Source organism: Gavia stellata, chromosome 5 (genome assembly GCF_030936135.1).
Source record: "Gavia stellata isolate bGavSte3 chromosome 5, bGavSte3.hap2, whole genome shotgun sequence".
NCBI lineage: Eukaryota > Metazoa > Chordata > Aves > Gaviiformes > Gaviidae > Gavia > Gavia stellata.
Genome location: NC_082598.1, coordinates 38659229 through 38731317, shown reverse-complemented (window position 1 = coordinate 38731317; position 72089 = coordinate 38659229). Strand labels below are relative to the sequence as shown.

The 72089-nt window shown below is 36.2% G+C and overlaps 1 pseudogene; it reads left to right on the top strand.

Moving 5' to 3' along the window:
• The first annotated feature begins 33649 nt into the window (after positions 1-33649).
• LOC132317083 (uncharacterized) lies at positions 33650-70441 on the top strand (annotated as a pseudogene).
• Positions 70442-72089: the final 1648 nt, after the last annotated feature.

The window sequence follows — 72089 nt, the reverse complement described above, 5'->3', positions numbered from 1 at the left end:
GGCATCCTAAATTTCAAATATACTAAAAATGTTATAGGTGCATATTGCATACTTTGGGAGGTAAACCTGGACTAACTGTTGAGGTCCAAGTGGTGTGTAGCTATGTGTGAACATCTGAAGAATCAGAGTAGGCCTGATGAGCTATTTGTGCTATGTTTGTTTTTTTTTAATGCACTGATGAAACAAGCAAAAGATGGCTTCAAAATTCTCACTGGAATTAATCAAAGATCTTCTAAAGATGAGTACATTTATCTTTCAGGGGTTCAGATGATCAGCAAGTCAATTTACGTTTATCTGGTCTTTATTTCTTTTGATAAATGGTTCTTCTGAATTGGGGCACTTGCTTTTCTTTGTTTTCAGACTCTGGAAAACTGGTGAAAGTCTGATTTATCTGTATTAGTTATGACTACACTGTGTAATGGCATACTGACTATACAAAGTTCCTGTAATGCATTGCTCTTATGCTTGTATATATGTGCTGTTATATATGTATGCTTTTGTGTGTGTATATATACTTAAACTAAAACTGCTATATACAGTTTTATATAAATTGTAATTATTCCTGAAAGTTGTCAACAGTTTCTGCAAGCAGTCAAAACTAGTAAAATCATGCCATATGCTTTCATCAGCCTGTTCATAAATTCTGCCACTGAGACCCTTTAGTCAGTAACAAGTTATACACTTCATGAGCATATAATCAATGGGCACTGAGTGGTCCTTGTATAAAGCCAACTCGAGTGTTTCCTGTGAAAAACTACCACTGTATGTGCCTCCATCAGAAGTCAGTTTTCTTCTGCTGCCTCCTACAATTTATTACCATGAATCTGTAAAGCAGAGTGGAGTGATACAATGTCTTTTGTCTGATACCATGCAGCTTTGCTGGCCAAGTTCAGGAGGAAGATACTATAATTTCTTTCTGACAGAAACATCCTGAGGGTGCACACTTAATCCATTGCAGTGAGAAATTGGAGTAACTGTTTCCTGAGAGACTGTAATCAGTATGGACTGCATTAATGTCCCTCAATTCCTCCTTTTCTGCGTCTTCAGGAACCCAGATGTCAGATTTTTGACAGAGCTGTGTATTATTGGAGGAAAGCCTGAAGAAGATAGGCTGTGCATCCTGTCCCGATAGACTTAGCAATTAAAAAGGAAAAAACTGTTCTTGAACAACTGAGGTAAATGCTTAGCTGTAGTGGGAGTAATATCTCAGCTAGTTATTAAAAGGAAGGCAGTTGTAAAATTTCTGCTGTTTAGTGGTTGATATTGTTATAACTTGTAGAGGAAGTCAGTTTACAGGGAGGGTTGCTTATTTTGGGTGAAATAGAAAACCAAAAAAGTTAATTATGCATGAAAAGTATTTTTTTAAAACCAATAACCCTGAAACCCCAGAGAAGAGTTTGAAAATATCCTTCTGAAGATACAGATTTTGCATTTCTGAAGAGGGAAGTATCATATGAAAAAGGAATCTGACCCAGTCAAATATGGACATGCATTGATTTATGTAGAGACAGAAAATAATTGAAAATTTTGTTTAAACAATACTGTTTGGAATACAAAATAAGAGCACAGCTTGGCAAACGTACATGTGACTTGCCTCAGTAATTTTATTGATTTTAGTTGGAATTCTGAAAGGTTTATCTGCTTGGTTATCTTTTCCTTTTAAAGGTAGAAATCAGAAAAAGTGTGGTGTTCTTTTTGCGTGTGGTTGTTGCTGGTTTTATTTTTCTAAGCAAACAGGAGAAATTCTGTAAATACATCAGGAGCAAGCTAGACCGGCAGGCAGATCTGAAGGGCTACTTAGAAGTTGATTGAAACACTACATTCTCTGAAGAGTAACAGTTACTATCTATCTATCTATATCACCGAGGGCTTGAAATGAAAAACTAGTCAGACTTTTGCATAATTCTGTATTTAAATATAAGGAAGTTATATAAATAACTTAAAAACCCCCAAGCTTTGTAACAGTCCTGAAGAGAATACTCAATAAATCAGGGAATATAGTAATTCTTAAGAATTGCTAACTTGATGTTTCCAGTGTGTCAGGAATTACTGCTTGGTGAGTTAACCATATAGAACTCTAGTTAGGACTTAGCTCCTGCAGTTTGTCCCACTGAAATGATGGTGACTTCTAGCATCATAGATAAAAGCAGAACATGAATAATTATAGAATAATCAGACACCTGTACAAAAGCTGTTTGATTATTAGCTTACTCTTACACAAGGAAGCTCTCTGAGAACTCTAAAACTTGTACTCCAGTTAAACTGCTCAGATGTCTGGTAGCCTGCACTGGAAAAAAGAGTTTAAACTTTGGCATGTGCTAACAGTGCTTATGCTTCACTAACTCAGAAATTGCCAAGGACATGACTGTACTGACCTGGTGTATCAGTTTAGTAGCAGCTAATACCCTTTTTGTTATTCCTGCTCCTAATGTCATGTACCAGGATTTCAGGAAAAAAGAGTAAGTGTATGGACATAATTCTAGCCCCACTGAGGTCTGCAGGAAAATTCATAACTTCTTTGAAGCTGGACTCATGTACTAACTGGTTTTTTTCATATCTATTGTGCTCTCATAAAGAATTATCAAAATATGAAGATAGAAAATGCTGTGCAGTTACATAATAGACTTAATATGGCACACAGCTGGACTGTTTTGATCTATTCATATTAAAGTTACAGCAGACTGCTAAATTGTAGGATGTTTGATTGTGGTAAGCTAAGTGGCAGTTACAGTGAATAATATGCCTCTATCCTCCAACTTATCTATTTTCCTTCGTCCTCTCCAGTTCCTCCTTTCCTTCCTTCCTCTTTCGTTAACAGAGGGTTGTCTTGCTCAAACAAATGACAATAAAGTTAGGACAAATCAAAGGAAATTATATTGTCTGTTCATTAGGTAATGTCAATCCAGACATCTGGGATTATTTTTCATGCGTTCAGGCAGAAAGATCAATCAGCAGTTGCCAGTTTTTGCTGCCATAGTGTTTAATTTCCCCTCCAGATTCTATTCTGCTAATAACACAAATGCATATTGTTGTTTTCTTTCTTTTGTTTATAGGATAAAATAAAGTTTCTGGAATGCCATTGCAAGTTTCCTGGGAACTTGGAAATCTTTTATTTTTGTACTTTTTTTTAACAGACGAGTTCTTTTGCCTTTTTTTTTGTTTTTTTTTTTTACAAGTTAACTGAGTAGGAAGAAGTATTATCCGTTTATCCATTAAAAGAGAAGAGATGACACTTATGACAAATGATGGATATTTTTGTCTAATAAAAGAGTTTAGGAAGCACACTGAAGTTTTTTTTTTATATATATATCTTATAGGAGTAAAACTTTTCTCATTGAAGGAGAAAGACAGGTGCCAAATTTGATCAGTCTTTTGCAGCTTTTTGTTCTGTAGAAAAGAATGGGAGATGCCTAATGTTTTCAGTTTTTGATCCAAAGAGAGATGTTTGAGTTGTGAATTGACATCACTCTTGCAAGTATTCATCTTAGAACTGTCTGATACAAAATCAAGATTCAAATCCTATGAAAGGCCAGTGCTATCCAAAGAAAGAAGACTGAAGAATGCAAAAAACGTATAGTAGAAGAAACAAGTAGAAAAACTAAATGTTTTGCAAAAAGCTACTCTAGAAAGCAAAATACTTAAGCCTCAATTGACTGCAAGTAAGGTCTGTCTCAAAGTCTGTATCATTGCTTGTAGGCAAAGCCAGACTTGCTGAGCGAATGGAATCCTAATCGTCACGTACCAATAACACTCCCACTTTCTTCCCATGTTATCCTGATTATTATTTTTCACCTTTCCTGCACCTCTCCTCCCCATCCACATCCATTCTGTTACTAAATATGGGAAATAGGAAGGAAAGGTAGAACTGAATTATGAATATATTTATAAATTCTGATCACAACAGTTATTCATTGAGAAAGACATATCAAATACACTTTTTCCCCCCACTCAAAAAGCCAGCAGGTGTCACACAAATATATTATTATTTTTTCTGGTTTACCCTTGTGCAAATCTTTCTGTGATAAAGTCTTTAAAGAAAACAAAAAGGCAGAGAAGAAAAATTCCTCGTATTCATCTTTCTAACAGCAAAGATGGGACTGTTTTCAGACTTGAACAAGGAACTTTAAACTCATAAATATAGATATATCTAATTAGTCGACGTTTACAGGATTAGAAATGGGTAAAGTGCGGGTTTTTTTGGGGGGGTTTGGTGGTAAATGAAAGTTTGGCAATAATGAAACCCTTTCTTGTTGTCTAGATGAAATGTGGTTGATATCATATTTAGTCCTGCTAGGAGGATCTTTATTTATTTTAACATCAAAGTTTGAATTACTTTTGGGCAGCTTTGTTCTTATACCTGTTTTGTCTTGATTGTCTTGAATGTATTGACCGTAATTTTGATATATTTCTTAGTGGATTTGGTTTTTTTGCCTGTTAATTATACACAAAGGAGCCTTGCTTAGTATATAGTCTATAATACAAGATAACATTGCTAATAAATGCAATCTTGTTTCTATCGAATTTTTTTAAAATATGCACTACGTAGTTTTGGAAGCTTTTTTCTTCTGCTTTTGGGAGTAAATTGGAAAGTTCAGCTAGCAGAGCTGACTTTCTCAGAAGACATAACAGGCATTGATAATGTACTGTAAACTGTAATTCTGTTGTGACAACAGACTGCAGACTGACAGCAATCTCTTGGGTGCAAGTGCCAAGGTTGTAATGCTTTCTCAGTGAAGCAACTGATCTCTTTAGAAGGTGTGTTTGATTTCAAAGGACACTTTATTTTAATTTAAAGATGAAAGCATTTTTTACTTTTCCAATGCAAAGCTATGACTGTATAATAACAGTAAATAAAATTACTACTCTTTTGTGAGGGATTTATTGTTTGAATGTAGTTAAGCCCATCTTGATTTCAACCTAATTACTACGCAGTTAAATTGGGTTTTCATAAATAGAATGGCCTGCCTGTTTTCTATTAATATGAATTGAGAGCAAAATTATAAAATTTTGAATTAAACTCTTTTTTCTTTACTGGGATTTTTTATATGCTTAAACTATCCTATTGGTAGTCTTTATTAAGAAGTGAAAGACAAGTGAAAATTAAGATAATAATGAAACATTAACTGAAATTATTCTCTAAATGTAAGGGGTCTTGTATGTGGTAAACAAAAATAAACATTTTTAGTCACAAATACTGTTCTTGCTTGTTATAATACACACCTGTTAATAACTATGTAATCTATTTCATAATACTTTCATAACTAATTTTATGTGTAACTTAAAAAAATAAAAAAATCCAGTGACTGACACATGATTGGACCCATCGAAACTACATGATCAAATCTTATTATTTGAGAAACCAAGGCACTTGTTTGCCTTTTTTTTTTTTTTTTACTGTAGCTGAGACAAAGCAAAAGATAAATCAGTTTTACATAAACTTTCCAAGTATTTCTTTGACCTTTAGTGCCATAGTTCATGTTAGCTCATTACAATAGCATTCCCTGTTTACAGAATGTTTGTTTTCAGGGGAAAAAAACCCCAACACCTAGATTTCATTATTGCTTTTTCTTAAATTATATTCTTCCTTATTTGGGACTTCATTTTTCATCACACTTGTTGAGTAACGTGACAGCACTGCTAGTGGTTTTGTCTCAGCGGCATCAAGCTTTATACAAGGTCTTGAGCATCTTTAGTTAGGCTTTTCTTGAATTTTAAGCAAGTATTTGTTAAGATGTTTTATAAGGCTATTTTTCTTCCTTAAGAAAATATCTGCATGCTCTTTTTGCTTCAAAATCTTTCTTTTCATTTCCGTATCTATTTCTCTCTATGACGCTAAAACACTTTAAAATGGAGATCTGCTGGAATGCATTAATCTCAAGTGTCTATAACCTTTCTCAACTATTTTTTGACATTCAGCAACAACTTGAAGACAAAGCTACTATGTATCTTGGTGATATTTTCACCTCCACAGAGAACAACCTATGTCAGACCTATGTACCCTCCTGGCTTTTTGCTATTTCTTTTTCTCATTTTTTTTAAGCTAAAATGAAGAGAAAAACAGTGTGTTCTAGCTTGATTTGTCCAAAGCTTGGTCATAAACTTATATTTATAATATTTACTGTTAATTTCTGCATGGCAACTGCTCAAAAAATGAAGAGCGAAGTATCAGAGGAAAGCAGATGACATGAATAAATGAAACATTTATTGAATAAGCATTCATTAAAAGAAATCAGTGAATGAACACTAGTAAGTACTGGTTGCAACGTAACCAGCTAGAATTCAATACATTCAAATCTGAGGATGAGAAATCTATTTTCTGATCTTTAAAACACTTGTTCTAATCTTCCAGAACCAGCTAGTCAATTAGTGTTATTTTTCTTTTTGCTATCCTGGAAATGAAAAAATTCCTTGTTACAATTATATTGAGCTTCTCTGTTGCTTTGTATGTGAAAATCTTAAATAGAGCTTATACAGGCACCAGTGCGCTCTCTATGTAAAATGTTTAATCTCATTCTAAGCTAGAGATATTTCTAGAACCAGGCAAGAAAACAAAAGATCTCTTCACTCTCTAGGTTTAATGTGTTGTCCCTTTTTGTCTTAAAAGATGATTTTTCTTAACACTCAGCCAACCAGGCATGTATACTATCTCCTCAGCAAGAAGAAAGCAGTAGAGTCTTAATTTAAATATGAAAACATGGGGAAAAAATGGTATGTTCAAGACATTTAAGTTGACTGACTTTCATGGTACAAATTGCTCTGATACGCTAGGAAAAGTCTGAACCTTACCAGTCACCAACATAATTGTTAATTACTTATTCTTAAATTAAGATGGGTATTTTTTGTTCCTGTCACTTGTCACTAAGTTTACTACTCTGTTATAAGAACAGAATATCCTACTTAGGGCTCTAATCTTCAAGTTGCTTAATTGTAGCTTCTTTGACTGATTTGCAGTCCATCTCTTAAAATTGTCTGTTTTCAATTAAAATGCCACTCTTCTCCAGAAGTTACAGAGAAGGCATTAAAAACAGTCTGGAGTTGTGACTGGGTTGCTTTTCAGATGTGAGTGGTTACACTACTGGAGTTAACTAGCATTTCTGTAGTGGTAAGAGCCAGTCAAACAGTCCTAGAAGCTGTAACAGCGTGTATATCTGCACTGGTAGAAAATATTATACTCTGGCAAGATTATCTGTGTCTTCTCTCCCAGTCAAGTGTCCTTCTGTTTTGCTTTGTAACTCCAAGAAATGAATGAAAGGCAAAAGTTTCGGTAGTGTAGAAATCATGACAAGTAAAAGGAAAGGCGCTCACTGGTATTTCTGTGGAACAGTATTTGTAATAAATTATTTCTATAATTTATATCAGTGTACTAGCAAGCAACTCTCCTTTTACATGTTGTAATTCTTCATACACTCTCCCGTTCTGTACTTATAAAGAAGTTGGAATAGTTTTTCTTGAATTCACAAAGATTTGTTTTCTTTAGGCATCCATATTGATATGTAGCCGTCCTCTACTTTATATACACCCCCTGAACAATATTCCATATGCTTAGATTTTCAGAGATGCAAAGGTCCTTCTTCTGCTCCAGTTTTCATTTATTTCACTGACCTGCAATCATTTATCTCTCAAAGTTTAGATAGACCGTGTCAGCACTAGTCATTTCCAGGAGATTTGTACTGCAGCATGATAAATACCTGAAAGTACAATCATATTCATATAATTTGTTGAACATAGTGGATTTTTCCTTCAGTTACTACGTTCAGAACTGTATTTTTGTTCTCAGTATATTTAGCATGTTTTTCAGAGGGAGGGGAAACACTGAAACAGTGCCTGACTATTTGAAACTAAAAAAAATCATTACTGAATTGCAATCATGCACTTCAGAATTTTTTGAAGGAAGGAGGAGTGACATCCACCACTAAACCATGTCCCTAAGCGCCTCAAACACAGGTCTTTTAAATACCTCCAGGGATGGTGACTCAACCACCTCCCTGGGCAGTCCGTTCCAATGCCTGACAACCCTTGCAGTGAAGAAATTTTTCCTAATATCCAATCTAAACCTCCCCTGGCACAAATTGAGGCCATTTCCTCTTGTCCTATCACTTGCTACCTGGGAGAAGAGACCAACACCCTCCTCTCTCTAACCTCCTTTCAGGTAGTTGCAGAGAGCGATAAGGTCTCCCCTCAGCCTCCTCTTCTCCAGGCTGAACAACCCCAGCTCCCTCAGCTGCTCCTCATAAGACTTGTGCTCTAGATGCTTCACCAGCTTTGGTGCTCTTCTTTGGACATGGTCCAGCACCTCAATGTCTTGTAGTGAGGGGCCCAAAACTGAACACAGTATTTGTAGGTGTGGCCTCACCAGTGCCAAGTACAGAGGGACGATCACTTCCCTGCTCCTGCTGGCCACACTATTTCTGATACAGGCCAGGATGCTGTTGGCCTTCTTGGCCACCTGGGCACACTGCTGGCTCATCTTCAGCTGGCTGTCAGTCAACACCCCCAGGTCCTTTTCCGCTGGGCAGCTTTCCAGCCACTCTTCTCCAAGCCTCTAGGGTTGCATGGGATTGTTGTGACCCAAGTGCAGGACCTGGCACTTGGCCTTGTTGAACCTCATACAATTGGCCTGGGCCCATCGATCCAGCCTGTCCAGATCCCTCTGCAGACCCTTCCGACTCTCGAGCAGATCAACACTCCCACCCAACTTGGTGTCATCTGCAACTTTACTGAGGGTGCACTCGATCCCCTCGTCCAGATCATTGATAAAGATATTAAACGGAACTGGCCCTAATACTGAGCCCTGGGGAACACCACTTGTGACCAGACGCCAACTGGATTTAACTCCATTCACCACAACTCTTTGAACCCAGATATAGAAAATGCTCATAAGAAGTAGGAAAATTACCTGTAAAGTTTATGGGCATCATGTTTTCTTGGTTTAAAAACTTGTATGTTTGCTAAATCTCCACGTGCTAAGGTGTATGGAACATAGAGGCAGCTCTCAGGATATTAACTACAGTCATAATGTATTAATGGGCTGTCATATCTGGGAAAGTTTTTTCTTCATACAGGTAAATGAGAGATCAGTGAAAATTTGTTTTATCATTCCATAAAAGGGTAATCTATCAGGTCAATATGCACTGCTGGTTGCGTAACTTGACAGTAATTAGGATGATAAAGTAAAAACATCTTTGTGTTCTACCAGTGATTATTAAATCATCTTATATTTTTTACTTTAAATGATTTAGGTTTGTTTACAGATGTATAATAAACATAATAAAACCCCCAAGCAATTACATGTGTATATATGGCAATTGGGCAGCTTGAAAACTACTGTAGTGTTTAATGAGAAGTATGCTTGAAACTTCATTTAAAGAAAAAGAATTTGAAAAACAGTTGAGAAATTCAGAAGGAAAAGCCACAGAGATGCATTTTCTAATAGTATTTTAGATATTTCCTGAAGACTGGAAGAATCAATTTTTTTTGTTTGTTTGTTTGCAAGCTTTATGTGAGGCTAGAAGTAAGATTTTGAAGAAGGTCTGTAATATTTCCAAACTCATCTAAATAGTTTATAAGTTTCAAGCTGTAGTGAATAAAGTTTTCAGAAACCCATTTTCTGTCATCTTTTAATTAAAACTTTTATTGTTCCTTGGGACAGGTTCAGACAGGCAGATGCAAGCTCATTTGTAAAGGCTCTGAGGTGTTTGGCTGTGGACTTGGCATAGGCCTGAAGCTGTATAGCTACATCAGTTGGGATTTGTGTCCACTTTAACATAATCTTAGCTCTCAAGAGACTTCTAAGGAGGACTTGGAATTAGAAAATGGAGCAGTTGCTGTCAGCCTATGGGAACTCCTCAAATAAAAAGGGCAGCTTGGAAGACTGGAGTAACTAGCCAATGCAAGACGTGACTTAATTTCTCAATATATGGAAATGTAGGTTGATAATGAAAATGAAGTTTTTGTTAGATGCACTATAGAACCTGACCAGAATATTGAAGGGGATAAGTATAATCAAACGGAGAACAATATAGAGCAGATTAGAGAGTTTTAGGAGATTTGAAAGAGGGCTAAATTTCCAAGAAAAGTTTTTCAGTATATTTGAAGGAAACTAATAGTGAAGAAATATGGAGACTGAGTAGTGGATTTTTTTAGATTTCATACTAAATAGATCACTGAAGATGGTGAACAGAGTATTTTCAATAACGTGCGTGGGACAGAAGACAAATCAGAAGTAGCTGGGGATCAAAATAAAGAAGTCCTCTCTATAGTAACTGTAAAACTTTAATAATTTTAGCTATAAGAGGTAGATGGTTTATTAATATGGTGAATAACTAGGATTAGGATTGCTTTTATTTTTTTAAAAAAGGAGATTTAAACTTTATGTGAATGGTAAGAAGAATAAAAGTGAGAGCTAATTAAGGAAGACAAAGACAAGGTTTGTCACACATGACTGGAATAGTGTGTTTCTAATTTTTACTAGGACCTTTGAAATGGGGTATGTCTTGATCAAAAAGCGCAGGATGACCAGTCTCCATCTGAAGAGTGTTGATGTGAGGAGTACCCTCCACAAGCATCCTCATGGAGACTTTTTAAGCTGAGTAAAATATTGTGATACAGAGGTAATTTTTGAATAACAGACAGAACTTAGAGAAAATCCAAATGAATGCTGTAAGTAATCATTGCATATTTGCCAGCAGTTAGCATTAATGGAGGAAATCTGATATCCACAACTTAATTTCACTGTCAAAATAAGTAGCACTGTAATGCTTCATCTTTAAAATGGACAATGACCCTCTGCTAGTGTTGGTGTACATGAACACTGTCTCTTTACACTTCTGGAAAATAAGTAAATAGAGTGTAAGGGACTTTGAAGGCACTTCAACTGTGACTGAAGTTCAAGACCCTAAGTTTTGTTCCCTGGCAAGTCAGTGTTTCAGATCTTTTTTTTTTTTTTTCCATTTTTGGTTCCTGGACTTGGAAGGATGAGGTAGGGTCCAGAAGCCTGGAATAGTAAGTGTGAGTGAATCGCAAATTATCACATGTCTGAAAGGCTGATTTTGAATAGAAAATAGTTTCTTAAGACTTGAAGTGAGCCCTCTTCTGCTGAAGTCCAGAAACCACTTTTATTACTAGTTGTTTCTATTACGTGTTTAGAAATTTAAGATCTTTTCTTAGGACCGTTGATGTACAGGAAGTATAGGAATATCATTTACATAGTATATTTGCATTAATAATTGACCTCATATTTTAAATAATATATGACATTACACAAAGCAAGAGAAAAGGTGCACTATAAATAATACAAACAGCCTGAAATGCACAAATTGAGCTGAAAGATTCTTGATTAAATGCTTGAGGGAATATTCATTTTCTCTGCATGCTTCTGTAAAACTCCATTTTTCACTGGCAATTACATTTAAACAGAATGACACTTTTAGTCAGTATCTGTACCTCCTCTCCCTGGCTCTTTTGGCTTTGGCAAGTAAAAAGATGCATCTGAGCCAGGGAGTTTGTAACACTGGGGCAAATGGAACCTGAAGAATCGGAGATAATGAATCAATAAATATACCAAATAACAAAACTATTGTCATGGCAGTATTTTCATTGCTGTATGCTTTCTCCCTGGCAAGTGGCTACTGTCATACTGGGTCCATTCCTGTTACATGATAGGGAATAATAAAATTATTTCTAAAGGTATTAATGTGACAAGTCCCAATACTGGATAAATAATGAGAGACCCATATTAATCCTTTATGACCTTTTGTAATAAAGCTTTGGTGTATATCAATTTACATTTTATGATCTTTTCTCAGAAGATAAAGATCTTTTCTCACTGTGGCATTTTACAGAGATGGCAGAATCCAACCCGTTCAGCACAGAATTGAATACGTAATAGTGTTTACACTATTACAGTGTTGTTAACAATTTTAGCAGTACATACTGAATTGAAACACTTGCACTTCCAAGATAAAGAATAGGCTTGTACTGGTTCAGTCTATATAACACAGGACTCATGAAAATCAGGGAATATCTAACATATCTGTTTTCAGGGAGTATCTAACATAGCTGTTTTAGAAAGGCCACAGGAATTAAAATACGAGAACAACCGCTTTTTGCTCATTTGCGGACTCTATAAGTGAACGTCAGCCTTTATACCAGTCTGGGGGAGATACTGGTCTTCTACAGTTCCTTTAGAAGAGAACTAGAACAATTTAAGTAAAGATTGTGGCTGAGGAAAAGTGAGTAAGATTCTGTCTTGCCATGACTTTCCATTCCGAAGAACAGAAGAGGAAGTCTGGCTGTGCTATGTTGCTGTCCAGCAGGTGAGTTGTTTCCTATTGCATGTTGCTTATATGTGGTGAGTCATATTTGGTCTCGCTCTCTCCCTGCCCTTCTCTCCCACTATGCTTAAGAACTGATGAAAATGGAAAGTGATGTTATTTTTGAACATATAAATACACTTTAAAAAAAAAGCAGAACCGATGACATTCTGATATATTCTGACACAGTAGGATGTAGAGTGATTTTTAAACCAGAACCTGTGAACAGTGTAAAACTGTATATTCTTCAAGAATTGTATTTCTTGAAGGTGTAATAACTTCAATTTTTTCTCAAGTTATGAGGACTGAGTCAAATAAATCCTATTTTATATTGTACAAGTAACAATGTCTTCCTATATCATTTAAGGTTTTTTTGGGGGGGAAAGGAGGGAGGAAAGAAAACCTTTTAAAAGACTAATGATCCTTTTGTCACATGGTGACATGCCTGAGGACTCCAAATCTTACTGGTTCTGTAGATTGTATTGATTGTCTTTTTAAACATTTGTAATCTTCAAATGCTGTAGGTCAGAGAAGACGATGCCTGTTGCAGATACTGTTATATCAGTCACAGAAGAATGTAGTGACAATTATTGACTGTGTGATAGTGATCAAGATTTGTCAAGGTAATTTGCTTCTTTCACAACTGAAATTTGAGATGTATTTCAGGCATGATACTTATTTTTCTTGGTACACATCCTTGGTATACTTATGTAGTAAAATATGCTTTCACCAATATATAAGGCCATCATGGAATGATGCAACCGATAAATCAGTTTTGGGAGTTTGCGGAAGCCATTGGGTTCCCTTACATTTCAAAAATAATTTGTAAAATCAGTACTGCATATTAACGTTAAGGCAATAAAACAGTCTAGTGAAGCTCCTGCTGTACTGTACTTCTGTTGAATGGGGGATTCTGAATTTTCTAAAAGTCTTCATACTTTTCCAGATTTCCTGCAATGCTGTCTGTGTTGTGTTTGTGCACAGTAAGGGAAGTTTTTCAAACTGAGGCTATCGAAACAAGCAGTTCCTGAAATACAGAATCATAGAATTGTTTGGGTTGGAAGGGACCTTTAAGGGGCATCTAGTTCCGCTCACTGGAGGGTGGGTTGGGACATCTGCAACTAGATCAGATTGCTCAGAGCACCGTCCAACCTGACCTTGAATGTTTCCAGGGATGGGGCATCTACCACCTCTCTGGGCAACCTGTGCCAGTGTTTCGCCACCCTCATCGTAAAAAAGTTCTTCCTTATACCTAGTCTGAACCTACCCTCTTTTAGTTTTAAACCATTACCTCTTGTCCTATCACAAGAGGTCCTACTAAAAAGTTTGTCTCCATCTTTCTTATAAGCCCCCTTTAAGTATTGAAAGACTGCAATAAGGTCTTGCCGGAGCCTTCTCTCCTCCAGGCTGAACAACCCCAACTCTCTCAGCCTGTCCTCACAGGAGAGGTGTTCCAGCCCTCTGATCATTTTTGTGGCCCTCCTCTGGACTCACTCCAACAGGTCCATGTCCTTCTTATGTTGAGGGCCCCAGAGCTGAACGCAGTACTCCAGGTGGGGTCTCACCAGAGCGGAGCAGAGGCGCAGAATCACCTCCCTTGACCTGTTGGCCATGCTTCTTTTTTTTGCAGCCCAGGATATGGCTGGCCTTCTGGCTGCAAGCGCACATTGCCGGCTCATGTCCAGCTTTTCATCCACCAGCACACCCAAGTCCTTCTCCACAGGGATGCTCTCAATCCCTTCATCCCCCAGCCTGTATTGATGCCAGAGGTTGCCCCAACCCAGGTGCAGGACCTTGCACTTGGCCTTGTTAAACCTCATGAGGTTCACATGGGCCCACTTCTCAAGCTTGTCCAGGCCCCTCTGGATGGCATCCTGCCCCTCAGGCACGTCAACCGCACCACACAGCTTGGTGTTGTCGGCAAACTTGCTGAGGGTGTACTCGATCCTGCTATGTCATTGACATAGACCCCCAAGGGACACAACTCGTCACTGATCTCCATCTGGACATTGAGACATTGACTACTACTCTCTGGATGCGACCATCCAGCCAATTCCTTATCCACCGAATAGTCCATCCATCAAATCCGTATCTCTCCAATTTAGAGAGAACGATGTTGTGGGGGACTGTGTCAAAGGCCTTACAGAATTCCATATAGATGACATCTGTAGCTCTTCCCTTGTCCACAACAATATAGCTTTGTTTGCTCTCATTCCAAAAGTTTTCTTAAGTACTCAACAAATCTCATATAAAGCATTATATATAATATTTTATAGAAGCAAAACGGGGCAGGGGGGAGGGAGGGAGGAAGCTATCTAGTTAAATCTGTACTTAATATTCAGAAGAAAATTAGACTTGGCTGAAAATATCCCTACAAAGAATTTAAGACTTTCTGATCTGTTTACTTTAGTAGGTGGAATGATCCCAGAGGCTGTGTAATTGCATTGAAACCTTCCTAACCTTTTGCATATTAAGGTTTTATAATAGCTAAACGTAATGATCAAGACAGGACAAGAGATAGTGACCTGGACATGAGGCAAGGGGACACACACTGTGGTAGGGGATGAAACACAAAGATCTTCCTTTGCATGCTTAATATTACTGCAGTTGCCAGGGTTTTGGTATAGTTCTGTAATATAGCTAACTGCATCAATCTGCAGACTCCAAAACCATTTAATTTGCAACCTTTATCTCCATTCTTATGTAATAAAATCTATAGGGGAAAGGAACACTCAAGAGTCAGACTCTTACCTTAGCCTTATTAAAGATATTCATGTGGCAAAAGATAATAGCTGCTACACAAGTTAATGTTTTATACATCTCGGAAATCTAGCTGAAATTTCACACAGATCAGAAATCTAGTATTCAGTAGCAAAAGTATACTTCTTACTGCTGTTCAAAACAAACAAAAAATGCAACAGAATTGAGGTTTACCTGTGAGATCTTGAACTCTACCAAGACATCAATCTTTAGCAAAACTGGCACTTCAGGTAATACAAAATTCAGTGAATAACCCCACAACACTCATTCTGCTGTCTATGAAGGAGACTTACTGCATGCTAAACACATCTCTATTTGTCTTTAGCCTGTACAGAATATAAGCAACATATAAACGAAGTATTGCCAAATCATAGGCTGCTAAATTTCATAAATATTATGTTGTGTACTGTGTACAATCTTTCACTTCTATACATTTGGCATCATCCAAATTATTTATTTTATTATTATTTGACTGGTGGTAATCCTTATGGCAAGCTGTGTCTCACTAATTACATATACAATGCAATATTGAAAGGAGGTGAGAATACTTTGGTATTATTGAAGCACAGTTGGATCTATCCGGTGATCAGGCTCGTAGGAATTTGGTGAAGGAGTTGACCCAACTTAAACAGTCTGGTCTGTTCAGGCTTTCTAGTACAATTTTCATGAAGTTGCTCGAGCAAGTCTTCCAGGGTGCACTTACAAGCACATTACGTTTTCTGTTTTTAAATAGTTCCCATGGTATTTTATAAGCCTGAATTCCAGGAATTTGAGCTTGAAATATCCTAGTTCTTCATATTTCTGGTTTTCATAGATCTGAATCCAGACTGAAATCTTTTTGAAGTTAACTAAACTTTAAGAGAACTTAACTTTGTTGGAAGGGCGTAATATACTACAGAGAAAATGTAAGCCTGTGTTTTGGGGTTTTTAGGATTGGGCGGTGGTGAAGAGTTGTTTTACTGCAAGTACTACCATGTGGATTTTTGTCCACTGCTATGTACCTATGTGGAATATGCTTGGTACTTACAAATACTATAAGCCAAACAGAAACCAGAAAAGTCCATATGAACTAATGAAATCACAGTATCTAGGAAACTTTAATCGTCCAAGACCTCTGATAAATTTATAAATGTCAACAGAAAGACTACTATTGATCCCAGTAGTTTTTTATTATTTGGATTAAACAGTTTTCAAAATTGTACTTCTTGATATACAGTTGCTGTGGTTTTATATGTCATAATAGAATTCCAGGATATCATGATAATATTCTATATCGGGACATGGTTTAGTGGGCATGGTGGTGTTGGGTTGGTAGTTGGACTTGATGATCTTAAAAGTCTTTTACAACCTTAATGAATCAGTGATTCTGTAATTATCTCCTTGGCTTTTGTTTAATACTTCTGAGAATTTATATTTTTAACTTCTTTATTTTCTTTTCAGTATTTTTACAGGTTGCTTGCTCATCTTTAATGAAATACACTTTGTTAGGCATTCAACCTAAATGTTTATTCGAACAGATGTACATAATTATAAGTGAGAGCAAACAGCTGCATTTTGTTATTTTCTGACCCCTTTGGTTCCTTCAAATGTAAGCTTTCTGTTGCATTTAATTGAGTGAGAGTTGATTTCAGTATAGAAAGACATTAAAGTTTATTCACTATAGAGTGCCTGTACTTTCAGTATAATTGACACTAAATGGTGTTCCCTGAATTTTGTAAAAGCCAAACTATAACATTGATAACTTCTGTTATTATTGCTTCTTGCCTAAAAAAACCCCAGCTTATGCAATGTATATGATACATAAATACCCATACATTGCAATATATTAAACGAAACACGATATTGCAATATACTTTCTGCTATGTATCATCTTGAAAAAAAACAACCCAAAACTCTATAATGTACTTATCATCTACTGATAAAATTACAAGTTTATCTATTTCATTTCACTTGTAGTTGTAGAAACATCTCAAAGAATGAGGTAGGGAAATAATTAGTGGGAAAAGAAGTATTTTGGACAGAATATGTAAAACTCCGTAATGATTTTTGGGCCTAGGGGAGTGATCAGGAGTCCAGGAAAGTACATCAGCGTAAAAAGAAAAACTGTTAGGGCATGGAAAGCAATTAGGAACTTGGATACAAATGTTGCAGCCTGGGGAAGAACATTTGTCTTTCACAGTGGATTAAAACAGCTTCAGCCATTCACATACGTCCATGTTGTGTTTGTGAATGTGGAAACTGATTCCACATTACAAACAAAATATACTGTGTTACTGAAGTTAAATATTTAGGGTAGTTAGAAACAGAAATAATAATAATAATACACAGTATAATATGTAAGGTTTCTTATAGTTGTTTTTGAGTCCCTTCCAATTTTTTCTCCTGTATCTACATTGCAAGAGTATGCTCTCCCTTGTTATATTCATTCTGCAGGTAAAATAAGTCTTTCTTTTATGGTATTATCTATTTAGAAAATATCACTAAACATGAAAGCAAAAATTAAATGTGTATTGTCAGCTTGCTTGATTTCTTTTTTTTTTTTGGTGACTAATTGTGAAGTGCTTTATAAATATCAGCGAGTGAATTGTGGGCATCTGTGCATGCTTTGCAGAGTTTACTCAACTTCTTAAAAGATTTAAAAATTTATTTTTTAAATTAATAAAATCTGCATAAAGCTGTGTCCTACAATTGAAAAGAAAGCATAGAATTTTATTAAAGAAGTAGCATTAAGTTGCTTTAAACGATACACTTTAAGCTGTGTTCCTAAATATCCCATCTTGTTCCAAGGGATTGTCTGAACAAACAAAACAGATTTCAAAAGATATTTCCTGATTTGTTGGACAGTGAATGTAACAGTACAGTTGAAAGAACTCAAGTAAGGGCTTTGCTGTATTTCTAAGTATGATGACCAAGAGTCTAAAAAAATTGCTACTAATAAAAAATTATTGCATTCTAAACCGATTTGCAGTGCAGAACGCCTACAGTCTGCTTCCTGAAAATTTGGTCTGTGTTACTTCAGCTTGAAACACCAAAATCAATAATCACTTTTAGAAACCATGACCATACCTAAAATTAAGAAAAAAACCAACAGACTTCAAGGTTCACAATACAGTTGGGGTTTAGGCAGAATTTTTTAGTGACTTCTATCTTGCTCAATTTAGTAATGCTTCTGAAATTTGGAATTAAATGTATATTCTAAATCAAAATAAGAATACTGTCTTAAAGTGTAAATAAATCCTTAATTTATTACAGCATTTTGAGTGCAGTTGAGTCTAAATGTAGCTGAAGTTATTTACTAGCAATATTTTGAATAACTATTTTGAAGTTATTTTAAAAAGATGAATTATATAATTATTTTAAAAACCTAAAGAAACTACAGACTGATACAGGGAATGTGATCACCTCTCCTTATATTTTGTTGTGTCCTTTTGTTTTAACTTCTGCCATTAGAGCACGCTAATATACAATAAATTGAGAAGACTCCATTTGGTATTTGATGACCATTTCTTCAGATTTAGGAGCAATGGGAGTCTTTAAGACCCTTAGCGAAGACACTGAGACTTTTTCTGCAATATTTCTCAGTGGTTTTGTGATCTAAAGTAGAGAAAATATTAAAAAATAGGAAGCATTAGAAATACTGTAGTACTTGGGTAATAAAACCACTTTTCTTCTGAAAAGTAAAGTTAAAAATGTACTGATGCATCAGTATGGTTCTATCAAGGTTAAGATTCATCTCAGCTGCCTTTAGTCATCTAAAGTTTACAGACCTAACCCCAGTTCTTCAATGGAAAGAGGCAGATACTTCTGAAAAGGCTATTTTTTTTCACCTTGAGAAACACATGAAGGAATTCCAAAGCCATTTATCATTTGATGTTGGAGCTGTGGTCAGGACCCCAAGTTCTCCTCCAGGGTCTACACCCTCCTGCCCATGTGCCCTAAGGTCCAGTGGCCAGACTTTGGCCAGCTCTGACACAGGTACAGCTGCGCATGAGCTGGCAGAGCTGGCTTGGGTTAGGCAGTGTGAAAACAGCTGTGTTGTGAGACAGAGCTGTGAGCTCAGACCCTTGGTCTTTTCCCAAGATATGCTGTAGGTGGGACTGTGCCCAAGCCTTTACTTTGCTGATCCCGACCTCACCTTGCTGACTTCATGTTAGATGTGCCTCATCACTATGGACTTGTCTAGTGATCACAGGGTTGTGATTTTTACCCTGAATCCTTGCAATTTAGGATCATGATCTACAAATGTCTATTTGTTGAATATCTTATCTACAATTCTGTACCTGATTAATGGATGTGAAAGTAGTTGGTTTCTATTCAAATTTAATTTGCCCTCCTGTCTTTATTACAAAGCTTTATGATTGTTCACTGCAACATTTTTTTTAATACTAAAAGGCTAATGTTAGTGTCGAGGTTAGTGTCAACCCCCCCACTCTGGGATTTGCAACATACAGATCTCTAGTTCAAATTCACCAGTATTTCTCAGGTTCTTAAAGGAACAAATAAATTGTAAAGTGCTTTCTGGAACTTAAGCACTGCCATACAACTTCTTTATGTAGCCATGGAAAGCTACCAACTACAGATCCATAATATCTTTTTTCCTTCAATGCAATTGTTCTCTCTTACGCTGCAGGATAAAGGATGGATGTCTAGTATGGTTATCTTCCCTTATGAGGGCGCTGTGTAGCAGGGTGCTTTCTTTTCTCTCTATTGTGTATTTATCTAAGGGAGGAGGAGGCCTGTTCTTGTTAATTAGCAAGAACAGACAATACTTTCTATATTCTGTACCTTGAGAACAGAAAGAGCCCACTTCATATGAATGCCTTTTTTTTTCTTTTAAAGGTGTTTCAGCTACTTTCAGCTATGTCAGGGTCTCTGCCAAAGTTGCTGTAGAGGAACAAGGCTTTGAAATGCTCTAAGAATTCTGGTACTGCTTTTAATAAATGAAAATAGCTATCAGTAATGCACTAGCGCATTACAGAACTTTCAAATCACTGCACCCAGACTGTGATGAATCACAGTATGAAGTGAGGATAATGTGCTGAAAAACACAGTGAGACTCTGTTTGCTCCTACCATGTTAACTTCAACTGAAAATAGTGTTTTAGAAACATAGAAGTTCTTACCTTAATTTTCAAGATACGCTATTGAAAGGGGGTTGTAAGTCACCTAATCTAAAGCTTCATTGTAATGAGCAACTGTCTCCTCTGATACTGCTCATAAATTGATCAAATTTCCTTTATACCTTTAATTCTGAAAACCTTGTATTATGTATAAATGTTTAAAGTATCTTTCCAGCTATAGATCAACTGTATGTACTACATATCTTTGTTGTCACAATATAGCAACGAGAGTGCTAGGAATTAATTCCTTTAAGTTGTAATAGAAATCAGCAAAGAGAGAAACTATGGAAGAGGATGCTTGCCTGTTTGTGCTGGAATCCTATTACCTTTCAAGTTCATGGCAAACTCCATAGAAACAGAGTTGTGATATATTTTCTCCTTCATTCTAAGTCATTCATCAGAAGGGATTTGACTGATGCTGATTTGCACATATTGAAACAAGTTCTCGTGTGGACAGCACACTTTATTTTGGACACTTACGAAAAGAACTTGCCTGCAGAACACACTGTGCATGAACCTGTACACAGAGCTGATTTTTCTGGTATCAGAAGCCTGGTTAAATACTTAAAGTAGTGACTAAGTGTCATGATTGATAAATGACCAGTAGCTTTGCATCATCTATTGATATTTCATACTACAGTACAGAAACATTCTTATTGATTTCACTATGTCATGTTAATGACCAGACCCTAAAAAAATAATTGTTCTCTCCACAATAACTAATAAAAATTACAAATTTACAGTGGAATGTTTTTCCTACATAACCGATTGTCTTCCTATATCCCTGATTATTTAATAGAGGAAAGCCATTTACTGAATTTGCCAAAGTAATTTATTAAAAGCAGCCAAACTGCATTTTTGTAGGAATGCTGTCTCAATAATAATGTGGAGATATCTGTACTAGCAGTAAGACTACGTCCATGAAACAAAATATTCCACACCAAGCATATAAAACTGGCTTGATCTTGTAGCTTAACTCAGACAAATTTTTTATTTGGGGACCAATTCTTTCTAAACACAGAAAAGTTAATATAATGAATTGTTTTCTGGGTGACATTAAAAGCAGTTCTGTTGTTCTTGGCTTAATCACCATTGGTTATACGAAAAGCAATGACAAGAAAGAAAAATAAAATCCCTCTAGAAATTACTGGACTTTAGATTATCAAAACCAATGATAACACGAACACATCCTTCTCAAATCAAAGGAAAAAAAAAAGAAGCTGGAGAGGCATTAAGGATATGAGACCATTGTAAAGAATATGAATGTTGTAGATTACCCTGCATTTTACCACTCTATAAAACTGATTTTCATCTCCCTATCTATAAGGATTTCAGAAAAAAAAACCTGAAAAGACTCCTGAGTTGTTTCTTTACTCTGAAGAATATAAAAATCCCTCAGAATGGGGTAGTACCTTTTTTCCCAAAACCATACATTACACTTCCATCAGAAAAGTTAGACATCTGGTGTGCAGAATGTTCTTTCCTACTTAACCTGCCAACAGTGGCACATACTTGCAGAAACTACTTGATTATGATGTCAAAGCAAAAGCACTTTGATGCAAAGAACATCCAATTTATGATCTCCTTTTTCATTTTGCAAGATCTCCTGCCAACTCTAAAAAAATCTGCCCCTTTCAAAAAGATTTGCTAATACTAGAAATACGAAATCTTGTAGCAACTCATTTTCTCTACTAATGCAAATCAGATTTCTTCCCAGGATATTTATGGTGCCCCAGGATATTTATGGTGCCATTCTTAGCTAAACATTGGTCTGACCAAAGGTGCGTGGGCTATTTTAGGTGCTGAAAGAGGGACTGAGGGCAGAGAGATTTACTGCAGGTTCAGAGGTAGAAGCCCAGGAAATTACTTCAGAATAGACAAAATAGATATTAAGTACAGCCAGTTCTCCTGTTTCAAACATCAATTAGACATTTAATGTTTTCTCTAGAGACTGAAAGAGTTTTATTTCGGGTGCATTGATCTACTGCAACTGTATACAATTAACTATTACTTGATAAGTAAACAGTTAAATGTAGGTATCTTTTATAATTTTTTATATCTTCAGAAAGTAAATAGGAAACGCAGCTAAACATGACCTGTTAGTTTAATGTTTAGATTAATAAACATAACAAACATTAACACAAAGTAATATTTAGGTTTGAATGTTTAATATTTAGGTTTCTAGTATTTGTAATTTAGTCAAGGAGAAATAAATATGCTGGAACAAAAATAAATACACAAAAAATGTGGACTAAGAAGTTATTAAAATGCTTTTGAAAAATTACAGTAATTTTTCCTAATGTTATAATTTTAAAGGTTATGATTTTCATAGAAATTTAAGCTTTGTTAAACAAAATCGTAATTTTTACCATGTGTGGGTCTTTTGTTTTTCACCATAGAAATAAAATTCACACAGGTGTCATTCAGCACTTTAGAATCAAATGAAAAATAGGTGTCAGGCAATTATAACTCCTTAGACACTTATGATTGTAACTAAGAATTCTCTATGTTTTAGAATTTGAGATTATATATTTGTAGTAGGCATGTTGGATTTTTTCTTTAAAAATACTTTGTCACTATGTTAATACAATATGATTTGTGTTTGTTTTATATTTAATGTAAGTGAAGTCTGATAAAATACATATATGAATGTGTGTACTCTCTCTGAACTAACATTTTTTTAAAAATATGAAGCAAATTACTGGCTTATTAGTCTGGCCTCTTAGTTGCACATTGCTAAGAAGAAAGCCATTAGCACATATCTAAGTTTCTTATCTATATGTTCATGCAGTTATAGTCAGCTCATATATGTAGCTGATGATTAAAATGATCCTAAATAGGAACTTATTGTATACAGATGAAAAAGTAAGATACAAGAAACATGCCTCACTTTCTTATTAAATGTCTTCAAATGTTTCTTAAATAAATGTTAAAGAAAAATTTATTATTATGAATGACTGATTTTGGAAATAAAATGAAGTAAGAATATAATTTCATTAAAGCTTAATTTGTTTTTAAATCAACAAAATAATTTCAGTCTTAAATTTTCATCGTGCTATGACTACACCATTTTCTTTACATGGATTGGTTTACTGGACAGCTTTTAATGCTCGTGCTGTACATTGACAAGAAAACTTAGACTTAAATTTTCGTATGAAGGGGTTGGTCTATGAAGCTTTTTTCCACAGCTCCTCCCAACAGTCTATTCTATTTTCACTTAGAAGTAGGGTGCTGAAGTAGTGGTTTTCTTGGACCAATGTTTTAAAGATTTATCTCCTGCAGAAACTAATTTGAACACTGGGTCGCTATCGTAAGAGGAGAACTCAGGGCACTGCACTGTTCAAGAAAATAGTTTACAGTAATGCTATTTGCCTTGGTACAAAAAATGCTTAAAGCACCTTAAAGTAATTTTTAAACAAATCTACTTTATGTTTGCTTCAGTGTTCATCTTTGTAGTATTAAGGACTGAAAAAGTAAATTATCTCACTCTGTGGGATTTCATAGAACTTTGTTCCTCATTCAGCTTCTTGGAATTTTTATTAATACAAAAAGCGTGAACTTATGACTCAACAAATTATAGTATTTCAGGCAAGAATGTAATACCTTGAGTAAATATAGGGATTTTCTCATAGTCTAAACACTAACTGCAAAAATCTATTTATTTTTAATTTTAGATTGATCATGCTTACTCAAACTTTCCTTGTGGCAATACAAACCCTAGTGTACATATGTGCCCTGCCCAATCCTGACTGGGCAAGTATATTTTAAAGGCAAAAATTGCCTGTCCTTAAAGAAGACTCTACCTGTCACTGAGACAACCAATTTTGCAGCTAATGTAAAAACTTCATAGGGATAGATTATAAAAAGAACAAAGATTCTTGTGATGACAGAGCATTGCACTAATATATCACACCTGAAACTAATGATTAACTCCATACTTTATTGGATAATTTTAATGAATTTTAGTATAGCTTCAAGACATAACAGATACAGTCATTTTCAGATTTCTCATTTTTATAGCCATCAGCAGACTATATCTTAATGGCATTTTGAAAAAGAATGATAAAGGAGTTATAAGAGTGGCTAAAATGGATTTCCTCACCCGCATACTGTGGTGTATGTGACTCTAGACTCTAAAGAATGTATAAAGTACAAAACAGAATAGAAGTCAAATGTCCATGAGTTAGTAATGCCCTACGTGATCCAAGAACTCATATGATAAGATGGAGTGTTGCACAGATACATCAGTTTGGCTATATAATGCATTTTTGCCTCAACTGGTTTTATTAGCTTAAATAAATTACTTTGAGCATTAAAATATGAGTGAACTTAAACATGAGTATTTTTCTTCCAGTTGGGGAGCTAACATGGGAGTTCAAAGCATGTGCAAGTGACACCCACATTCCATTAACCAGCCCTTCTTGAGTTTTCCTCTTCTCACCATAATATCTCCTAATCAGAATGTTTTAATTTTCATGATCTGATCTCTTCCTCTTATCACAGCACAGTTTCAACTGTGAGCACAATGAATCTGTGGGGGGGGTTTTTGTGTGTTTTTTTTTCTTCCCCAGCAATTGAATTCTAGATTTTTGGGGAAAATAATAGCCATCTCCTTTCCATTCTCACTGATACAATATTATCCTTCTTACTTGTCACAATGACAAATTTTAATTTGGTGCATTTCAATCATGTTTTGCCAAAGCTTTGTATGTGTACACTGAACTAGTAACATTAAGATAAATATCTAGAATGAACAGTCATCTAAAAACCACCAAAACACTGGTCTGGTTCCCCAAAATTATCTATGGCGATAATTTTTAAGATAGATAAAACTTGGTAGTATATGCATTTGAAGTAATGTTATTTATCACTCAGGAACATCAGATATATTATCTCTCTGCTTCATTCTCTAGATTCAGTTTATGCAAGGAAGCTCAAGGAGGTTATGTCAATACAAATGCAACAGTGTATCTCTTTTGGCACTTGGCCAAAACTGTGTCTTTTGTGTTTTAATAAAAACTTTCTTTCATATACCAGTAAAAAGAAGCTATATCAATGGAGAAATGTAACAATAATTAGCAGAAAAACTGTTAAGAATATTATTGATGGATTCTTTGAAGTAGAATAGACAAATCAGTGGGAAACAGTTCACGTAAAGTTCATGTTGTGAATGATAAAGTGTGATTGAATGAATCAATGCTGCATTTTAAATAGGGTTGGGACAAAGGATTTTATATTCAGGTGGCTATAGACCCACCTATTTCCATGTTATTCAAATGGTGGAAGGCTGCTAACTCAAGTACTTCCTATCTTCCCCTCTAGTCTTACTAGCCCTTTTAAGTTTAAAGAAAATGTACCTGGGTTTCGCTCTCCCACAGCTGCAGTAGTGTTGAACCATTCTACCTTGTTTTAATGTACTGGTCCGTAAAATCTCGTATTTTTGAATTAAGCCCTGTGAAATGTCAGCTCGCATTGACAACAACCTTGACTTGATGACATTCTAAGTAGGATCATGTTCAGGAAAATCCCCTTTAGTAGCGTGACTATATGCCCATCAAGGGAATAGCCATCATCAGCTTCCTCACAGCTACTCTCAAAGATGGAAAGGTGAGAAGCAGAGCTGTCCTCCTAACCTTAATAAAAATGTATGAATATAAATTTGGTAGGAACTGGAAACTGAACAGGGAACCACTGTTCTCTTCCCAGGCTGAGATCAACATAACGGGCACAGGGACATGTTAAGACTTCTAGTCTTCCCACAGCATGAGGAGGAGGTTATTCTTTTCTCCTGTTCTCCTTGTTAAAAAGAATAGAATGTTTTCATGAGTTGGATTCAGAAACTAACCATTGCTGCCAAAAAGAAGTTGGGACTAGGCATTTTGCCAGCCTTCATGATACTATTTTCCTCAAAGAAATCCATTTTTCATCTTAATTCACAACTTTGACATTAGTGTAGAAATGAAATTACATCAAAGTTTAGGATAACTTACTTAGGAAAAAAACTGTTATTATGAATTAGCATATGATTCATATATGGCACATTACATTTATTAAAATTAGAAATCAATTTAGTAATTGTCATTTACTTGGTATTAAGTTGTGTTGATATAGAAAAACTGAAAAATTAATTTCAGAAGTATCTGATGATTCCAAGTGAATGTGTGATAAAATGGCAGTTGAAATAAAAAAAAAAATCAAAGACAATAATTCAATTTGGAGAAAAACAAGCAGAATTTCAGATACATAGGAAGAGGCTTTAAAGATATTGACTCTTGGGAAAGTATCTTATAGTCTTTGTGAATAGAGTTCTGACAATAGTAATTTAATATTTAAGGTAGTTGTAGTTAGGCAAATAAAAAGTTCTGACTCATGGATAAATGGAAAATATAATCAACTACATATTCCAAGTATGGAATAACATATGCATTCCTGGTCACCCAATTCTAAAATGATGTAAAAGAACTAAGGAAGCTGCAGAGACTGTTCAATTGATTAAGGCTCAGGTAGCAAAAGAGCTAATGTAACACCTATTTACCTAAACACAGTGCTATCTGGATATCTTTTACAAATGTAGAAAAGCTTGATTTAAGTTTGAATGTCAGCTAAAACTTAAGTATCAGTAAGGTGATGCTGGAGATAGATGAGGCAAGTGGACAAGTCTTGTGTGAGGTAAAATAGTTTGGGAAAATGGGAATAAATACAGAAACTGTGGAAACTTTATGTTATTTATGAAAGGTTATTTCCTTACAGAATTTCAAAATTGACTTAGGCATTTTCCTGTATGTACACTAACTCTGCTATGCAATCTTTGCTCTTTCATTTGGATTTTTTTCAAATGCATGAATCCCGAAAGCCTGCTTGGTATGTTTATTTTGGTTAATTATTTCTGATAGTGACCTCCAATGTATTCTTGTTTATCTCTATTTCTGCTTCCTTAACTAACACAGTTCTAGTACCTATTAAAACAAAATAAATAAATCAAACCTTTTTTACCTTGAATTTCTGAATCTCATTCTAATTCTTTCTAGTTACTTTTTTTAACTACCTAAGTATTTTCGTTAACTTACTAGTTATTCAGCTGTAAAATTGTATTTGCTCTTATGCAAGACTTTCCCCACTGTTAAAATACTTTGATCAGAATATGCTAGCAAATGAACAGCAGGTAGAAAGGTACAATGAGGTCTAGCCACACTAACCAAACTTGATGCACCTATTTTAAGTGTTCTAAACTTAAATGTCTTTTAAAGGCACCATCTCTCCCTTTCACAATATGGGGACTTTAGAGTCTCAAGTTACACTCATTCATAGATTACTAATGGTGTTAATACATACATTATCATACACACTCCCTGCCTCATCTGTAGTTAACGACTTACTTAGGGATTTTAGGCCTAACTTCAATTTTTGATCCACTCCCTTTTTGCTGTGTATAGGATATTTTTTTATTAATATTTTTTGTTGTTTTTGTAAAGGCAGTTATTTCCATTCTGTATGGATACAGTGAAATAATCAACCCCATTTTTTTTGCTGGGAGTTGATTTTTGTACCTGCTGAATTTCACTTATTGTGGCAGCGGTTATCACTGTCAGACACATTGGTGTGTACATATGTGTATGCGTGCGTGTGTATATATATACCATTGCAAAGGTCACACTCTTGCCATATTTGACAAATTGTTTGTAAAGAACTACATGACTTCAGCAGATTATCCTTAAAAAGGCCTTATTTACCAGCTGTCTGTGCATGCCATAACTGCAACTTTACTAAAATGTATAGCTTACAATAACTCTTTTTATAAAATCGTATTTTTTACATAGGTTGAATTGTGGCTAACCAGACCTCTTGTAATCAATTATGACTAAATCAATGTCGTACTTTTATAAAGCCAACATCTGTCTGTATCTTATTATTAAGTTTTAACCAGGGATATGCAGTCAACCAGGATGAGCTATCTATGAAGTATAGCTGAGCTACGAGTTCAGAGGGCCAGGAGAAAATCCTGCTGTATATCTTCTCTGATGGATCATTGAAAGCAAACAGGTGTAGAACTTAAGTTACAATTCCGCTTTCTTCCTGTGGTCTTAGCACACAGATACCAACCAACCTGCCCTGCAGTTTGCACTCAATTCTGGGATCCTGTTTCTGAGCAGCCTGAAGAATGAATACTCTAACTGCTTGGCTAATTCTCAGTTTAGCTTGGAGAGAAAAGGTCGTCTTTGAACAGGGTTCTAACAGAATATCCTTGCCATATCTTCGAATGACATTTGCCTGCCTGTGAACTGCTCCTACCTAACTTATGGTGCTGTTGGCTCAGACTTTATACCCGTCTCTATGCTCAGCAGTGTCCCACTGTATTTCCAACAGTGGCAATCTCTGCTGCCCTTTGATGCCTCTGCTGCTCTGTGTGATTGCTAGACGTTGTCACTGCTGTCCTGTCCATCCTGTGTATGCACGTCTGGATGCGTGTGTGTGAGAGAGAAAGATGGTTATGGAGAGCAACTCTTGATTCAGCCTTAGCAATCCTGATCCTCAAGATATCAAAACTGTGTAAAAGGAGGATGTGGCTAATTTGCTGCAGCTACACAGTAGTGAATGTCTTGTCAAAGGCATCCCCAAAGAAAATTCATGAGAAAGATCCGTGAAGACAAGTAAATGACCCAGATGACCCTTCATGCTTACTTTCTATGCTCTACTCTTAACCTCTTACTTTGTCTATTCTGCCTACATGCTTCCACACATCCTCCATGAGTGTTCTTTGCTGCCAACAGAAACCAGTAATTTTTGAAATTTTGGGGTGTATTCAGATTAATGAAAGGGTAGAAGATCTGAGTGTGAAAATCAGTTGCTTACTCTGTTTGTTCATAAACAGAACGATAAGGAAGGAATTAATTCTTTTGAACTCTTACAGTTTTGGGGGTTTTTGATCAGTATATCGCTATCACTTACAGTATCAATTCTGTTGGCTGAAGGGCGAGAAGCATATGTTTTGTCCTTACTTCAAGCTTCACGTTTCTTATATTCATGACAAAAATGTTTTCACAGCCTTCTATAATTTTATTGCATGGTACTGTTAATTCTTTTTTTAAATATATATGTCTATATATATTTAGGCCAAAAAGCATAGTTCTGATCATCTCGATAACATAGGCTATAGAATCTTTCTGAGTTCTGTTTGAACTAAGGTGTTGATACTAGCATTTAAACATGAACATTTAGGAAAACATTAAATCATAGACTAACTCAAGTTGGAAGGGACCCATAAGGATCACCAAGTCCAACTCCCCATCTTCATCTAAATCTTGATCTAAAAATTGCTAATATTGGATATACTGCCAGGTAGCTTCATATGCACCTGTCACGGTCTCTATCATTGTTCTCATTTCTTCTTGCACTATCTTGGATGTCATCCTCCCCATTTTAAATGATCCAGTCCCTTTTTTCCTTATTTGGAATCATGTAATTCTTTTGGTAATCCCTATTTTAGAACACTTTATTCTCCAATCTAAGTTGCCATAATCTCTTCAACACACATCAAAATTGTCTTTTAAAATTGTCAGTGTGCTTGTTTATAAAGATGCCACACACATTTACTTTCCTTGCAAATAGTATACAATAAAAAAAATGTATAATATCTATTTTTCTTAGAAGTCCAAGCTGGGTCTATCTGGAAAAAAACAAGTAGCAAGCAACCCAGCCCCATGACATTACTATTGTTTCTGTTGTCTAAAGGGAGACTTTTTCTGTGGATCTCGTTTTGTACTTTCAAAATGGCTACATTCAACTGATGGAAAAATATAATTACTGTCCTTAAGATAATTTATCACCAAACTACATTTGTGACATCAGTCATTATGAAGCCTAATGCATGTAATTGGCAAATGTGTTTGCATCTCATACTTTATTCTAATTGACATCTACCATATTGCTGCTGACAGCTTTTCAGCCCAGATGAATGCTGTTTGCCAAGAGCTATTACTACTTTGCTGAGGTAGTCATACATGAATACATTATAGTGAAGGTACAGAGTAAAAATTCACTATGTTTTTTTATTGCTCAGGTGTCTGGGTTCACTAGTTCTGAATAGTAAGGCTCTGACATGCATCAAGTAGATTCTTGACAGTTTGACGATATGTCACTTCTGAGGGTTTGTAAAGTACACCAAAAGAGGACCATTGAAATACTGAAAGGTTACTATGTGCTTTGAAGCACTGAATATAATTCATGCAAGATGAAACTTTATAAATTAAATCTCTGTAGAAAAATGTTTTACTAAAGAAACTACCATTAGACATCTTCTCTCTTGTAATAAGATTACACTTTTTCATCAGTACTCTTGCAAGAGGACAATGAAAGTTAATTTTCTACGTTAGTGAAGGCCATAAGAGACTTTCTAGAGACATTAAATAGTCAGCATACCTACCACAGTGACATCCTATCAGATCATAAATAGTGGCCTGTCACTCTCAGTGGACTAAATCATGATGTGCTGTTGCTCATATGTAAAGGTCTTAGATAATAAGGATAAAGTAATTGTAGCTCTAGTGAGATCAAGATGTTTATATTTGGTATCTTGGCTATAATTAATTCACCCAAAAATCTTTAGAGGAAAAGAAAAGTTAGTGAAACACAGTATTACTGTATTAAAGTGGTTGCACAGTTAAGATACAATAAGTATACTGAAAGTGTTAATCACATTCAGTTGACACAATATCATGAACATTAAAACATGAAAGCTACACATTTAGCCAGTTCTTACAGACATTTGTACCTAAAAAAATAAATCCTTTGTTATCATCATTTGCACTACTTCTTTTTTCCTTCTTATTTTATCCTTCTGCCAGAACTCCTTGAAATTTCTTGAATATTAAAGACTATACATGGTAAAAATCAGACCAAATTTTAAAGTTAGATTAAAGCAAAGTCTTATTTCATCATTTGAAGGTGCTATTAGATTCAAGTGTATTTTAAGTTGCTGTTTTCTGTGTTGTTCTTTGCAGCTTCCAATAATCAAGAACTTGTAAAAAATGTCATTTAATTTCATTTTAATACAGCTTATAGGTTCAGTAGCTACAAGCCAGCTGAGAGCAGCATACCTGAAATATGTTGTTCACAGTAGATGGACTATTCTGCGTTCGCTCAGTCATATCTAGATTTTATTAAAAAATTACAGTTTACAAGGGAAAGAAACAGCTAGAAACTGTCCTCCTTTTTTCACAAAAGAAGAATTAATTTAGAGAAACATTTTTAGCTTTAGTAAGCTCTAAGTGTTTACAAGTAAGTATTGTTCAAACTTCTCTGTGTGTTGGGTAGCAAGCCTTTTTCGCGTGTTCTTTTCTCATACCATTCTTATAATAAGATATTGATTAAATTGCTATTGCTCTAACTCTCCCTTCTTAGGCAGCATGAATTGCATCATGAACCCTTTACAACATACATATTGTTTGAAGAATTATCTAGATAATTTTTTCGTAGTATCCAAGTGTGAGATATGTGGGCTTCCACAGACCATGCATAATATATTAATAATACAAGTAGCAAATCTGGTGCAATTTATCTCTTCCTTTTGGCAATTTCAGAGTCAAGTTTTTAAACCTTCTTTCTATCAAAGCCACATTTTCAGAAAGTGTGACATATAGTTATGCAGCAGTAAAGACTTATGATTAGATTCTTCATAAAGTAGTTTTATATTCTCAAACAGCAAGCTTACACATTACTTTTCATCTTAAGATGACCATTTTTTGCAGTTTCATGCTTCTTCACAGTCATTTTCTCAGAGATCTTATTGGAAATGAGATTCATATTTTTAAGATAGTAATTGGACATAATTTTTCTACAAAAGCCATGTTTTCTGTAACATACAGTGTACAAGAGAGCTGTATTTATACTTGTGGAAAATGAAATCATGTCTTCCATATTTTAAAAGGCAAAAAATAATAGCAACAATAAGTACGATAATCTCATTTATATAAAACTCTGAAAATGTGTTAGTTACACTGTAAATGATATATCCATAACCAAACGAAATGCATCTGAAGGCTGCCTTAATTATATGCATGGAAAATAATTGAAAAAATTGTGAGAAACCGTCAAAGTACATATTTCTAAGACATGTAAGCAAATTCTTTTTAGCATTATGCTAGGCAATGTATAACAACCATTCTCAAACTTTAATAACTGACACAAAGTTTCTTACACTTTGCATCTGCTTTTTGCAAAACACCATTCATCCATACCCTGCATGTGTCCATTTCAGGCAGCAATACCTATTTGAAAATTAATTTAGGTTTGCATATATTTAAAATATATGATAAAGAGCCATATCCAAATGGTATAGCATTCTATCATTTATTTTTTAACATTTTTCAAATTTTCAAAAACTCTCTCAATAAATACTCACTATAATTTTAGGTTTTATCACAGAATTATTATTTAGGTCAGAAATGACATCCAGAAGCCATCTAGTCCAACACCCTACTCAAAACAGGTATAATGACATCAGGACAGTCGTGGCTGTGTCAAGTTGAGTCTTCAAAATCCCCAGAATGTATTCCACAATCTGGGGCAATCTGTTGCCAAATTCAACCATCATGCTCATTCCCCCCACCCCCACCCCCTAAGTATCTAACTGAAATTTCTCATGTTCCCATTTGTGTGTGTTACCTCTTGTACTATCACTGTGTACCTCTGATAGGAGTCTGGCATCATCTTCTTTGTATCTTCCGATGAAGTAGTTGTACATAGCAATAAGGTTTCCCCTTAGCTTTCTCTTCTCCAAGCTGAAAAGGCACAGTTCTCTCAGTCTCTCCTTGTACACCATGCCTTCCATTCCCTGACTTGTTGGCCTTCCACTGGAATCACTCAGTATGTTGATATCCTTCATGTACTAGGGAGCCCAAAACTGGGCATAGTACTCCAGATGTGGTCTTACAAGCGCCAAGCAGAGGGGGAAGATCACTTTTCTGGATATGCTGCCTACATTCTTAGTAATACATACCAGGATGCAGTTGGCCTACGCTGCACAGGCACAACTGCTGGCTCATGTTCAACTTGTCCACCAGGACACCTAGGGCCTTCTTTGCAGAGCTGCTTGCCAGACAGTTGGCCTCCAGCCTGCCCCCCCTCCTTGCTGCATGGGGTGTTTCCATCCCAGACACAAGGCCTTGCACTTGCTCTTGTTGCACTCCATGAGCTTCTGCTCAGTTCATTTCTCTGGCCTGTTCAGGTTCGTCTTAACTAGCAGACCCGCCACCCAGTGTATGGACTGCCTCCTCCAATTCAGTGTCATCCACAGGCTTGCTGAGAGTGTTCTCAGGTCGTTATCCAGGTTGCTAATGAAGACATTAAACTACTTGCTGCCAGACAGACTTTGCACCACTGATCACAATTCTCTGAGTCTTGGCATCCACCTTTTAATCCACTTGTCCAGCCTGTTTCTCACCAGTTTGTTGATAAGGACACTATGGGAGACTGTGCCAAAGGTCTTGCTAAAATGAAGATGCACAACATTCACCGCCTTCCCAAGGTCCACAGGTGCCAATCACGCCACCATAGAGAGCAACGAGATTGGTCAGCCATGATCTGCCTGTGCTTGCTGCTCGGGTAAGAAATGGCTCCTAAGAAGATCTGGTCCACAACCTTTTCAGGGACTGAGCTAAGGCTAAGAGGCCTGTAGTTCCCTGGATCCTGCTTTCTGCTTGTCTTGAAGAGGAGTGTGACAGCAGCTGCCCTCAAGTCATCACAAACATTTCAAAAACGACAAACAGCAGCCTCGCAGTGACATGCGCCAGCTCCATGAACACCTCTGCAGATGCCTCCCACCTGGGCCCATAGACTTACATACATACAGGTGGGTTAAGCGATCCACTCCTTCCTCACCTGTGGGTGCTGCCTCACGCCCACAGACTCTCTTAGGATGCTCAGGGACTCGGGAGGCTTGAGAAGCTTTACCGGTGAAAACCGAGGGGGAAAAAAGGCATGAAGTACCTCAGGTTTTTGCCGATCGCTTGCAACGAGGCCCCCTGCCCCACAGAGCAGTGGCGACAGCCTCCCCATAGCCGCCTCCTTGCTGCCGATTTGCGGCTCCAGGCAGCCCCGCCGCGCACCGCCGCCGCCCCACTGCCACGCTCCTGACGGCCTCTGTCTGCGCGCCTGACTCTTTCGCGCCCGCGGCGGGATCCGCAACAGCTCCCGAACGGGTGCGGGTGCAGGCACAGAGCCGAGCCGAGCCGAGCCGAGCCGAGCCGACCCACCCCACCCTGCTCTGCTCTGCCCTGCCCCGCCCCGCCAACTGCCGCCCCGACGGCCGCGCGGAGCTAGCAGCGTCCCCGGCCCTGCCGCTTCTCGCGGGACCAGGAGCCCGCCACAACAGCAGGGGGCGGTGGGCAGCCCCGGGCGGGAGCGCAGCCGCTGTCTCCCTCACAACGCGTGGCGGCCGCCCGCCTGTTCATGGCGGGGTGAGAGGAGGGTGCAGTGGCCCTGTGAGTTGTGTGAAGAAGTCATGGCTTGGTTGCCTTCTGTACAGCGTTAATTATCACACAGTGGGTGCTGCTGAGGCTGGGAGTATCGACTGTTGTTTGTGCACTGCATTTTTTTTTCTTGTGAAGGTGTAGGGCGCTCTCAAGAAGAAGGGATGTTTTTCATAAGTGTTTTGTAGGCCCTGGAAATATTCGTCCTTAAAAGACTTTTTTTTCAGCCTTAAACGGTGTAGTTTAAAAGAGGCAGCCTGTGGTTAGGCATAAATTGTGCATAAGGAGGGAGAAGTTTATGAGGGCCCGTGTGGAGCCAACTGCCGCTGTCGGTAGGAAGAGTAAGCCAGGCTGAGGGAGGCTGTGGAGCAAAATTCAGCCGATGTGAGAGATGAGTCTTCAGCTTTCTCGTTGGAAGGGCTTTAGGAAATGGTAAAGGTTTCTAGGCAGGTTCCTGTTTTGTCGTGGAGTGAGAAATAAAGGAGAGTTTAAAAAAGCCCAGTCTTGGAAAGGGAAAGGGGGTAGGGGTTTTTTGGGTGGGGGTTTTTTGTTAGTTTGGGGTTTTTTTTATTTTTTTAGTTTTTTTAATTAAATTTTATGTTATTTGTGAGCTTTGTGAGGGTTGTTGGGTAGAAGTGCAGGCATGTGCTGCTGGAAGATAAGAAAAATAAAGCGAAAAAGGAGGCCAGAATGAACAGATAATTTTCTGCCACTATTTTGATAGATATTCCTTATCTGGATGCTATTACCATGGAAGTAGTAGAATTACAGGGCTGAACTGCTTTTCTAAGGTCATTTTATATGTTAAGGGTGGGGTATTAAAGAGTAGAGAAGCCAAAGAAAGTCTTAAGAAAAAAAATAATCTAGTACTTAAAATGAGATACAGATATTAACATAGTCATCTCGCCAGGGATAGCTGATACTGTTCATTGTTTTTATATGCCAAAGAGATGACTATCCCAAGGCCTTGTTTAAGCAGAAGGCTGTACGGGGGGTGAGGAGGGGGAGAAAGTGGACTTCAGTGCATTTATTTTAGACTTATCTTCTTGTGTTAAACTCCCCTTATGCAGTGAATTATAATTTTGCTCATAATCCTGCAGTAGAATTATATGTACATAGTAAGGTTTGTGGAAAGTTGTAGTCCCTAGTTTCCATCACAGTATTAAAGAAAGGAAATGAAGCTGATAGACCACAGAGGACCAAGTGTTCAGAGGGAGAAAGAAGGGCAAAACTGAGCTATAGTAGCAGAGAAGCTGAAAAAATACAGGCGATAAAGGCATATGTAATAATTTGTTGCTATGAACACATAGTTCATTAATTTATATGAGAGGTAGCCAGATCAATGCCCCTGTACTTCGCCAGTTTCTGTGACAGGGTAAAGAAACACCAAGCAACATGACATTTGCTATTAAGCTCAGTTTGTAAGAGGATCAAGTGAGGAATAGGCTGTGTCAGGGAGATCTTTGCGCACACGTATATGCACGCATGATTAACTGAGACCTGCCTCCGTTATCTTCCCTGTGAGCTGGCACAGCTGAACCTGGGGAAATGAGACACTTACTCTGAGTGGTCTTAGATTCATCTGGTTTTGTCTTCTGTGTTCTTTCCTTTAAGTAAAATACTTCCAGTAATCTGATGAATACACCTCTCTAAAGAGCTTGACCCAGTAATGTAATGTAGATGTCCCAAAACAGGAACATCCATTTTGGAAATAATTTGTATTTAAAGACATAACAGACAGCATTTTCTTTTTTAAATGTACTGAAAGAATAGGAAAACCCTTTCTGTGCATGAAAATTACTGCAAGCTAAACAACTGGAGATGCTGTTACTCAAAAGAGATCTTAACTGAAAGATCAGAGGAAATGGTAGGACAAATCCATGTACAATTGCATAAAACCTTAAAAAAGAATAAACAGTTATTTACCTATCTATCTCATGTTCTGTTAGCCTCTTTGTGTGAGGTAAGTAGTGTGTAGAAAGCAGTATAAAATTCAGAGGCCAGTGTTGGATTCTAGGATGAGCGATACATTAGAATGCAGTGACTTCAGCTATTAAAACAAATTAATTACACAGAAAGTCATGCCTTCTCTTAGAAAAATCCATACAAATTATCTAATTGCAAGGCTATCTGAACTAGAAACAAAGAACTGTCTTTGTTCAGATCTTGATTTTGTGCAGAGTCTATTGTCTGTATGATGTATAAGGCTGGAAGATATGCATGCATGGAAAAAATAAATCTTTACATGATGTATAGTAACAACGTATTTGAGAACTTAAGGATGGTGAAATTTCAAAAGCTCGGAAAGGGGCTGACAGTAAGACCTGAAGAAATATTCAAAGAATTGTAGATAGTTCTCTTAACAGAATTTCAGTGAGGGATTTTAAATTATCAAACTGTTCTTTCTAAGCATCTATAAGAGATGGTGAGAATTAACAGCTAGTGTAGATTTGTAGGGAACAAGGCAGACCTACCCTATCTCCTTAAAAAATATTGCAGCAAGCCTTAAGGGGTAGAAGAGAGACGATATAAGTTGAATTTAGTAAACTGCAGTTTTGATAATTTCACATGGCATTCTTTTAAGCAAGCTAGGGAACTGTGGTCTAGATAAGACTGGTCTAACATTAGTATACTAAGTTCTTGGGGAAAAAAGGTTATTCACAGTCACTCTTTTCCCCAGTAACCAGGGGTGCGGGGGAGGAGTGTAATTCCTTAAGAGTCTGTTCTGCGTCTAAGGTTATTCTATAACTTTGTTGGTAGTTCTGGTAATAGAGTAGGCACTATTCTTGCTGCAGGCATATTAGAAGACAGGACTCAAGTTCAAAATAATCACAATAAATTCCAGAAACAATAGAAAGTAATAGACACACAGTTTGGTAAGAACAGACACAGTTACTAAGTAGGAGTAATTAACTGCACAAATACAGGATGGGGAATCCCCTGTAATGCTTCAGGAAAGAATATGCGGACAGTATATTCACCATGCCATACTGTTACGTGTGTAGTTCGTTACGTACTTTTTGCTTTCTTACACAAGTGTTTGCCCTCCCTTCATATCAGCAGTAGCAGAGCTCAAGAAATGTTAAAATGCCTGGCAGACGTCCTTTGGCAAATCTGAAAACATTTCATGCCTCTATCGCCCTTTATGAATTTGAGGCATAGCATACTAATTTCTACCTACCCGTTTACTGGGTTGATAGTCTGTGGCAGAGGCACAAGGGATAGAATATCTGAAACTGCTAAAACAAGATCCACTAGAGCTCTTTCTCCACGGATCTTTAGGAGCATAATGGGTAAGCATCTAGTGAAACAACTTGTAGGCTCAAGTTGTCTAGGTTTTCAAAACGGACAAGCAATACAATGTACCTAGTTATTGATAGTTCATGAAATTATTACAGGCATCGAAAGAAGACTTAGAACCAGGTTTACTTAACCTAGGAAATGAGAGGAATTAGGATAGGTATCTATAAAATTGTTGCGAAAGGAGATCAGCATAAACTATTTGCTATCTCCAGTTTAGATATGACAAGAAGTAGCAGGGTTTAATTTGCAGCAAAGCCTAGATGCAAGAGGTAAGAAAAAGGTCTTTGAAAAATAAGAATGGTTAACTCCCTGGGGTAGATTTTTTTATCTGGATGATAGTCCAGCTTTGACTTCAGCTATTTAAAGAGAGATTGAACTGGCACTTGTCAGTACTGGTTTAGACATGAAACAAGATACAGCTGAACCCTACTTTCTACAAGAAATACTAAGACATGTAAACAAGCGCTCATTATGCCTTATTCCTATCACTTCTTAAGTAACTTTCTGTAGAATTCTGCCAAGTACGTAAATAGGAACCAGGAAAAGGAATAGAAGCTGCTGCTTCTATTTCTACTGAAAGACCAAATAAAAATTACAAATTAACTCTACTGTTAAAATAAACGTGACTATTTATTTCATGTATTCTATATACTACACTTGTTCCACATGCTGAATGGAAACCTGGTTGTGCTGTTTTGGAAAGCTGGACCAGTTCCCTCTGTGGTCATTATGTTTCTCCTCTCAGGCCACCACATGGCTGTTCAGGTGTAATGATAACAGCTGTTTGATTCTACTTGCTAGCCTTGAGATTGAAGAACTGTGGAATCACTTGGGTACTACAGGATTAAACGAAGACAAAATTTAAACTTTTGTCTTCTATAATGTGGTAAATGTATATTGATGAATAATGGTATGGACTTTGCACTAAATTACTGCTCAATGTATTCTTATTTTTTTATTTCTAATAATTTTGTTTATTTTCTATATTTATTTGCACTTACTCTGTACTGTTTATTTCCTAGGTGTATCTACAGAAAGACAGAAAATTAATCACAGGAACAGAACACACTCTGGATTTTCTTCCGATGTGCAGACTACACTAATTGAAGTATTGAATCCACCTACAGCACCACCTTTCTGTAAGTAGGCTCAATCAGTGTGAAACACATTGTATAAAATTTCGTTGAGTTTTTGGGTAATTCAGTACTCTAAAAGAAAAACCACTAATTTAGTATTCCACCAGAGAAACACTGCCATGTATTTATGTGTACACATAAGAAAGAACAATGTGATGGCTTAAAGCATCTTCTGACAGATGTTCCTCCACTGCCTTTTTTGGAATTCAGATTGAGAATGGAAAATCAAGAGTCACAGACACTATTAGCCAGTTTTCAGAAGTGGTTACTCTGTACACTATGGGAGATGTAACAATGAACTTGTAAGGCAAGAAAAGCAAGAAATAGAGTTGCAACATGAAGGGGCTTTAGGGGTAGCTGTATTTACTTTGTTCTTACCACCTTCTCTTTATGTCATTAACAACCAATCATAATCTCTTCCAGCTTTTAAATTAGTATTATTAGCACAGCTTTACAACATCAACGCTAACAGACATAGCATACACTTATTGTCCATGGTTATGTGCCTCACAGTTAATATCAAGGGACAGAGAAGGATAATTCTGAGATGGTCAGAATGACAGTCTAAGAACCTGTTGTGATTAGTAAATATTGAATACTTTTTTAAATTGGATTTTGTCAAACTACTACAAGCTGAGATATAAACCTCCTTATCATTATGGGAATGAATGAATATCTTGAGATATTTTGAATTCACAAAGTAACCAGGTGTATAAATTTGCATCTTCAGTTATTTGTAACACGTATTTGGGTTGGCATACTAGTTTTCTGGATTCAGAGTTATAAATTTCACATACAGTATAACACCATGGAAGTTTTGTGCTTTATTAACTGAAAAAAAAAAAAGAGAATGTTGTACTGGCATGTTTGATAGGCTGTCATTTTATATGGTTGAAATGTGTAGGCATGCAAATTCTCCTAGATAATAAAAATACAGTGTGTTGTTAGGGGATAATATACCTATATTCTTTAGAAGTTTGACTCCTTGAAATCATTGAAATTCTGACATTGATGTTAACTGGAATAGTCAGTGGAAAGGGACTAAAATATGGGTCCAAAATTATGAAATGAGAATTTTATTGTAGTGAGCATTTAACACTGTCAGGGTCAAACATATCAGTGTAATTTCTGCACTTTATTTTCTGTCATATCGTAATATATCTGCATCTACTGAAAAGGCTCTTAAATATGCAGTAGTATCATAAGTTGTTTTGTATGATTTTTTTGCTTAAAGTTGACTTTTTGCAGGGATCTAGGGATTGTAGCTTGCCATCTGTTGCTTAAATCTCTGTACATTTCTACTGCATTGAATGGATAGTCTTTTTAGCCCAGCTTCATGATTTGGAAATAGGAAGTGATGCTTATGAGATCAGGCAGTGTAAGGTTATATTAGTGCTCATTTGTTTATATCTGCATTCATTACATTTGAACCTTCTGGAAGGGCTGGCATTTTGAAAGAGGGAAAGGTCTTCAATACTACATTTAAAAAACTTACATGGAAGTAAATGGCTGAGCGGAGGAGAGGGAGTCATGTGCTGACTGTCTGTAATGTAAGTTCAAACTATATTGGACAGGGCAGTAAAAACTTACAGTTATCTCTGTTATGGGAGAAACTTCAGATGGAGCATAGCACTTTCTTACAGACTAAACCCATTCAACTAGAAGCTGTAAATTTGTCAGAAACAAAGTATATGTTTCCTCATGCTTAGTGAAAATTCTTGCTTCCAATGGCTACGATGAGGACTGTTTGCAAACCTTTTCAGCTTGGATAGGCAAAACCCAGTGCTCCCAGTGGAACGCTGATATTATTTATAAACACATGGAGAAGTAGCTGAAGGAACTGAACTCCATATAATGCCTGAGTGTAGTCAAGTGAATGAAGCGTTTGCCTCTTGTTCTCAGCTTTCTGTTTGGTGTTTTAGCTATGTTTGTAATACTTCAGCATGCTTTTAATGGCAGAGCTGTTTTTCAGTGGTAACCATTTGTGTATGAAGTAATTGAAGTTCATACAATAAAGCATAGTTCAATTTACTTGAACATGTAAATTGGCTCATTTATGAGTCATTTGTGCATGACTGGTACAGCAGTATTCTACATGATAAGTTAGGAAGTATAAAGTAATTGACATATAATAATATTGAAACAGATTGTCCAATAAATTTATTTCTTTGACAAAAACTGGTCGATTTTAATTTGTCAAATTCTGTACTGCTCTGTCATTGAAGTGAAAGTATATTTATTAAAACAGCAGTGACTGTGAAGTCTAGTGTGTTAAAATTTGATAATTTCTTTTGTCAAAGAAACAAATCATGAGATTAACTCAAGAGTCATTGTTAAATTTAAAGTGCAAGGTAGTGGGAACACAAAAAATGCTTTATGATGAATTTTTGTCAATCTGTATAATTTTTCAGTTAAGCAGTCATAAATCAAGGAATATTGTATTTTTTAAAGGCTCATTAAAGAGACATTATACATTAGAATAGTGAGGCAGTCAGCATAATGAAATGATGAATGCCTATAACTATCTGTATGTAAATGATGTGAGACAGATTTGCTGGTGCTACAGAGGAGAATAACGATCTATTTGACAGTTCCCTGTAGGTGCTACTTCTGGATACAAGTGACAGATGTTAAATGTAAACCTCTTCAACAGCAAGCACTTACTAGCACTCAGTGGGGAAAAAATGGCAATATAGAATAAGACAAATAGCAGATAATGCCATTTAAATAACTTTGTTCTTACAAAGCTTTATTGCCAATGTGTTAAAGACTGGAAGGTTGGTTTTCTTGTTTGTTTTTATTGACAAAGATTAGAGAAAGTTTTGGAATTTAGAAAATTGTAATTTGAAACATTTAAGAAAATTCACTTAATATTATGGGAACTCTTCATGGAAAATATATGTATGTGCCCTTTCATCAACAAACTTTTTTTGGAATGTTGTTTGGAAAATATTTATCAAATCATTATGTGTGATAAATGTCAGTAATGTGTGTGTTTGCTGCCATTACTTGATTTACCAAATTAGTTTTAATTGTTGTTTCTGTTTCTTTTTCTTTTTTCTGGTGTCTCAGATCTGCAATTTTAATGAAAAAAGGGCAGAAGTAGTTAATGAAACCAGGTTAGCAATAGCAAATATTTTTTAGGACATCTTATGATTTTATTTCTAGGCCATTTGTCTCAGTCCTAGCCTGAGATGCTACTCCTAGAAGTATAAAATACTAATCTGTGAGATTCACATTTCAATAATAATCCAAGTCTTCAACAGTGATCAGCATTAAAGTAGTTCAGGAGACTATCAAAAACACTTGATTTATTTCTTATCCTACTTCGTGATAGGTTAGGTTAGGGTTTTATATTTCTTTAAAGTATGAATCTAGGCACATGAATTGATTTTTCAAATTGTCAAAGCTTAATTTTAAGCTTTTTGGTATTTTGAGATAGCTTGTCCTTACTGAAGGTTTTTTCTATTTGCCAGCCAAACTACTGCTTGAAAGGGTAGAGATTAAGCCAACGCTGAGTGATGCAATGTCTACATGTTTACATTCCATATGGCCTTACGTCTTTTAGTATTATGAAATCTGTGACATTATTTGTGCTTTTTCTTTGTTATCTTTTGTCAACTGTTAAAGCTACCTTGTGTTGCTTGCACTAAATCTCTTCGGAACTTAAGTGTTTTCACTGCACCAGTGCAGACTTGTAATCCCCTTTCATGGTGTTAAATTAGCAGCCGCATGTGCACTGTGTCTGACTTACTGGGCGTATTTACTGGTCCCCCGGCTACTGTGCTTGCTAATTTGTTTCTTTATTGCTTTGCCTTGAGTTAGGGAATACTCACCCTCTGTCCCCTGAATTCTTAAAAGAATAGCTAAAGTTTGTTCCTATGTACTTTTTCTATTAGTTCTCACTGCTGCAATTCAAATCTAGATAATTTTCCTCATGTAGATCCTGATCTATGTTCATGTACAACAGCTGAGGTTCAAAAATTCTAGAATGTGAATGTCATTTCAGTGGGGAAAGGAGAGTAAAGACAGATTTTATGAGAGAATTTGAACAATACTCTGTGACTGTAACAGACTTCTCGCATAGCCAGACTTTGTTTGGAAGTAAGGAGGAGTTTGTAAGTCCAGGAAATATATTTTGATCCTGTTAACATAGCCTCCTTAAGTGATGACAGGGCTTAAAACTATTGCTGCATTTTATCTCCATCTCTTCACAACACAATAGAGTTGCAAACAAGAACTCAGGTACATTAGATAGAAGAGCTTCTTATGCATGTACTGGCTCAACATTTGCTCCCTTTCCTTCGCTTCCTCTTCTGTTCTCAGCTGTCCTATAATCCCTCTTACATTAGATGCCACAAGTTTTTTAAAAACTGTCTTGCCTATCTGGTTGATCAGACCTCTGAAGTGTTTTGAAGAAAGTGAAAACATCTAACACCTACCTTTCCATGACAGGTCAACAAAATTGGGCCATGTGCTATACCTTTTAAAAAAAAAAAAGCAACACGTGTTCTGTAGAAACCTCCTAAAATTATGTCTGTTTTGAACATTCTTATTCAAACCAGCCTTTTTCACTGAAACATTTAGAGCTTCCATGATGCCAAACACAGTAACCGAGATCAGAGATTACTGCATCTGAAATTAAATTCTATCTGTCCTTCTGAGGTTGGTCCTTTATGATCGTGTATGTGCCTATATGATGCTGTGTGAATCACTAGAAACGATTCTTTTACTGGTTGTTCTGGTGACTATGTTTATTTGATGAGTCAATGGTTATAAGTTATCCACCAGTTCTAAGTATACGCTTTATACAACTATATAATCATAGACTGTATAGACTATATAATTATAGACTCTATAGACTATGTAATATAGTGCCTAAATATACACTAAGTATACACAGTGTATTACATGCTTGTAAAAATAGACTAAATATACACTATATAAATATTTAATACATTTTTATTTTTAGGAAAACTACTGCACGTTAATAATTTACAATATAATGTAATTGCTTCCAGTATTTTGAAAAAATTGTTTTGAAATTACTCATCAAACTTTTTTGGCTAACCAGAAAGCATACTGAAACATAAATGTTTCATTGCCTCATTACCTCTGTTCAGTGTAAATAATAAATTTAATACAATGACAGCTATGTAAACTGCTGAAGATGATGCATTTTTTTCAAATATTATGAGTCAAATCACCAGGGAAAAAACATACTACAGAAAATTAAAATGAAAATACATGTAGATGGTAGGTTGAGAGTTTTACTGTACTGTCATTGCATTTTAAAATCAATTTACTTCTCAGTTGTACTAGAGTACTTGAGTAATTATTAACTAAGCTTAACATTAGCTAGATAGCATCAGCATTATTTCTTTATATATCAGTTAAATCTGACTGGTAATCTACAAATAGTTAAAATTATAATTTAAAGTCTGATGCCTTTGTCAGTTATATTTATCTGAATTCATGACTATTAATTGCAAAAAAATTGAAATCTCTTGGATATTGTTTCTCTTTTACTTAAAGAAATCCCTTTGCAGAATGTGATAAGGAAGTGCTATATGCTCATCCAACTATTTCAGCTATTTATTTTTTTTAAGAGCTGAATAATATGTTTAAATGGTATTCAATGACAGTTGTATAAGCTGAGTTCTGCTGTGTAAATGTGCCAGGAGAGTACAAAATTACAATATAAAACCATGATATAATAATGTTTCATTAATGCCTATTTCAAGTAATCAAATAGTTAAAGCAGTTGTAATTTGTTGTTTATTCTAGTGGCAGTATTTTTACACAAGTAATATTTTGGGTTAACCGAACTGCTACAAACTTGTGGATTTGTCAAACATAAAAATGAAAAAAGTCTTATGAGCCCATTCCAGGAGGTTTGGCCTCTATTCAGCTTTTACAGAAAATATTTAGAATTTTGCTTGTATAAGGGCATTCTGTCTGAACCAAAAACTCAATCTTCACAAGTGGTGTCAAAATAAAGAATAATAGCGCTCATCTGGGAAAAAGCATGAGGGGAGGGAAAGCATTTACTTAGGCAACCTATTAAACAGTTGTATTGGATAACTTTTGTTTATTTAATTGTTTGTATTAAATATTACTACAGTCCACAAATACGGATCTATGTATGGATCTGCTCATACATAGTGTCTGTGTTTTACAATCTAGTGTTTAGATCAAACTGAAAAAAAAAAAAATCTTACATATTCAGCAAAAGATCCCAGTCATGCAGTGCTACCCAGCTGAAGGGGGTCTAAAATTTATGCATCAATCTAAAAGAGAGTTCTCTTCTAGAGAAGCAGAAGAGCAGAAAGCTGAAAGCTGTTCTTCAGGCCTTCCAACATACAAGTATAATTTTATGGTAACAATGAAAGGAGATCATAAGGATTGGTTGCTTCACTGATGCTTTCAAAATTTGATAGCCCAGCAGCAGGAGCCACTGTAAGCTGTCATTATCTCCCATTTGGCAGTCTCTGCTTTGTCTTTTTAATAAGCAGGACACAGTTTTAGAACTTCATTGCCAAGAGATGAAAGTTAAGGCAAGACTATGGAAAGTATGGATATGGAAATGAGAGATGGTTTCATGGTAAGACTTTTTGAGATTTCAAGAATACAGTCTACATTTAGTAGTCTCAAAACAGTCCTTTGTTTTTCCGTTTTGACATACAGAAGAATTTTTGTGAAGAGAAAATAGACAAAAAGATTTATGACTGGTATTGACAATGCTGTGGACTGAGCAATTGGATTGCAATATACTCTAGGTTTCCTCTTCAGCCATTGTAAAATTCTGACATTAAAAACTGAGGCTGAAGGTGAAGGATTTTGGGGAAGACAAGAAGTAAAATTGTAACTAAATGCAAGAAAACAGTAGCAAAGAATAAACAAAGGGGAAAATATTACTTTGGACACTGTTGAAGAGGATGAGATGAAAGGATGCTTGAGAGGGAGAAAGATAATGAGAGAGAACTTTTTTTTCCATCTTAATTTTAGAGACTGCTGTAACTTCAGGCAAATTGTTTGACATTGCAAAGCAGAAGCAATTATCTGTTTTACTGAAGCAATTTCCACCTGAAAGGAATGGAAATTAGAAAATGAAAAGATGAAAAAACTGGTGTAGGAATACTGTACTGGAGAGTATGTATTTTAAAGTCTAGTAAATCCAGATGAGATGCATCGTTTGGTAGCAATAGTAGCAAAACTAACATAAATATTGTTTTCCTAAAAATGTCTTCAAATATAATTAAATATATAGATGTATTTATTTTATGTCCTTCTATATGTATCTGTATATACATCCATTTTTATAGATTGGTATGTACACATCATTAGTAACTGAATTTCATTACCTACATTCATTTTCTGGTGAACTTTCTCTGCCAAAACTTTAATAAAATGTTTTTCTCTTCACAGTTGCATTTTATCATAATATTTGATTGATAAACCTGTAATTGGTCCCCTTGCAGTGTAAGTGCTTGTGTAGTAGCCTAGAATACCTCACATTTTTTCCCTCTTATCTACTGCAGCAGACAAAGCTAGATTGAATAAATACATAATCTTTTAGTTTTTTGAAATGAATTTGGGAAGTAGACATGAAGGATAGAAAATACAGCTTAGATTAAAATGAACAATATCACCTTTTTATTTCTGAAGTGAATAAAATTAGCGTTTTTCTACTTGTTGCAACATGAAAGAGTTTGCACAAATTCTTTTAAGAAAAGTAATTTTAGATTCACAAGATTCTGGAGTGGGTATGTTACCTGCTCTCCCTAATAGCCATTTTTTATTTTAGTAGCTTTATTTCTATAGTAATCGACTGAAGAAAACAGTCTCTGCTTCTCTCATGTCTGACAGGACTTGATTCTCCATGTCACTGTGAGGCTGCACTTTTTTCTGGAAAGGAGAGGGTAGTAGAAGTTTTCCTAAATCCTGTATTTTTCTAGTGTATGTATGAAACTTAATTTTTTAATGGAATATAAACACTAATTAAATATTAATACTACTATTAGTTAGTGTCCATGTAATATATATCTCTAGTGTTAGCATCTATGTATTTTTGAAAGTGAAGAAAAAAACCTGGGAATGAAAAAGCTCTGACAACTTTCCTGGGATTGCCATTGCTTTAAAATTGAAGATACATTTCTGACTCTTTCTGGATTGTATCCTACTGGGGACAGAGGAATTGATTTATTCTTTTCCCTCTGCTGTGAAAAGCAAAACAAAACACAATGAAAAACACAATCAGGATCATAAGCAACTAAAAAACCCAAAAAGACAAAGAATCTAATTTCCTTTTAATCTCCTGAACTCCGCTGCATTCTTTTAAGTTCTTGAAAAATAACTTATCAGTGTGGTGATGGTCTTCCAAGGATGACAATAATCCTAGATAAAATTTCTCTCTTGTCAGTGCAATTCTGTATCTTTATCAGATCACTGTTGTGGTCTGTATTTCTGAGCTGATTTTATGTAAGTATTTTAGCAGGCTGTTCAGACCTGCTAACTAGAAACTCAGAGCTGAGTATTTCTAGCTATGACAAAGGTTCCTTAGTGTCTTCTCTGGTTTTCTTACAGACAGGTTATAAGCATTATTACTTTTTTTGATTTCACAAGTTCATTCATAGAGCTTGCTTTCTTAAACTTTGTTTTCCTTCTAAATACATTTGCTTATAGGAAAACTAGTAGAAAATAGAGATTTCTACATTATGGCCAAAGAAATCTTGGATTACATGGTTGGTAGAGGTATCTGTCAGAAATTGCTACTGTCAACAGTCTGCTATATAAAGAATCCAATGAAGAATTAAATATAATAAAAGTGTATGACAGCTCTAATGATATCTGTCATCTGGGTTCCAGTAAAGACTTTACCCCATTAAAAATCTGCAAGAGAGGAGAGAAAAGGCAGTTAATATGACTAATATTCATAACCAATTTCAAGAGCGAACTTATTTTTTAGCTGAGTTGGAAACATTTTATGTAAAAGAGGCAAGATCATAATAAGGCATAACTTGAAATTTATAGAGTAAGCGAACATACAAAAGCCTAGGACAATGGAATTTTGTGGATGTCAAGGCTGAAAAGGCTGTGGTTTTTTAACATGCTCTAGGTTAAACATTAATATAAGCATGAATTTCATACTGTATATATATGTGTGTGTGTCTGTATAAATTTAAAATTAACTTTTCTGTGTTGAGACTTGTTTTGTGAGTAGGAAATAACATGCAAGAAAATATTGAGTTAGTGAGTTATATTACTGCTAATACAACAAACAAAACCAGGAATAATTTAACCCCACAAGCTTCTGTATTTGTTTTGATTTCTTAAAGATAAAATTCCACATTTTGAAAGTTAGCTATTCAGAAACTCACATTAAAGACAAAAACTGGTTGGTTTTGGGTTTTTTCCTCCATATGTGCCTATCATCTTCATGAAAGACTTAGCTTCAGTGCCACAATCATGTAGGGACATGGAAACTGAATATTTGTGATTTTGTTTTGGATGATAGCTGTTGTGTATAAACTACTTTGATATCTCTGACACTGTACCTCTTCTCAAGCAATTTTTTGCAGTTGTTAGCAGCAACGTAGGAGCTCTAATGTTAATGCTAAGGTATTTAATGAACAAGCTAAGTACTTTTTTTGCATAGTCCTGTATGTCTCACTAGATGGATAATTATTGTTTTCATATTACTGTCTGGTGATCTCAGGATAAACACATGGAGACACATATATATGTATCCACACACTGAGACATAACAGTATGTATATGAACACACGTACATATAGACACTATTTCCGTTACGGTTTTTTTTCAGAAGTCAAACAGGGCATGAATACAAAAATAATGTTACATCTCCAGCTAATAATGCCATAATTGGTGGAATCAGAATTTTTTCTTGTATTCATTTTGTTTTGTTTGTATTTTACTGCATTTTTTTACCACATCTATTTAAAATCTAATTCTGATTTCATTTGGACCTGTTCACTTGAAAGTGTAAATCACACTGAGTTATATGTACCTGTTTACATAACATAGTATATATAATACAGTTTAATAGAATTCAGTAGGACTGTTCTCTTGAATAATAATCAAATAAGAGAGCTATACACCATATGTCCCATATTGGCTTATTATGATAAATGCTACTACAACTTCTCACTACACTTGCCTAAGCACACCCATAAAGTTTTTATAAATTCTGTTAATTTATAATGTTGTGTTTTAAGAGTCAGATCTATGTCACTCTTACTGCTTTCCCTTGATCATTACACTTGAAAAACTGGTCTTGGTGAAGTCCCTCCCAAAATTAACTATTTATAGACAGTGGTTTCATAGTTCTTCGAAACTGCTCCTTTTCTCCTCTCTTTCTCCTGCGCTTTGAAATTGTGGTATTTTCAATATTCTCAAGCATTAAATTATTAAAATGCCTCTAAATTCTACATATTTCAAATTGTAATAGAAAACTTCAAACAAATGCAGAATCTGTGAAAAGTTATCAAATTTATTTAAATATAAAAAATTCAGTGCAGTTGGGACTGCAGAATTCTTCTGCTAATGCTGCCCTACTGGGATGTAGTGCATAGCTTTCTTTTCTGCTTGATGATTGTCTGGGCAGGAGAATGGACCAAATGAATTGGAAAGATTCCCTCCAGACCTATTTTCTATGGTTCATTTTCACAGTCTTTTCAGGCAAGAATATAACCATTAAGTTTTAGATTTTTGCAACTAAGTGGTACTTTCTGATTATAAAAATGGTTGAATTTAGTATAGAAGAATCAAGTGTTTGCATTTTATTAGGGAATAAATGCTGCTATAGTGAAATTTACTTTGTACAATAGATATTATTACAGATATTATATTAGCCAAATCAAAAATAACAAGTACATTAGGTCTTATTATACCTCTTAGGAACAGGATAGGAATTTTTGTCCTAATCAGTGATTTGGAAATGTCAGTAAACTGAAAGGTAAAAGCATTAGAATGTTTATAAGGCATAAGCAGGTGGTAAGATGGTACTGGCAGCAATTACTTTGGTGGTTTATCAATTGAATTCAAACAACACTTACTCAAAAAATTGACATTTTCAGTTGTTTCTTTCCCTTCAAGATTTGACTGTTTTTTGTAATAACAAGGGTTATTATTTATTCAATTGTCAGCATTAATTATTAATCTAGTAACATATAGGTGCAACTTTTGAAAGTAGGAGATTGGAAGAGCTGTATATAATTTTAATTTACACATAATGTATTTCTACTCTTTTAAGGTATTTGAGAGACTTCACACTTTTTTCTTCTTCATATTTTGTCAAAATAAGTCAAACACAACCTCATCCACACTCAGAATTACTCTATACAGAATGTTAGCGGAACAAATCTTAAAACCCAGTCTCTGTGGTTGTAACACTTAAAAAATTTCAGAGCAAAAGGTGGTTATGAGCCGTTTACAGTGATTCCTTTTTGATGTATTTATAAATTAACTCTGTTCCAAATTGTGTTCATATAATACAATGATTGTATAATTAATTTTCATGACATCTTCAGGATACAGATCCATCAAAAAACCCCCACAGTGTGTGTGTAATTAAGGTTTTAAAAATTAATCACCAGGCAAGATATTTTAGTATATAAAACCAAAAGCATGATAATGGTAGTTGTTGACCTACTGTTTTTTGTTTACTTGCAAATCGTAAGTTAAATCAAATTGTGTTGACCAGATATACATTTTTACTTTTTCCTGAGCTGAAAGTTCAAATTTGTTTTCTTTTTTGAGCTCCTCAAATACTTCTTTTCTATTTTCTTCCTAAAATTAAATTTTCTTTGAAAGAAGAGTTTAAATAAAAAAACCTAAACATCTTGCTTTAAATTTTGCAAATAAATATTTTATTACTAGAAATAAGATTTCAGATACTTTGGGAGAGAGGGACTAAATGAATCAGATTAGCAGTATTAAGACAATTTTCATAAAATAAAATTTTTCTTTATCCTTCTGTAACACTAACCTTGATGATCCAGTGGGCTGCAATATGTTGTGCTTCTAACCTGTCAGGATTAAACCACTGAGTCTACTTTTTGGAGAGAATTAGAAGAATCTCAAGAATTAAGTAGGAAAAAAAAATTAAATGCTTGGTATAGACCAAGTTTGTCCTTTTCAAGCACTTCCCTGCCAAGCACCTATATTGAAAATTTTTAGTTTCCATATTTTTGCAAGCAACATGCATTAAAGTATTTATGTTTAGGATATTAGTCATTGCAGTAATGATAGAAGTTAGTTTGGTAGAACCATCAGTCTTAACTACTGCCATTTCATTACAAATAATCTACACATTTCTGATTTCAAAATTAGGATGATCATGATAATTTTGGACCTGTATGATGATGGTACTGAAGTTGGCATTACCTACCACCTTCAGGAAAAGTTGTTAACAGCGGTAGTATTTATACGCTTTCCTGCAACTGATATTTTATTTCCTATGGCATGGTACGTATGAGTCAATTCTGGGGCCTATTCATGATCGCTCCCAATACAGCAAATAAGGAGCAACAAAATAAAGACATTACCCTCCCTGAGAAATTCAACAGATGTCTTCAAACCCTGCCCATCTTCTAAAGGGAGCTCCTGATTGCTCAGACTCCATTTTCAGGTTGAAACACATCACATATCTCCATGTGTGTGTATAAGATTAGGTAACTGACTCTTTAGGGAACTTCTTCCAGCACAGTGGAGTCTTGTGGTCTTCTCAAAGTGTGCCTGAGGAGGAAATGCAGGTTTAATGACAATCAGTTGCATCTTCAGACTGTTCTTTATTATCTATCACTTCATATTAAATGATGACAGTTTAGATGCAGTGCTGTTATTCTATTTTTGAAGGAGTTTCTTGGAGAGCATATTTGATATTTGAATAATCAAAGAAATATTACTGCAGCACCTTTTTTCTAAAAAAATGTGTGATTTTTATGTGAGATGACCCAGTCTTTGATACTACGTTAGGTGAAAATACGTCATTCTTTTGATCTTTAAGATGAAAAAAGGAATCTTGTTTTGAACTTAAGTATTTATCTAATAACTTAAGTAAACATTGGTTTTGCTTGTTTACAAGCTGATAGTTCTGAGAAGAGAAATAAAATGCGAGTTGTTTATAACTATTTTTATTTATACTATTTGGAGTTAATTAAATGAGAGACAAAAGAGCAGAATCTTAACACCTTAAAACTGATCCTACTATTCTGTGTATGCCATTTTAATCATGGAAGGCACATTATCATGTGATTTGTATGTGCATATTCAATTTGTATAATTGGATGTGCCTGCCTGTTTTTCACAGGCAGGATTAGAAATACAATTTTAAAGTCTAGACACTGCTCCTTAAATAGCAGAACCATAGTTGACCTGACTGTATGTAACTCATTAGGAGATTAGCTGGTGAAAGATCTTTCAGATATGGTGGCTGCCTACAGTACATTCATCTTCACTTTACTTCTCTTGCTTGATCAGAGGGGTCTAACTCTCATCTTGTCTCTAAAGAAGATGTGTATATATTTCTTCTTTTTCTTACAACTGTAAGTTTTCATGTAAATACAGTTTTTCATGTGTATTTTACTGGGATAAGGCAGCTTTGTATCTTCCACCACTATGATTTTGTAATTTAAAATCAAATATAACTAAATAGAACTTAATGTTACCTAATGCTGCATCATCATGCTATTGAATAAACAGCACATCTGGCTAAGGTAGAACTAGATGTTACTCCAGTTGGCATCTAATTGGAATAATAATTGTTGTAATGTGGAAGCTTAAGGAGTGAGAAGTAAAATTCCTGTTGTTGACCATCAGCCCTTAAATGAGAGGTACAATGATCATATTAACTAGAGAAAATGTCTGGTTCTTCTCAGTGCTTCTGGGGTTAATTCTGCATACTGCTCAGACAACATTCATACACATTGATATGTTAAATCTCAATTTCATTTTTTCTTCTTTCAGTAACCATCAGTACTTCAAGTGCGGAAGGATTTTAAAAAAAATCAAAAAACAAACATGCAAATATAATACTCATATGGTATCTTGAAAAAAACACCCTTCCGATCATACTAACGTGCTTAACTGTTAAAGGAATAGAATCTGCTTCCAAGAGAAACGGGAATTCAAAACTGTAATAAGTTCTAGACTGTGTAGCTAGCATGTATGTATTTGGTGTACTTCAGCACATTGTCATATTTAATTTTTTTTCTTATATCTTTCTATTTTGTCATATTTCATCACGGCTTGTAGTTCTTAGTGAAAATATGTCACTGTAGAAATCAACAGTTCTGTTGCAGGATTGACTCAACAGTTATTGACTATCAAATAAAGTATGTATTTTTTTTCTTTAACTGAACAATCTTACAAATGAATGTAATAGTTTTAATAGTAGACTGGTATCAGAATAATTATGAAAGTTTCTTTTATCCTAGTAAGTTTTCTCAGTAACTGAAAAATAATCTTCTGCTTGACGTGGCCCACTTGCACGGAACAGTTACGGTGTGAGTAAAAGAATTTGTTTCCTTAGATTTTAAGCACGTAAAAATTGCAAGTTGTTTCCTCATAGTGTCATCTATACTACACATTATATACTAATATATAGATACATTGATCTATATATTCAATCACAGTTAGATATATTAAATTTTTGATTTGTATTTGATTTGTATTTCCAATTATGTAAGCTTTCCAACATTTTCTTTTATTAGTAAAAAAGCCCCACATCTGTCTCTGTCTTACATCTATTGTAGGGAATACCTTCCCTTTATACTTAAATAATACTGATGCACTTCCCATTAAAAAAAAAAAAGAGGAGGAGGATTAGTGTGTTTGTATGTTAATGCTTAGCTCTTTTTTTGTTAATGAGTTCCTTCACATATTCTAGTATCTATACTCAGAGGCACTGACCGTGTAGCTGTAGAGCTTTCCTGCTCATTCTCAGGAAAAATGTACACTTCCCCCTGATGTTTAGAGGCAGGGTAGCATTTTATATTTCATGGTTCAGCACATAGCAGTTACTCTTCAACTGTTTAGGCAACACCACCCCTCTTGAGATTCAGACCGCAATTCCATCCCTACTTTTGTCAGTCAGAGAATGTGTTTCTAATGTACCCTTAGTTAGCCCAGTGAGCTATATCCACAAGATTTCTGGATGAAATTCAAGAAATACAGAGAGGCCAGCAAAAATATCCACCACTGCAGTGCTATTTTAAGAGAGTTTGTTTAGTTGGGCATGAATAGTAGTGTCAGGAGAGTAAATTACCCTGATTATTTCTTTGTGCCACAAACTGTACTGCTCACTGTTTTCAAGTTTAAAGGTAGCTGAGATGTCTCTGTACTACATATGAAGAATACATATGTAATTATAAGTAATTATAAAATAAAATGTACACTTTCACTGCAGTGACATTAAAGTTGTTCAGAGATAATACTGTGCAAAATTTTAATAAACTGTAGTTTGGAGCAGAAAATATTATGGATACACTAAATGTGTGTATTCTGTACTTTGGTAGGATAACAACGCTGCATAGTGAGCATTGCAGGATATTAAACCAACTGTTACTTAGACAATACAGAAATATAAATGTTGTTATTATTATTGTATATTGATCAGTTCCACAAAAAAAATAGTTTTCTAGTACATTCAAATGTATTAATGGTAATCCAGAAACATCCAGGAGACAATCATAAATGCCAGAAAAAAAAATACAAAACATAAAATGAGCTAGAAAGGTCCTGAGACAGTTCACAGATTATAGTATATATGTTATGTGCCTGTACGGCTTTATAATCCTGTACTGTTACAAATACAGATTATATTTTTAAAAAAAAGTTGGTTTACATACAAAGCAAATCTGATATTTGCTTAATCGTTTGGATTTTTGCCTGTAGTAATTCCAATTCAGTCAAGAATTTCTTTTGCCTTTTTTTTACCGGAACTACACTGTATTTTGTAATGATTAATGTTAAAGAATAGACAAATCCTCTAGCTCCGAGGATGAACAGCAAAAAATAATAATAATGGGGTAATTCAAAGCCCAGCCGGATAATAACCTATTGCGAGAAACTTTTAAAATATGTATCCATCATCCCCAAGTATTAATGTGAACCAATCTGTTTAAAATATCAGTGGATATTTATATTTGGTCTTAATTTTCTGGAGTTTGGTATATCTCACAATATTTTAGTAGTATTTTAGAGTATTTTTAGTTGGGCTGAGTAAAGTAATTAAACTGACATATCTCCTTATGTCAGTCTATGTTTTTTTTCTAAATACCAAGTGCTAGCCAAATACTTGTTTTAGTCACATAGAAGTGTGATACATTTAGGTATCATCTTTCTCAGTTAGAAATACTTCCCTTGCTGAGTCACAGAATCACAGAATGGTTGAGGTTGTAAGGGGCCTCTGGAGGTCTTCTGGTCCAACCCCCCTGCTCAAGCAGAGCCCCCTAGAGACAGTTGACCAGGGCAGTGTCCAGATGGCTTTTGAATATCTCCAAGGATGGAGACTCCATCACCTCTCTGGGCAGCCTGTGTCAGTGCTTGATCACCCTCAGAGTGTAGAAGTGTTTCCTGATGTTCAGAGGGAACCTTGTGTGTTTCAGTTTGTGCCCGTTGCCTCTTGTCCTGTCACTGAGCACCACTGAAAAGAGCCTGGCTCTTCCTCTTTGTACCTTCCCTTCAGACATTTATATATGTTGAGTCTTCTGATCTTTCCTTTGCATTGTACAATGCTATGTATTCTAGAATATTCTGCCAAATTTCATAAAGAATTTTCTGGTCACAAAGACCACGGGAAAGCTTTATATGTAATATTGAAGTGTTCTCAATTTTATTACAAATGTTTTCTTGGCTTTTTTTTCATATTTCAGATGTTTTTGCTCATGATATTAAAATGGCGGGGTTTATGCTCAAATAATTAAAGACAAATATTAATTTTCTAAGTATACTTAGTCATATCAGGTTTCTAAATCACTCATACTGTTGAAAGACTTACTATGGCTCTCTTGGTTTTACATACTTGCTAAAACATTTAGGAAATGCATTGGTATTTAAAAGAATTTTGGCTAATAATTCATTTCCAAATCTATTTTAAAGCTATCAAGGCAATTTAATTTTCTCATAACAATTCATTTAAATTTAGTCCATGAATCAGGTGTTATTTATAGTTCTATTATTCAGGCTTTTCATTATCTCTTTATCACAGTGGCTCAAGTATTTAGATGCTTCAGAAACTTTAAAATTCTAATCTTGCTGCAGTCCTTTCAGACATATGTCAAGATCAAAATTCCATCCAAACCAAGGATTGATCAGGCTTGTATGCTTAATAAATACCACATGACAGTGAAGTAACTGGCATCATAACCAGTTGCACTTGATTACCCCAGTCTTGATGACCATCCTCAATTTACAGCTGAGCAGAACAGCAACCATCAACAGGAGGGAAAGGTGTAGCCTGAGCTCGTGAGCTTTGAATTACATCAAAAAGGCAGAACATATCTGTTGTTATAACCCTTCAAAAATATGTAACCCCAGAATTTTTAGCCTGGGTTTTAAGGAAGCAGGGTTTAACAAACAATTTTCCTATTCCATTTACTAATTTTTGAACCTATTCAACCACATGTCACATTGAAACAGAAGTTTTAAAGTTGTTATATTCCTTTAGGTTCAAAAAGTTAATGGCTACATAGAGAGATTGGCCAGACATCTGGATCTGACACCCATACCACCTAAAGTTTGGTTTTACTTCAGACCAGCTTGGGCTAAATACCTGGTAGCACTTGGAATGCATTTAGTGCTCTTCTCAAGCATACTTTCTGGTTTAATTTCATTCTAAAGGATTTGCATGCATCAAGGCTTTTCTGTAAAGGAAACAACAGTGTAAGAAGTAGCTGGGATCAGGAGACAAGCTTCAAAAAAGCACTCCTAATCAAAATTAAAATGCCGGTGTGAATGCATGTTAAATATGCTAGATACCTGTGAGGCAATTTATTTGTGTGCATGAGAAACTGAAGGCTCGTAGGATAAGGAGATAGGAGTCATGAGAAATAACTGACAGATTCTGGGGTAACAAGGAGACATGGAGGACCTCTTGAGTATTTTGTGCACAATCTGAAGGAAAGAACAGAGTATTAAGTTACAAGAGAAGGGTGCTTGGAACACAGGAATTCATAGAGCAAGCTATACATAGAGCAGTCTCTTTCTCAAAAGAGTTTGTAGTGACATTTTCCTTTATACTTTTTCAGTTTCAGGAAAGTGTCCTTAACTTACCTGCATTCACTCAGTTCTTCCAAGCTGGTCTTTGCCCAGTTGCAGTCATGCTTACTTCCTGCTATCCTGAATGTCCTTGGTTTTATTCTTTATGTGTGTTCATTCTGTCTGTCAGTGTTTCGTCTGTTATAGTCAGGCAGATTCCTCAATCTCCTTAACATAATGAAGAAGGTAAAACTTGGATATGGCCTTTCTTTCTTGTCAAGAGTGAACACTCTGTGGCAACTGCACAGTACAGAAGAAGCAGTACCTGCGAAAGTTCTGTCCAGGTCTTGGTTATAAACAGTGTTGAAAAACTTGCACATTTTCTTTTTGGAAAATACTGATGAAACTAAACTGTAGGTATTGTTAGTAATTCTGCCTGTAACATATGATAAATGAAAGTTTTCTTAGTTAAGATTGTGTAAGAAAGAAAGATTTTAAAATCTTCTTTTTAAAAATAAATATCTGTTTCCTGATGTTAATTTCTTGTGTATGTCAAATTCTACTCATGTTAATTGTATATTGCTTCACTTGTCAGGCATTCCAAGGCAATGTCAAACAGTAGCATTAGGAAAGTAGCAAATTCATTATGTTTTCCTTTAAGTCTGAAAATGGTACTGTGATTTGATGATTTCTAAATCTTTTGACTTGCCTGTCATGCTTTTGTTGACTCTAAATATGCAAGCGTGTCATGGCTTAAGAACTTAATTACCTTTCTATGTAGATTCCTACCTATGTTTGTTTAGAAACAGAGGTATAAATGAGTACATATACTATCAGTTTTTGTGTAAGAAATAATTTCTAATACACCTTTCAAGTTCTTCAGATACAGGTTCAGAAAGTCACAGGCTTTAACTTTCTTGTCATTGCGGGTTTACTGATTACAAAGTGGAGATATAACTTTGTTGATTTGTTGGTATCAGTGAGGATTCCCACCAAGTTAAAGAACAAGTTTTAGGGTACATGAATACTACGTGAACGCTTTGTTTTTTCCAATATTGAATTATTCTCAAGATCCAGTAATACAGTCATGTTCTTTTGCAGGCATGGTGACTTGTATATCTTATTGTATCATATCACATCACTTTGCAAGATCTTTTTTTAAACTGCTGTAATTCTCTTCCTTTTTTCTTTCCCATAAGGGTTGTGACTAGTTTTTGAAACACATTCAACACAGATTTTCCTGTGTATTTTATTCATGCAAGTATGTTTCCATGGAGACAATGCTGGGGTTCATTTCCGCTGCAGTTCTAGAGAGTCATTTATCTGTAGATCAACAATACAAATCAACTTTTCTGCACGTTGTGACAGTCCTAAGGCAATTAGTTCACGGGCTGTATCTAAAGTTCATTTCCATGTTTTCATTTACACACACAGGCATAGTATGCTTCTCTGAAGAACAGCACAAACCCACCATTTACTTCTTAAGGATTTAGACATATGATTTGGGTGCAGTTACAGATATATCAATATTAAGGAATGCTGGAGTACTTCTGGTGAATAATCTTGATCCCATGTTGGCACAGAGACCCAAGGGCATACCATTTTCTTTAAATTCCTTGCTCCTTCCCTGACATCACAGCAAAAAGAAAACTGCAACACTCTCTGCAGGTGCCACGCCATGGACCAATATTGTGAAGTTTGCTGCAGAGAGAACTTGGCCTCTGGCTGTAAGTACGTTGCTTATTTTCAGCACAGATAGTGACTTACGGCTCTCAAGCAAAGTGGTGGAAAAGTCAAAAAAAGACAAAACATTTTTGCTAGACTTGTTAACAAATATTTTGCAAAATGAAGATATTTACCAAAGCAAGTATCATAGAAACCTAGATGGTAAACGAAGCATCACAAAAGAAAATGAAAGGATTAATAAGGTGAATGCTGGTTATGCAATTGTTTCATACCAGTGTTATTCAATCTAAGTATATTCTAGTTGATGTTCTAGAACAATTCTTTGACAGTCAGATTTTAATGAAACTCCTGTATACTACTCAGGAACAGCTAAAGGGTTGGGTTTTTTTCACTTACGGGTTCTCTAACCCCTGCTCCATGATTATTTTCAAGAATGTAGTCTCCAAGCACTCTGGAGGAGTGTGTTATATATTAGAGAAAATAAGCATAAAGTTCTAGGAAAAATACTGTTATTAGCTTCCACTGTTTGAAACTAAAATTTGCATGTGTAGTAAATAAATAAGAAGCTGCAAAGCTGAAGCCATGTCTTTATGCTTACATTTTGTTTTCCTGATTTTCTGAATGTGTTAATTACTTTGTGAAAGTTATGCTAATGCTACCTTGTACCATGAATAAAATACTGTATTTTGATATTCTTAAGCTATCTCTAGTAGCCTTAGTTTGCAGATTTTGTTGGCTTCATCTATTAGTTTTTAGGCTGTTTATAACTAAAATGTCTCAGGTTATCTTTCTCTCCAATTTAAGTGCTGAAAAGAAACTAGAAGGGCTTTGCAATCCATCTGTCTGTATAATTATGCTATGATTTAAATTGCTTGGTAATAGCAGTATTAGTAATCTGCATTTCTTGAGGCAATGATGTAAAGCATAACTTGTCTTACTCATGTAAAATTGACCGTATGTCATCATAATATATATCACATTTTCCTTATAGTCTTTGGGAAATTGTTTTGGAGAAAGTAGAGATATTTGTGTTGCTTATTTTGTAAGGTTTAAATGAATATTTGGTATCGAATACAAAGTATTTTAATCCAGTTTCAGGTACCTATTTGCTGTTTCTCTTGAAGTGTAGTAATTAAATTCCATGCTTGATGTTTACAATTTTTCACTTTCTTTTCTTGTTAATTCTGTCCAGGCTTTGTACTTATTAAAATGCAAAATAAAATACATTTTGGTACAAAATTAGAGGAAGAAAACCTTTTATTCATTAATATATTTGAGTTTTGCATTATATTACTAGAATTACTTTTTTTAAAGTAATTGGACAGTCCTGAGCTATTCATAGAAATGATTCCTACCTTACCTTAATTCTATGATTAAGATGAAAGAGTCTTGCTGAAAAGGATGGTCCTTGTTCTGTCATTAAAACCTGAGGATGGAAGATTATTAGGTTATTCGACACCAGTCTAGATGGGACAAAACCAGGCCACAGTTTGCTAAACACTGTTTCCTGGGAGCCCTGACTAGGAAAGATAGTTGGGTAACGCTAAATTGAAAATATATTCAAATCAGCACTGTAGGCTTACATGGTATCATTTTTTTTCAACTCGTGTGTGATCTTAACAGAACTACAAAGAATTTACCATCTTTATAAGAATTCTAAATAATTACACAGCTTCCACTAGGAGGCTCTTACAAGCTTTAAGATTTTTTTAATTGGTTAGTATAATTTACAGAACAAATAACTGTTACGTTGTTATCACTTCTGCTAAAATCCCCTTTTTTTTTGTTGGAATTAGTGTACAAACTTTAATTCTTCCACTAAAAGTTAATAATTTTTTGGCTTTATTGGAAGAAATACATATGATGGCATAAGAGAAGAGTATTTCGTATTTCCAAATATATATCATTTAAAATAAAAAGGAATTTGGGAAGTGAAATATGACACTGAAAGGCTATGGATCTAATGGATTCATTCTAATTTGTCAGATTATAAACATCCAAATTCCTACATTCATTTTCTTGGAAGAAGTCAATGATATATCAAATACATTGTATATTGGGATGTATCAAATCGGTCAAAATATTGAGGCCAAGTTGACAACGTAAATTATAAATGGTTAATACTCTTAAGAATTTTATTCCTTGATATTCTTTTTCATTAGGTTCCTAACGAACCTAAATAATTAAGCATTTTTTCATATTCATCTATTTAGATTGTACTAGATTTCTGAAGTGTCTTAAAGGTAAATGCTACAGTATAAAAAGATAGACTAGTATATGAGATTAAAGTAGTTGATGTGAATGTTGTAAATGCTATGGCGGGTGACTAGGAGAAGGGTCTAGTGGTAGACACCATATTGTCCTCTTTACATTTCCTGTGCCTTCTTCACATGAGCCAAAAGAGGAAGGGAAGATTTCACTGTCCCCATGCGACACTGAGACTCTCTTCACTATTGAATTCCATCTTACCATTTTGTCTTTACCATATGTTTAAAAAAAAAAAGTGATTTTTTTCTTAAGAAAGTATTTTTAGCTAGGAATATATTTTTAGCAAGGTTTTGTATAGATTGTCCTCAAGAGTTTCCAGTTCTTGATGAATATACTTACTAAAATTTGTGCACTAGTTTTGCCATTTAATATAGACAGCTTCAGTTTTGTACAAATTTTTTTCTGTTGGGAAGAATGAAACAATTATTTTCTAATTAAGTGCTTATACAGGAAAAAAACCCCACTTAACAGTGAAGACCTAGGCATAGTACTGTCAAATTTTGGAATACAGTTTTAAGATACTATGTTTTGAGCAATGTACTGCAAGACTAGAACAGATTGAACTTCTTATACACATTCAAGACGATTCTTCAGGAATATTAAACATCAAGTAGGAGATCAAATGTATTTCAAAGTGTATCATTACAGTTCTTAAACGATGTCTCATTTAGTCTGATCACTTTTAATGAGTGTATGTGGAAGTTTTCAAAAAAATTCCCTGCAGGGAGATTTCATGGATGCAGTGTTACTACTAGACCAAGTGAGACGGAATTCCAAATTTGTTCGCTGGAAGTATGTCATGTTTTCATCACAAAACCAAACACAAACTGTGAAGATAATGCCTAGTGACAGTTCAGCTTGAAATTTCTTGCAGATGTCAGAGAAGTGAAGGCTAGATAACTGAGGGAGAAGAGTGTGAAAAATCAGTGGTAAAGCTTTTTTGCATCTGAGCTGTTGTGGTATCAGAGTGGATGTTGTACCTGTGGCAACAAAGTGAATACTATAACCTGACATGTCATTCAAAAAATGTACTGAATCTCATTGAAAGTCATTTACTGACTTTCATTTGTTTTATGAATTTTGGAAATGCTTATGTATCACATGGGTACATATTGTCTCAAAAGGTTAAAACAGGAAAAACGGTTGGGTTTTGGTGACTTATTTTGAAAAATTCTTAGTGTAGGGTTTTGGGGAAGTAGGGTAAGGTTTTGAGGTTGTGGGGAAAACTGTTCATTTTTCTAACAGAGATGGTAAATGATGATTAACTGAGTGGCATAATTCCAGAGAGCTCTGTAATCTGCTTTTCTAGTTATCATGAATCTGTAGGACTGCTGCTCACCCGGGAATAGCCAGGGCCTTGAGAATCACAGAAAAGGCAGGGTTTTCTAGATCATTGATGTTCTTGGTGAGCAGTATGGAACAACGACTGGGCTCCACAGGGCATTCCCTACACAAAGAGAATCTCTGAGTGGGAAGCCAAGCCAACCTGTGAACTGCTTTGCAAAGACAGAATAGTTTAAAATACCTAAAGCATGAGGTTTAATTGTACTTTCAATTTTGTTATGTGCATGTCTAAGCAACAAATTACTAGTGCTACAGTGTTAGTGATGGCCGTGCACGTGTTGCTGACATGAGTGTATTGAATGGGATCAACTGATTGACTCAACAAAGGGTTCAAATCACATTTCTGCTGTATCTTGTAGCTTACTGAAAATGGGTGGTTGCTCTGATAGTCTGAATCAAGCCTTTCTCTATCTGTGTCAGAAAAAGTCTCCATGGAAAGGATACTAATTCTATTCACTTTAATTGTGAAAGGGAAGACAAATTAGCCAATTACTAAACACACACTTCCAGTACAAAGTAACATGATGATTAATCTATGTAGGGAGAAATACTTTTTTTTTTACTTCAGGGGATCTCCTGAGACAAACAGCATGGAGATGAGCATAGAAGTGAGCTAAATGAATAAGAAAGTGTAAGTTGAGTACTATGTGTGTGGATAAGAGGGATATTTTACTAGCTGAATGAAAAAGAGAAAGTTCCAAATCTACCAAATAAAATTCCTAAACATTTTTTCTTTAGACATACTTCTCTGTGGTCATTTTTCTTCTATTTGTTAATCTGATTGTGATTCCCTACTCAGATCCTTTTGGCCAAAGCCTTGTTTGTCAGTATGCCTTTGATCAATACTCCTCAGTAAGACCACAAATTCAGACACCATTTTCCTGCCACTCCTGTAATTAAAGGTTTGAAGGGTTTTTCTTTCTTGTGGGTGTTCTGGGAGATGATCAAATCCCAGTCTAAAACACAGTTTTCTTAAGCTAGCAATAAAATAATAACGAGAAGAAATTTACCTGCCACAAGCTCAACTAGCTAACATACATTCAGCTTTAATATAGTATAAAAAAGAAAGCAGCTCTTTTTAAAAGCACTTTTTTAAAGCAACTTTCTTCTCGTGTCTTGAGTACACTTTTTTTAATCTTTGTTACAAATGCAGCTTTTGATATACAGAAGGAAGGGGAATTATGTTGCATAAAAATATATCAATATCTATCACCAAAAGCAAATTTTGTAGTTCAGGACCACACTGTATTGTTTTTGAAAGTTCGTGTTGGCTGTGAAAGGTTCCCTGTGAGTTGGAAAAGGCAAATGTCATGCCCATCCTGCTACAGGCTGGTGAGCCTCACCTTGGTTCCCAGGAAGATCATGAAGGATTCCCAGGATGATCAGAAATTCTCTTGGAAGACATTTCCAAATATGTCAAAGACAAGAAGGTGAATGGAAACAGCCAGCAAAGATTCAGCAAGGGCAAATTATGCTTCACCAATCTGATTGAATTTTCTGATTAGATGATTGGCTCAGTGGATGGGGAGGGAGCAATGGATGTCATTTGTCTTGACTTAAACAGGGCTTTTGACATGGTATCCCATAGCTGTGGTATCCTTTTAGTCAAATGGCAAAGAGATGGATTGTCTGGGTAAACTACACAAGGTGTTGCCGCAAGGCGTGTAGCAACAAACAGGCTCTTTTCTAGTGGCATTGCTCGGAGGTCTCTACTGTAGCCAGTATTACTTAACATCTTCAACAACAACCAGAAAGATAGGATGGACTACAGCTGGAACAACGGTGACAGATGACACCAAACTGTGAGGGGCTGCCATTCAAAGCAATCTCATTAAGCTGGAGAAATGAGCTGCTAGAAACATTGTGAAGTCTGATAAGGACAAATGAGAAATCAGTTACATGGGACGAGATAACCTTATGCAACAGTACAGGCTGGGGTTGAACTGACAGGTTTGCAGAAACAGACCTGAGTATCCTGGTGGACAACAGGTGTGAGTCAGCAGTGCACCTTTGTGGTTATCTGCACACCAGTCTGCTTTGGGAGAGTGTAGCCAACAGTTCAAGGGAAGAGATTTTTCTCATTGATTTTGCACTTGTGAGGCTGCATCTAGAGGAGTGTGCCTAGGTTTGGTCTCCCAAATGCCAGAAGGTAAGTCCTAATACCCTCAGACCAACCAGTGGGAGATATATGGCATCGCATATATAATTTATTAAAAATTATAATAAATAAAGCTTATAGTGTCAAAATGTAACATGTAGGTATATTACTGACACAACACTTTAAATAAAAACTCTTAAATCTTTGCTACCTTTTTGATACATCTATGACTTAGAATCTAAATGGAGGAAGATACACCTAGCTTTTTAAACAGGTTCATGAATTTTCTCTGAATCTTGTGATAGATTCTTCTAGTAAAAGTAAGTTAGAATCAATTAAATAGAAATGTGTATATAGATATATATAATTTTTTAACTAAAAACCTTAAAAGTTAATTTTGGAATGCATTATAATTCCTTTTTTAATGAACATTCAGTATATCCTATTTCAGTAATACAGGTGTCTCTCACTTTATATTAATATTGCATTGTTAAATGTACAGGTTTCAGAATTTACAAGTTCAAATAATTTAAAAGAATAATGTTATATTTGCTCCTGGAAAGTGCTCAAAGACTTTGCATGGAATGGATGGGAAGAGTAGCCTTTAAAGAAAGGAAAAATCTGTTATTTTTTAATTAAATACCTACTGCCAGATAATACGCAATCTCTGTATAGTACAACCACAGTTAAGAACGTAAATTTCACTGTCTGTTTGTCATAATTTTTCAAAGAGCCATATTTGTAGAATTGGTTGTATCTGTATACATCTTCTGTGTCAGTCTGTGTTACGTCTCCACTACATTAGGAGTTTCATATAGAGATTGATTCTGGGTAGGAGCTGGTGATGCAGGACTTCATTGTTTTGGAGAATGAGGAAAAATAATGCAGGACAAAACTGCAACTATTTTTAGGGCATTTTTTTGCACTTTTAGGCTTGTTGAATGTGTATCAGAACACCCATGACACAGGAAATTTCTGGTAATCCGTTTATATTCTCCAACAGATACCTGTTATGGGCACGGACAGACAAATGTACCTATAGTATGCAAGCAGGAGTACAGTTTGGGGGCTCTACTAAAATGAGAGTATGTTTTAATGTGATTTTATCAGTGTACATTACGGTAAATGCAAGGCTACTTATCCATCTTTAGAAATTATTTTTAATGAGATCACTATGTTTGATGGCTGTAGACAGTTATTCCAAGTTTGTGATTTTTGTTCAGGATCCAGTACTTTGTGTTATTTACTGCTTTTTCTTTGGGTGGGGAGGTGTTCTGAAGAAGGCATATGCACTAGATTCTAAAGTTACGTAGCACCCGAAGTGATGGAATGGACTTTGGGAGAGCTGCATAGCATGCCAAAGAAAAACCTAGAGACTGCTATCTGGATGCATACTTACTTTCAGTGTGGATAGGTCAAGCCTGCTGACTTAGATCAAATTATAACTGTATTATTTCATAATGCCTTGTGGAGATATCATGTGAGTAGGCACTGGAAAGAAATTAGGTTTTTGGAAGGGTCTGGAATCATGGAATGCAAAGGACTGTGCCATTGCTAGGTGGCCTCAGTTCAAGAAATGGAGAGGAATGCCACAAGCAAGCAGAGCATACGGTCAGGAAATATGTTGCGTGTTAGCTTGCTCTTGGGCTAGTACTTCTGAACTCAGCTTAGAGGTCCAAAGCTGTACAAAACACAAGTCAGACGCAAGATGTAGTTGTCTCCATACCAATATGTAAGCTTGCAGTATGTCTGAAACTCAGTTGTGTTTGTAAGTGTAACGTTCTATATTTTAGTGCTAGAATCTCTTCTTTTATTGTCATTCTATTCCTTTTACAAATATCACTGAGTAGTGTCAGGCATCACAAATACTTTTAATGTTCTCAAAGAAACCAGGTTTCTAATTTTTCAGAATTTCTGATTTGTCAGGGTTTTCATAGATCATATCTTGTTATTATTATTTATTCACTGTTTGCAATTATGATAGTGTGAAGATGGACACTACAATTTGCTGTGTAGCTGGTAATCTCTGTTTTCTCCTCGAAGATACCTCTGCTTATAGCACTTTGCTAGAATAGATTCCAAAATACACATACAGTTTTCATGTTTCAAGGAACAAGGGACTAAACTATTATGAAAAAGACATTGTGGGAAACAGTCAAGAACTTGAAGAACACACTTTAGACGGTACGCTCTGAATATATATTAGAAAAAATGTAGAAAATATAGCAAAGGGAAAAACTACTCATGCAAAATATTACTTGTCATAGTAATATTTGTCATATTAGTTATAATTTTAAGAATGCTATTTCAATCCAGACTGTGATAACGATGACCTTCTTTGGAATGATTTGATGATAAAGCAGCATTTTTAAATATATATATGCACTAGGATATGTCACAGGAACATTAAATGCTTATTCATGCTGACTGGGATATTTAATCTGGGGATATTGTCTTTCTCTACTATTATTAGTGAGCTTTGGTGTGATGTTGCCACTTTGTTATCATTTCATCTTATTTCTGCTTTTGGTCACTGAGAGTTGGCCTCTTTCCTTATGCAGCATAAGCACATCCTTTGTATGACCTTTGGAAAAAGGGTTTGCAGCTCAGCTAGCTAAAATAATGTGAACAGCAAAGATAAACAAAAAAATAGGAGATAATATTACATCACTCGTTAAACTTACAGCCTTTATTATACTTCCTTTGGCTTGCTCCCTTGAATGTAGTTACAAATAAATTCAAGAAGCAAGGATTTATACAAATTAGGTACAAGTATTTTCAAGTGCACAACGTTATTTTAAGTATTGACTTTTCTGTGATAACAAAATAGACCACAAATACTTTTACAATTTTGTGTTAGTATCCAGAAAGAATACAAACAGTTTTATGCATGCATAATAATATTTATGTTTATAAAATAAAATTATGTATTAAATTCATGTAGATGCAGTCAGTGTTATGCTTTGTACATTTAGATACATGTACTTCCTGTATGGAAGATGTTATATGAAAGTTATCATTATTCAAAGCACAAAATTGCAGTGGAAGAGAAGGGAATGGTGCCCTGGTTATCTAGGAAAATTATCTTTCTAAAATTTTACTGAGTTGAGAGCTCCGGCTCCACTGCCATAGAGAAGTGCATACATAACAGTTTTGTGCCATAAGCGTATTATATTCCAGTGACCAATTAGTGCTATGTTAGATTTTTGTTTGTAATTTTGGGTTTGTAGATTGAGTGTTCAAAATTGTGTGTCCTGTTTCACTTGAAAAGGAAAATACCTAGGCTATTGTTTCTATAACATGAAAACTTTAGAAATTGTTTCTCACTTAGAAATTTTGGGCGGTTTGTTGAATTCCTAAAGCAAAATAAATGTTAGAACTTATTGAGGAAAGGAATAGAGAACAAGCCACAAGTCTGTTACAAACAACGGCAACACCAAATTTACTAGACTGCAAGGCTGCAAGTACTTTGCTTGGGCTGTTAAACCTTTTCCTAGACTAAGTAGTTCAGAGGTCTTTTGAGCATTGGTGCCTAACACTGCACTGTGTATATAGACAGTGTAATAGTTATTCACTCCGTTTTAGGAAGTTTCAGATTGAAGGGAATCAGGAAAAGACATCCTTGTGACTTCTGCAGTCACTGTTGCTGAAGTACTGCTCATGCGAGGATAAATGATCCTGTGACACTTTTAAAGCTGAAAGTAATTTAAAGAGTAAAAAAATACACAGAAGCCTTAATTGTTTAGAGAAAATTATTGCTACTTAGCTAAGAACAGAAAAAAAACACACCCTGTAATGAACGATAATGGCCTCAGTTGGGTGCAAACAGTGGTGTGCTAAAGTCTGTCACTTTCATCAATCTATGAGGCAATTTATTTCCAAGAGCATTAACCATAGTATGTGTAAAGCATAACAAGAACTATAAACTTTTTCAGTGTGTTCTGAGATTCCATTTGCTTCAACACAACTGGATCTTGAATAAGGACCTTTGGACTGCATTCTCAGCAGAGGTAGGGGATGGAGACCCATGCGGCAGCAAAGACCTAGGGGTTGTTGATCTGCTAGAAACCGGGGAAGCACCTGAGATCAGTCACATAGGAATTGGGGCTTCTCTCCCCAAGAAAGCCAGCAGGATCAATAGCCCATCTAAAGTGCATCTATACCAATGGATGCAGCATGGGCAACAAACAGGAGGAGCTGGAAGCCATTGTCCAGCAGGAAAAGTATGATATAGTGGCTGTCACGGAAAAACATGGTGGGATGACTCGCACAACTGGAGTGCTGCACTGGAAGGCTGTAAACTCTTCAGAAGGGACAGGCAAGGAAGGAGAGGCGGTGGAGTAGCCCTGTATGTGAAGGATTCTTTTGATTGTCTAGAGGTTAACGATGGTGATGATAGGGTTGAGTGTCTGTGAGTAAGAATCGGGGGGAAGGCCAACAAGGCAGATATCATGGTGGGAGTCCATTATAGACCACCCAACCAGGATGAGGAGACAGACGAAATATTCGATAATATTCTATAAGCAGCTGGGAGAAGTTTCACAATTGCTAGCCCTTGTTCTCATGGAGGACTTCAACTTACCAGATGGCTGCTGGAAACACAATACAGCAGAGAGGAAACAGTCTAGGAGGTTCCTGGATTGTGTGAAAGATGGCTTCCTGACACAGCTGGTGAGTGATGCAACTAGGGAAGGCACCCGCTGGACCTGTTGTTTGACTTGTAGGGGATGTGATGGTGGGAAGCTGTCTTGGGCACAGTGATCATGAAGTGGCTGGACGGCTGAGCCCAGAGAGTTGTGGTGAATGGAGTGAAATCCAGTTGGCAGCCAGTCACAAGTGGAGTCCCCCAGGGCTCAGTTTTGGGACTGGTCTTGTTTAATAACTTTATCGATGATCTGGATGAGGAGATCGAGTGCACCCTCAGCAAGTTTGCAGATGACACCAAGTTGGGCGGGAGTGTTGATCTGCTGGAGGGTTGGAAGGCTCTGCAGAGGGATCTGGACAGGCTGGATGGATGAGCCCAGGCCAACTGTATGAGGTTCAACAAGGCCAAGTGCCAGGTCCTGCACTTGGGTCACAAAAACCCCAGGCAATGCTACAGGCTTGGGGACGAGTGGCTGGAAAGCTGCCCCACAGAAAAGGACCTGGGGGTGTTGATTGACAACCGGCTGAAAATGAGCCAGCAGTGTGCCCGGGTGGCCAAGAAGGCCAACAGCATCCTGGCCTGTATCAGAAACAGTGTGGCCAGCAGTAGGGAGGTGATCATGCCCCTGTACTCGGCGCTGGTGAGGCCGCACCTCAAATCCTGTGTTCAGTTTTGGGCCCCTCACTACAAGAAGGACCTTGAGGTGCTGGAGCGTGTCCAGAGAAGGGCAGTGAAGCTGGTGAGGGGTCTGGAGCACAAGCCTTATGAGGAGCGGCTGAGGGAACTGGGGTTGTTCAGTCTGGAGAAGAGGAGGCTGAGGGGAGACCTCATCGCTCTCTACAACTACCTGAAAGGGGGTTGGAGAGAGGAGGGTGTTGGTCTCTTCTCCCAAGTGATGAGTGACAGGACAAGAGGAAATGGCCTCAAGTTGCACCAGGGGAAGTTCAGGCTGGATATTAGGAAAAATTTCTTTACTGAGAGAGTGGTGACACACTGGAATAAACTGCCCAGGGAGGTGGTGGAGTCACCATCCCTGGAGGTGTTCAAGGAACGTGTGGACAAGGCATTGTGGGACATGGTTTAATGGGCACCGTGGTGTTTGTTGGTTGATGGTTGGACTTGATGATCTTGCAGGTCTTTTCCAACCTTAGTGATTCTGTGAAGTGATAGTTTTTGATTGTCAGAGATGTAAGGAGGTGGTCAGCAGAACTGCTACCTTGGACTTCTGGAGGGCTGACTTTGGCTGTTTAGGAGCCTGGTGGACAGAGTCCCTTGGGAGGCAGTCCTGAAAGGCAAAGGAGTCCAGGAAGGCTGGACACTCTTCAAGAAGGAAGCCTTAAAGGTGCCAGGAGGAGGCCGTCCCCATGTGCTGGAAGACAAGGCAGTGGGGAAGAAGACCAGCCTGGCTGAACAGAGAGGTTTGGATGGAACTCAGGAAAAAAAAAAAAAAGAGAGTTTATGACCTTTGGAAGAAGGGGCAGGCAACTCAGGAGGACTACAGGGATATTGTGAGGTTTTGCAGGGAGAAAATTAGAAGGGTCAAAACCCACTGGAACTTAACCTGGTGACTGCTGTAAAAGACAACAAAAAATGTTTCTATAAATACATTAGCAACAAAAGGATGGCTAAGGAGAATCTTCATAATTTACTGGACACGGGGGGGAAACATAGTGACAAAGGATGAGGAAAAAGCTGAGGTACTCAATGCCTTCTTTGCCTCAGTCTTTAATAGTAAGACCAGTTGTTCTTGGGGTACGCAGCCCCCTGAGGTGGAAGATAGGGACAGGGAGCAGAATTAAGACCCCGTAATCCAAGGGGAAGTGGTTAGCGACCTGCTACACCACTTAGACACACACAAGTCTATGGGAGTGGATGGGATTCACCCAAGGGTACTGAGGGAGCTGGCAGAAGTGCTCACCTAGACACTTTCCACCATTTATCAGCAGTCCTGGCTAACGAGGGAGGTCCCAGTGGACTGGAAGCTAGCAAATGTGATGCCCATTTTCAAGAAGGGCCGGAAGGAGGATCTGGGGAGCGACAGGCTTGTCAGCCTGACCTCAGTGCCAGGGAAGTTTATGGAACAGATCATCTTGAGTGCCGTCACGTGGCACGTACAGAACAACCAGGTGATCAGGCCCAGTCAGCATGGGTTTATGAAGGGCAGGTCCTGCCTGACTAATGTGATCTCTTTCTCTGATAAAGTGACCCGCGTAGTGGACAAGGGAAAGGCTGTGGATGTTGTCTACCTAGACTTTAGTAAAGTCTTTGACACTGTTTCCCACAGCATTCTCCTGGAGAAACTGGCTGCTCCTGGCTTGGACGGGTGCAGTCAGCTGGGTAAAAAACTGGCTGGATGGCAAGGCCCACAGGGTTGTGGTGAAGGGAGTTAAATCCAGTTGGTGGCCAGTCACAAGTGGTGTTCCCCAGGGCTCGGTACTGGGGCTGGTCTTGTTTAATATCTTTATCAATGATCGAGTGCACCCTCAGTAAGTTTGCAGATGACATCAAGTTTGGTGGGAGTGTTGATCTGCTTGAGGGTAGGAAGGCTCTTCAGAGGCATATGGACACGCTGGATCGATGGGCTGAGGCCAACTGTATGAGAGTCAACAAGGCCAAGTTGCCAGGTCCTGCACTTGGGTCACAACAACCCCGTGCAACGCTACAGGCCTGGGGAAGAGTGGCTGGAAAGCGGCCCTGCAGAAAAGGACCTGGGGGTGTTGATTGACAGCCAG